Source organism: Microcaecilia unicolor, chromosome 12, assembly GCF_901765095.1.
Source record: "Microcaecilia unicolor chromosome 12, aMicUni1.1, whole genome shotgun sequence".
In the NCBI taxonomy this organism is placed as follows: domain Eukaryota; kingdom Metazoa; phylum Chordata; class Amphibia; order Gymnophiona; family Siphonopidae; genus Microcaecilia; species Microcaecilia unicolor.
The window spans coordinates 2,553,689-2,625,777 of record NC_044042.1 but is presented as its reverse complement, the minus strand read 5'-3'; the positions used below and the strand labels follow the sequence as shown (position 1 = coordinate 2,625,777).

General features: G+C 43.1%; 2 protein-coding genes across 2 annotated transcripts in view; one reads left to right on the top strand and one right to left on the bottom strand.

Annotated features, from left to right (window-relative positions):
- Window positions 1-37,518: 37,518 nt before the first annotated feature.
- Window positions 37,519-44,621, top strand: FMOD (fibromodulin). The gene is made up of 3 exons (XM_030221835.1): window positions 37,519-37,575; window positions 42,367-43,297; window positions 44,426-44,621. Exons 2-3 carry the CDS (start codon window positions 42,388-42,390, stop codon window positions 44,575-44,577), a joined length of 1,062 nt encoding a protein of 353 aa, XP_030077695.1. The 5' UTR covers window positions 37,519-37,575; window positions 42,367-42,387; the 3' UTR covers window positions 44,578-44,621.
- A 19,960-nt stretch (window positions 44,622-64,581) lies between these two features.
- The window catches only part of BTG2 (BTG anti-proliferation factor 2), a 22,453-nt gene continuing 14,945 nt past the window's right edge, over window positions 64,582-72,089 (bottom strand). The window contains exon 4 of the transcript XR_003944039.1: window positions 64,582-64,592. The gene's annotated coding sequence lies outside the window, so the exon portion shown is untranslated. The remainder of the gene's footprint in view (window positions 64,593-72,089) is intronic.

The following is a 72,089-nucleotide window of genomic DNA, read 5'->3' as shown; positions in this document are numbered from 1 at the left end:
GTGTACCTTTGTGTGGGTGGCATGAAGACTGGCAGCACAGTGGACATCTTGAAAGGAGTAGAAAGCCTGAGAAATGATCTATAAAAATTAGAAGCTTGGCCTGATGATTACTAGTTGAGTTTTAATGTGACGAAATGTAGGGTAAAGCATTTGGGCTGCAGAAATCCAACGGTTCTGTATGCGACAGGAGGACAGATGCTCAGTATCCTGCTTCCAAAGGTGGCCAATCCAGGTAACAAGTACCTGGCAGAATCCCAAAGAACAGCAACATTGCAGAATCTAAATCCCAGGGATAAGTAGTGGGCTTCCCCATGTGTATCTTGTATATGTGTATATATCAGAATTCAAACACTTATCTGTGTGCATATTATTGAGCAATCCCAGGAGTTCCTAGTATCCCGACAGGTGCCCGAATATAAGGATAGAGAACATGTTCCTAATATCCAGTGAGCGACAGGCACCCCAAGGAGCTGAGACTGTAAGCCTGAAGTTTAAGAATCAGAGGAGGAGTAAGGTACCAACGGAAGTGGTTTCTAATGTGTGTATATTTTTGCATTTACAGGACTGTCCCTTGACAACGTGGAGACAAACAAAGCAGATCAATCAGTGATATGGTTCAAAACTTTATTTTCAGAGATTCGCCCGACACAGACTGTGTTTCGCCCACAAGGGCTGCGTCAGGGGCTAATAGTCCAAGGAAACGTAAAAAACCAGCAGGGTGCTTTCCTCAATCAAGCTGCTGAGAGATGCGACCAGATTTACCCTGTGTATTGAGCTGATGTCCTCACCTTGATTGAGGAAAGCACCCTGCTGGTTTTTACATTTCAATTTCATGTCCTGCTTGGACTATTAGCCCCTGACGCAGCCCTTGTGGGCGAAACACAGTCTGTGTTGGGCGAATCTCTGAAAATAAAGTTTTGAACCATATCACTGATTGATCTGCTTTGTTTGTCTCCACGTTGGATTTTGCAGATCGTTTGCCATCTTGTTTCTTCTGTCCCTTGACAAAGCATCTGAGCGAAACAGACACCTGTCGGGATAGTAAGAACTTCTGGGATCGCTCAATAATATGCACACAGATAAGTGTTTAAATTCTGATATATATAAAAAAATATAAAAAAATAAGAAACCTTCCACTGAATTCACCTGGGTCACTTAATTGCACAAGAAGTTTTTCAGTTGTGATTTGACTAGCAGATGTAAGAAAAAAAATATTTATATAAAAACAGGTATGGACGGTAGGGAGTTGTCTGTGATTAAAGTTGTCACATGAAATAGGCATACAAGATTGATACAAGCCTACTGCATGGGATATGCATAAAGCAATCCTGTGCAGTAGGAATGGATCCTCAGAAGCTTAGCCGAAATTGGGTGGCAGAGCAGGTGGGGGAAGAGGGGTTGGTGGTTGGGAGGCGAGGATGGTGGAGGGCAGACTTGTACGGTCTGTGCCGGGGCCGGTGGTGGGAGGTGGGACTGGTGGTTGGGAGGTGGGAAGTACTGCTGGGCAGACTTGTGTACGGTCTGTGCCCTGAATAAGGCAGGTACAAATCAAGGTAAGGTTTACACATATGTTTGTCTTGTTGAGCAGACTGGATGGACCGTGCAGGTCTTTTTCTGCCGTCATCTACTATGTTACTACGAGGCATATTTTCAAAGCAGTTTGGGAGGCTAAGTTCCATAGGTTTCTATGGAACTTTGGGAGGCTAAGTGCTTTGAAAATGAGCCTCTATGTATGTCACATGAAATAGGCATACCAGATTGACACAAGTTCATTGCCTAAAGTGACTGTATGAGACTTCCCTTAAAACATACCTACCGACTGATTAAGTGATTACATCTCTACTACTTTGTTTTTTGTTTTGTTTATCCCAGAAATAAGCAGTGGATTTTCCCAAGTCCATTTTAATAATGGCTTATGGACTTTTCTTTTAGGAAACTATCCAAACCTTTTTTTAAACCCCGCTAAGCTAACTGCTCTTACCACATTCTCTGGCAATGAATTCCAAAGTTTACTTACACGTTGAATGAAGAAACATTTTCTCCAATTTGTTTTAAATTTACTACTTTGTAGCTTCATCACATGCCCCCTAGTCCTAGTATTTTTGGAAAGAGTAAACAAGCGATTCACGTCTACCCATTCCACTGCACTCAGTATTTTACAGACCTCTATCATATTTTCCCTCAGCCATCTTTTCTCCAAGATGAAGAACCCTAGCCATTTCAGTCTTTCTCATAGGGAAGTCATCCCATTCCCTTTATCATTTTAGTTACCCTTCTTTGAGCCTTTTCTAATTCCATTGTATCTTTTTTGAGATACGGGGAGCAGAATTGCACACAATATACAGACACAAGTGTCAATTGTTTGCACAAGTTGGCAAAATAGTGTGACAAGGCAGAAGGATGCTTGAGTGCAGGGAGAGGGACATAAACCAGCAGAAAAAGAGGAGGTGATAATGTCCCTGTACAAGTCATTAGTGAGACAACATTTGGAGCACTTTGTTCAGTTTTAGAGACCATATCTTGCCAAGGACATAAAGCTGTTCAGAGGAAGCAACCAAAATGGTATGACGTCAGCACTGGAAGATGTATGAGAAGAGATTTAAATATCTATACTCCGGAATAAAGGAGGGACACGGTTGATGATATGATACCGACATTTAAAATTCTTGAATGATAGGAAGGAAGAAAACAACCTTTTCCAAAAACAGAGAGACAGGAACTAGAGGACATGAAATGAAGTTGCAAGAGGAGAAACTTAAAAGCAACATCAGGAAATACTTTTTCTCGGAGAGGGTGGTGAACGTCTGGAATTCTCTTCCACAGGATGTGGTGGGGTTGAAAACAGTGATGGAATTTCAAAAGCTAAGAGATAAACACAGAGTATGAAGGACGGAGGACCCTAATGGTAAGAGCAGCAGACTGAACCCCAGGGGATCCTGGTTCAAATCCTACTGCTGGTCTCTGTGATCTTGGATGAGCCACTCATAGAAACACAGAAACATAGAAACATGATGACAGATAAGGGCCAAGTGGCTCATTCAGTCTTCCCTTCCTGAGAAACCACTAACGTTTCCTTTTCCTAAGGGATCCCACGTGCCTGTCCCACGTTTTTTAAAATTCTGACACAGTCTTCGTCTCTATGACCACTTCCGGGAGGCTATTCCACGCATCCACCACCCTTTCCGTGAAAGAATATTTTCTTAGATTCCTCCTAAGCCTATTTCCTATGCCCTCTCATTCCAGAGTTTTCCTTCATTTGAAAAAGGCTTGCCTCCTGTATATTAATGCCACTGAGGTATTTAAACATCTCTATCATATCCCCTCTCTCCCATCTTATACATGTTGAGATTTATAAGCCTGTCCCTATATATTTTATGGCAGAGACCATTTACCAATTTTGTAGCTGCCCTCTGGACCAACTAACTTCCTTAAGTGCAGTCTCCAGAATTGCACTCAGTACTCTAAATGGGGCCTCACCAGAGACTTGTATAGGGGCACCATCAACTCTTTCTTCCTGCTGGTCATCCCTCTCCTTATGCAGTCAAGCATCCTTCTGGCTTTGACCATCGCCTTTTCTACCTGTTTGGCCACTTTAAGGTCATCAGACACAATAACCCCCAAGTCCCGCTCTTCTTTCATACACAGAAGCAATTCACCCCCTATATTTAACCTTCCCCTTAGATTCTTGTGACCCAAGAGCATGACTCTGTATTTCTTAGCATTAAATCTTAGTTGACGATTATCGGACCATACTTCAAGCTTCACTAGATCCTTCTTCATGCCATCCACATCCTCTGGGTGTCCACCATAGGAGCCGACTCTGTGGGTGCTGTGGGTGCTTGAGCACCCCCAATATTGAGAAAAGTCCTTGTATGTGTCCAGGAAGGGGTTATTTCCACTGGGCTTAGCACCCCCAATAATTTTGAAAAGTTGGCTCCTATGGTGTCCACCCTATTATAGAGTTTGGTATCATCTGCAAAGAGACGAACCTTACCAGACAGTCCTTCTGCAATATCACTCACAAAGATGTTAAAAAGAGCCGGCCCGAGGACCGGACCCTGCTGTACACCACTGATAACATTCCTATCTTCAGAGCAAGCTCCATTTACCTCTACCCTCTGTCTCCTCCCACTTAACCAGTTATTAACCCAATCAGTCACTTTAGGCCCCATACTGAGGGCACTCAATTTATTTATCAGTCGCCTGTATGGAACCGTGTCAAAGGCTTTGCTAAAATGAAAGTACACCACATTTGGCACCCCTCCCATGTCCAACTATTTGGTCACCCAATCAAGGAAATTAATCAGATCTGTCTGACATGACCTGCCTCTAGTGAAACCATGTTGCCTCTGGTCCTGCAGTCCATTTGATTCAAGAAACCTCCCAATCGTCCGCTTTAGAAGCGTTTCCATTAGTTTACTCACCACCGAGGTCAGACTGACAGGTCTGTAATTCCCAACCTCCTCCTTACTATGTCCGCCCTTCTCCAGTCCTCTGGGACCACTCCAAAAGGAAGCATTGAAGAGGTCAGACAGCGGAGCCACCAGCACATCCCCAGGTCCCTTGAGTACCCTCAGATGTATCCCATCAGGCCCTTTTAGTTTAGCTAGCTCCTCACGAACACAGACTTCTGAGAGTCGGTCCTGGTCTACCACACAATCATCTCCCTTAGCATTTGTTTCCTGCGGTCCTACCTCTGGCCTTTCACCCATGAACACAGAAGAGAAGGAATTGTTAAGCAGTTCAGCTTCATCCTATTCCTCTTCCTCCTCAGCTTTGAGCCTCACTGTGCTATTTTGACACTTCCTCCTGTCACTTATATATCTGAAAATGTCTTGTCCCCCAATTTTACAGTGTCGACTATCAACTCTTCATTGTCTCACATACCAGGTCTGACTGTGAGCCCTCTAGGGACAGAAATCCAAATCATGCACTCTTGGGCGGACTCATTCCAGTTAAAACTGAACGCAGAAAAAACTCAATGTCTAGTTCTCACTTCCCAATACAACACAAACAACTACCCTACCATAACCACACCATACTGCACACTTCCTATCTCAGAAAATCAGAAAATTCTTGGAGTCACCATCGATCGATACCTCACACTCGATACCCACGTGAAGAATATAACAAAAAAAAAATGTTCCACTCGATGGGGAAACTCAAAAGAATAAAACCTTCTTTCGCAAGAAACATCTTCCGTATCCTAGTACAGTCATTAGTGATAAGTCATCTGGACTACTGTAACACTTTGTATGCAGGCTGTAAAGAACAGACCATTAAAAAAAACTCCAGACAGCCCAGAACACCGCAGCCAGACTCATCTTTGGAAAAACTAAATACGAAAGGGCGAAACCACTAAGAGAGAAACTACATTGGCTACCACTCAAGGAACGAATTGAGTTCAAGATCTGCACAACCGTCCACAAAATCATCCACGCAGATGCCCCACTCTATATATTAAACCTAGTGGACCTACCGCCTAGAAACGCCAAAAAATCGGCCCGCAAATTCCTTAATCTGAACTTCCCCAGCTGTAAAGGCATTAAATACAAACAATCATACGCTACTACTTTTGCGTATAAAAGCACACAGATATGGAACGCATTGCCCTTGGCCCTGAAAACTATGGACAATCTTACCAGCTTTCGCAAGTCTTTGAAGACACATCTCTTCAACAAAGCATACAGAAGTCATCTTTAATAAATCATTCCCCAAACTACTCAGGTGACCAAAAAACACCTTTCACAATACCCTACCTAGCACCTTGCATCTAAATCACCTAACTTCAGCCTATTATCGATTATATTTAAGATCTTGTAATGACTACTTCATAATAAGAGTGGAGGAGTGGCCTAGTGGTTAGGGTGGTGGACTTTGGTCCTGGGGAACTGAGGAACTGAGTTGGATTCCCACTTCAGGCACAGGCAGCTCCTTGTGACTCTGGGCAAGTCACTTAACCCTCCATTGCCCCATGTAAGCCGCATTGAGCCTGCCATGAGTGGGAAAGCGCAGGGTACAAATGTAACAAAAATAAAATAGATACTATTGGAGATTCTACATGGAATGTTGCTACTCTTTGAGATTCTACATGGAATGTTGCTACTGTTGGAGATTCTACATGGAATGTTGCTAATCCACTAGCAACATTCCATGTAGAAGGCTGCGCAGGCTTCTGTTTCTGTGAGTCTGACGGTACGTGCAGGACATCAGACTCACAGAAGCAGAAGCCTGCGTGGCCACATCGGTGATCTGCAAGGGCCGACTTCTAGTGGAATAGCAACATTCCATGTAGAATCTCAAATAGTAGCAACAGTGGAGGAGTGGCCTAGTGGTTAGGGTGGTGGACTTTGGTCCTGAGGAACTGAGTTCGATTCCCACTTCAGGCACAGGCAGCTCCTTGTGACTCTGGGCAAGTCACTTAACCCTCCATTGCCCCATGTAAGCTGCATTGAGCCTGTCATAAGTGGGAAAAGCGCGGGGTACAAATGTAACAAAAAAAAAACCACTCTGTAAGCCACATTGAGCCTGCAAAAAGGTGGGATAATGTGGGGTACAAATGCAATAAATAATAATAATAAATAATTATACTTCCTGTACGTGAATGCACAGCAGTTCAATGGTTTGCAGGCAGTGTACAAGAAATACAGATGAGTCTGTGTGTGAGAGAGAGAGTGTGTGAGAGACAGAGAGCAAGCATGTGTGTGTGAGAAAGTGAAGCCTTGGAAAAACAAGATGGCTGCCGCACTGGTTGTTTGTTAAGCGTTCGGCGAATTTGAGCTGTAACTTTTCTTCTTTTTTTCCTGTTTGGAAAATGCCTCATACTAAACGCAAGGGATTGTTGAGAGTAGTGCCTCCACCTACCTCAACCTCTTCTCCCGCTCAACCGTCGTTAGAGCGCTTTTTCCCCAGTGCTTCCAAGTTTCAACGGGGAGAGGATTCCATAGCGGGAGTCTTCGGAGAAGCGAACTCCCCGCTTGGAGAGGAAATCTCCCTGTCTCCACCATCAGTAGTGCAGATACCTCCGTGCCCGGCGTCGAGAGCGGCTCTGGTGGGAAACCCCGACGACTCTGATGATGTGTCGGTTGGGGCGCCCGGTGAGGACCCAGGCAAGCAAACGGCGATACGTGGAGCTGAGGAAGGTTTGTCTTCCATAACAGTGAACTCGGAGGTGACTCTACAAACGTTGAAGGTGATGTTGGACCAGATTACTACCACTTTACAGAAGACGTCAGGTGATGTGCTTAATCTAAATGTTAAATTTGAAGAGCTGACAAAAACTGTAGACTCTGTTAAAGGTGAATTAACTACACAAGTACAATCTTTGCAAAAAGAAGTGGAAACATTAAATGCCTTTAAAAATTTGGCTAGCAAAGATTCTTTGGACATAAGAAGGAAAATAGAACAAATAGAGAATTTCAACAGGCGCCTTAATCTCCGTCTTTTGAATTTTCCTATTATCGCTGGGGTAACTCTAATAGATACCTTTCATAGATACCTGTTAGAAATTTTGAATATTCCTCAAGAGGCAACCCCACCGGTAAATAAGATATATTTCATTCCTAAATCTAGAGGAGAAGTACAAGGACCTGAAAAGGATATTGCTGACTTACAAAATATCTCAGATATATTGGAACAATCTTCAGATGTTATAATGAATAGAGCTACTGTGATTGTTTCTATGGTGTTTGAGCAAGACTATAATACTATTTTAAGACTATACTTCCGGAATTCTAAAGCTCAATTTTGTGGCTCCAAAGTATGGATATACCCTGACGTCACTAAATCAACACAACAAAAAAGGAAGATGTTTCTTGCTTTAAAACAAAAGACTTTAGACTTAGGTGCTTCCTTTTTTCTCGCTTATCCCTGTAAATGTGTAGTTAATTTAGGTCAAACTAAATATATTTTCTTTTCACCGGAACAACTTAAAACGTTTGTGGAATCGAAACAGCTAAATAATGTATAACTTGGAATAAGTGCAGCCTATGCCTTTAATTTATGTTTGTTAGTATACACTTCTCTGATTCTTTTTCCCCCCCATTTATATTTATAATTGAGGTCTAAGAAAGGTTATATAATATAATATGAATATAATTATACTCTAAATTTAGAGATTTATCTCTTTTGTTTATTGCATAGTTACTTAATTGTATGATAATGTATGTTTGGAGTTATGTATACTATTTCCACCTGTATTTCTGAACAAGGGGATCCTTGATTATTGTAATTAAAATTATAAATAAAAATTAAAAAAAAAAAAGAAAAAGAAAGTGAAGCCTTCAAGCCTTGAAGCATTCGTGCGCTCTGTAAGGCTCCATCTCCTCAATTGACGACACGTAGTTCCGGAACATTGCAGGAATGCTTGAAGGCTTCACTTTCTCGGCTTCAGAACGTTGGAGGTGCGTTTTATTATATAGGATTTCCTCCCACACACGTCATTTCTGGTGGTAATCGGCACTTGGCACTTGCCGACTGGTCACCACTCATGTAGCGTGTGAGCCCTTACCGCTTGATCAATGGGTGGCGTTAAGGGCTCAGGCCAGTTTTGGACGTATGCCAGTTTCAGTTTTACCACATGTCCTTTTCCCATCCTGTTAAAAAAAAAGTCCTTTTTTGCAGATGCAGTAAAAACTGGCCCAGCACACACCCAATACGTGCGCCTACACTCCCGCAGGCCCGTTTTTATCGTGGCTTAGTAAAAGGGCCCCTCATAAGTACATAAGCACCGCAATACTGGGAAAAGACCAAGGGTCCATCAAGCCCAGCATCCTGTCTCCGACAGTGGCCAATCCAGGCTTGAACAACCCGGCAATCCCCCCCCCCAAAATTAATATTGTTCAATGGACGTTTCCCTCAGGAATCTGTCCAAACCCCCTTTAAATTCCGTAAGGCCAGCTGCAGTCACTACATTCTCCAGCAATGAGTTCCAGAGTCCAACTACACGCTGAGTAAAGAAAAACTTTCTCCTATTTGTTTTAAATCTACCATATTCTAGCTTCATCTTGTGTCCTCTGGTTTTGTTGTTGTTTGAAAGTGTAAACAAACGCTTCACATCTGTCCGCTCCAGTGCCGTAGTGAGGGCAGCTGACACCCGGGGCGGGTCGCCGCTGCGCACCCCCCCCCCCCCCCGGGTGCAGCACGGTGCACCCTTCCCCCTCCGGAGCGCACCTCCCCTCTCCGGAGCGCGTACTTACATGGGAAAGTGGCGAGGGGCGGGCGGAAGGGCCAAACCGCCCCGAGTGCATGTCGCTGGGAGCTGTGTCGGCTCCGCTGGTTCCCTGCTCTCTCTGCCCCGGAACAGGAAGTAACCTGTTCCGGGGCAGAGGGAGCAGGGAATCAGCGTAGCTGAAACCCCCCCCAGCGGCGTGCACCCGGCGCAGACCGCTCCACCGTCCCCCCCCCTTCCTATGCCACTGGTCCGCTCTACTCCACTCATTATCTTGTAGACTTCTATCATATCACCCCTCAGCCGCCTTTTCTCCAAGCTGAAGAGCCCTAACCTTCTCAGCCTTTCCTCATAGGGAAGTCGTTCCATTCCCTTTATCATTTTCATCGCCCTTCTCTGCACCTTCTCCAATTCCTTTATATCTTTTTTGAGATGCAGCGACCAAAATTGGACACAATACTCGAGGTGTGGTCGCACCATGGAGCTATACAACGGCATTATAACATCCTCGTCTTTGTTTTCCATGCCTTTCCTAATAATACTCAACATTCTATGTGCTTTCTTAGCCGCGGCAGCACACTGGGCATTATCAACGATGACTCCCAGATCCCTTGCTAGGTCCGTAACTCCTAACGCGGAACCTTGCATGACATAGCTGTAATTCGGGTTCCTCTTACCCACATGCATCACTTTGCACTTCTCAACATTGAAGAGTCGTTTAGACTGAATAATTTCCTTTTTCGGATATTGAGCGTGCTGCTGTAGATTGACAGTGGGATGTTGGCGTGAAGAAGAGCCAGTGTGAGGGCTTTGAAAGCTAGACTCTCCCACCAGCCAACACGGTCCCAGGAATCAGGGGCCCTGCCAGCCTCTGCCCATAAGGTATTCCAGAGCAGCAGGACAAAACTGAGGGAGAGAAGGAAACTCACGTCATTTACGTATTTCAGTTTTGTGGCTTTTGTTTTTGCTTGAGAGAAATGATGGAGTGCTGACTCCCTGTTCTCCGAGTTGCATCAGCCCATCTTTCAGCACAGCACTGACGCTCCTGGCTCCCGATACCGAGCCTGCTGGCCATTTGAACAGAAGCTAAAGTCTAGCAGCTGCTACACAGCCAATCCATGTTGCTTAATTTTTACAGTGTGTGGAAAATTCTTTTGGAAAATTATATATTTGTGGCAAACCAACGAGTTTTGCAGTTTTAAAGGAGACTTTTCAGTAAATAGACAAATGTACATAAAGTACTACTGGACCCACATGAGCGAGACACACTCAGAGCTGATTGTGGAGGTCTCACTACTGAAATAAGAGAGGGTGCCACAAGGCAGGAATAAGGTGCATTGGCAAAGCTGTTTGAAGGGATTTCAGTACTGGAATAGCAGGGGATGCTGGAAGGCAGGACTGAGGTGTACTGACAGGGCACGTATGGGGGAGGGGTCTCAGTACTGGAAAAGGGGAAGTGTTGCAGGACAGGAGTGAGGTATATTGGCAGAGATGTGTGTGTGTGTGTGTGTGTGTGTGTATTATATGATATAATATGTTATGGCATGATATGGTATTTATATTCCGCCAACTCCCTGAACACAACCGAATAAAACAAAAAAAGACAGACATTAACCTAATAATAATTTCCTAAATAAATAAGTTTTTAGCTCTTCTGAAAAAGTGTGTGTGTGTGTGGGGGGGGGGGGGGGTCTCAGTACTGGAAAAGCAGGGCAGCAATGAGGTACACTGGTAGAGCTGTGTGGGTAGGTGGGTGGGTGGGATCTCAGTACTGGAAAAGGGGAAGTGCTGCAGGACAAGAGTGAGGTATATTGGCAGAGATGTGTGTGTGTGTGTATGATATGATATAATATAATATAATATGTTACGGCATGATATGGTATTTATATTCCGCCAACTCCACGAAATCCTACTACACATACTGGAATACTTTGGCATCGGAGGAAACGTTCTGAACTGGTTCAAGGGGTTCCTAACCTTGCGTTCGTATCAAGTCACATCAAATTCAACCACGTCCAAGGCATGGACACCTGAATGTGGAGTTCCACAAGGATCACCTCTCTCACCAACTATCTTCAACCTAATGATGATCCCTCTAGCAAAACTCCTATCAAACCATAACCTTAACCCATATATATACGCCGATGATGTGACGATATACATCCCTTTCAAACAAGACATCAAAGAAATCTTCAACGAAATCAATCAAAGTCTATACATCATGAACACGTGGGTAGATGCATTTCGTCTGAAACTAAATGCAGAAAAAACTAAATGCCTGATACTCACCTCCCAATACAATACAAATGAATTCAACGCGATAAACACACCAAACCAAAACCTTCCAATCTCAGAAACGCTAAAAATTCTTGGAGTCACTATCGACCGCCACCTAACACTCGAAAATCACGCAAATAACACAACTAAGAAGATGTTCCACTGCATGTGGAAATTGAAAAGGATTAAACCATTCTTCCCAAGATCCGTCTTCCGCAACCTAGTGCAATCCCTCGTCCTAAGCCATCTGGATTACTGTAACTCACTATACACAGGCTGCAAAGAGCAGGTACTGAGGAAACTTCAAACAGCCCAGAACACAGCAGCCAGACTCATCTTCGGAAAACCAAAATATGAAAGGGCAACACCACTACTAAAGAAACTACACTGGCTTCCACTTAAGGAACGCGTCACCTTCAAGGTATGTACACTAGTCCACAAGACCATTCATGGTGAAGCCCCTGCCTATATGTCCGAGTTGATAGACCTTCCAACCAGAAATGCTAAAAGATCATCCAGAACATACCTCAACCTCCACTTCCCTAACTGCAAGGGCGTGAAATACAAGACGCTACACGCGTCAACCTTTTCTCACACGAGCACGCAACTTTGGAATACACTGCCGCGCAACTTAAGAACGATTTAAGAACAAGCCTCCTTCTGCAAATTACTGAAGACTCATCTGTTTGAAACAATTTATGGCAAGAGCTAAAAAACATAGAGTCCACACTCACTGAACATCAATGCTCCATACATCCACTCCTAGCCCTCATCCCCCGTAATTCCACATCACTCATACATCTGCTCACAGGAATATGTACACCATATATCTCTGTGTCTTAACACTGCCCTTTAAGCTTCCCATTGTCTCTTTCCAACGTTTCAATGTTGATGTCCCATTGTTATATTCTTAATGATACTTCGATGGTTTCACAAAACTTGTACAATGTAACCTATAACCAAGTTGTAACAAATGTATTTCCATTATTCATATCTTATTGTAAGCCACACTGAGCCCGCAAAGAGGTGGGAAAATGTGGGATACAAATGCAATAAATAAATAAATAAAAACACAACCAAATAAAACAAAAAAAGACAGACATTAACCTAATAATAATTTCCTAAATAAATAAGTTTTTAGTTCCTCTGAAAAAGTGTGTGTGTGTGGGGGGGGGGGGGGTGTCTCAGTACTGGAAAAGCAGGGAAGCACTACAGGGCAGCAATGAGGTACACTGGCAGAGCTGTGTGGGTAGGTGGATGGGGGGGTCTCAGTACTGGAAAAGCGGGGAAAGCAGCAGGGCAGGACTGAGGTGCAGTGATAGAGTATATATGGGGGGGGGGGTCTCAGTACTGGAAAAGCAGGGAAGTGCTGCAGGACAGGAATCAGGTACACTGGCAGAGCTGTGTGGGTAGGTTTGCTGAATGATCCCCAAGGAGCTGTGCACGGTTCATTACACTTCCTTTGATTGTGCTTTACACTTGGTAACACAGTGCAGTTGAAGGAGAACTCATGACAAAAGTTGATACTGAATCAGCTTTTCGCCTCTTTCCCTCTGTTGAGTTTCTATTTTGATGGGATGTTTTATTTTGATAAATGTCTGCCCATGGGCTGCTTGGTCTCATGCTCCTTCTTGGAGGTTTTCAGCACCTTCTTGCAGTGGGTTACGATCTGGCCTGCTGACTGGTCCCAGAGTGGCATCACCAAGATCACCACCTTCTTGGAATCGTTCCCGCTGTTGGTGGCTTGTGAACTCTGGCCCCACAGACTGTCCTGTTTTGGTGAAATAACAGGGGTATGGTTGAGATGGTCAATCGGCAAGTGGTGTGGTGTTTGCAGGTCAACGGGCTAATGAGGGACCTGGTTTTGAGGTGTTTGCAACTAAACCTGTGTCTTACGGCTAGACATTTGCCCAGCATGGACAATGGCAATGCTGAATCTTTGTCTCATTTCCAGTTTGCACATTTCTGGACCCTGTTGCCTGCAACAGAAAAGATAGGAGAGACCGTAGACCACTTGTGGGACCTGAGCAGGAAGTGGTGTAGTCGCTTCTGAAGAGATGTTTGGCACCTTCCATGTAGACACGTTACGTGGATGGCTTTAATAAACTGAGGGGTTTATTAAAGACAGAGGTTGATCTGATCGGCTGGTGGCAGAATATACAGTACATGCAAAGGCTATGGGATTCTCCAATGGAGAAGTGTCTAGACACATCGCTAGCTTTGTGGTCTTCAGTCATGCATTGGGCTGAGGAAGCCCTTCGTTGAGTTTCCTTGTGCTGAGGATGTTCCTAGGTTGGGTTCAACAGGTACCGGCACACTTGGACTCCAGATTGCCGATTACACATGGGCTCTTGGTGTGATTTATTGAGGTGATGTCGATGGTGACTTTGAAGCATTGCTATTCAAGGTCGCTTTCTCTGTGGCCTTCTTCCAGGCCTTCAGAGTGGGCGAGCTTTTGGTGGATGCGAGTGGGGGTGACGACCTTCAGGGGTTACGTTTGGGGCAGTTGACCTGCACAGATGATGCCATGCATTTGTTTATTGCTAAGATAGATCAGAGTCGATGAAGGGCCTGGTTAAAATCAATCAGCAGATTGGGCTATAGTTGGCAGCTCAGGGGGGGGAGGGGCGTGAAGCTCTGGCACGAGTGGGTGGATCTGAAATGTGCTGGACTCTTTAGGAGGGATGGCAAATACCTCTCGGAATTGGGCTGGACTTGTTCAATCAGTGTACTAGGCCGCAGTTTTGTTTACTAGTTGGGGGGAGGGAAGGGGGCAGCTGAAGGTTGTGCTGGTCACCCCCCCCCCCTTCCTCTGTGGGGCAACTCCTGAGCTATGGGGTTGAGTGCATAGCATAAAGCTAAGTGCAGGAGGGTCAGGTGACCCAGACTAGGTTGTGCATGGAGGGCCACCCTGGCCCTAGCTGTCACGGCAGGGCAGAAAGGGTGGAGGCTTAGCAGATAATTAATTATTTGGGGGAAAGTAGTGTTTAAAGTTGTGGTTTGTTTAATTTAAACTTCTTACCGTTAATTAATCAAAGCTGTGGCCTAATTTTTTACTTTATTGGCTGGTGTATTATGTTATTGTGTGGTTTATTTGACTTTGGGGAGTTCAGGGGGAGGGAGGGAGGAAGTGGGGTAGAAGGAAAATTAGTAGAGAGGGGGGGTATAAGACAAAGGGGTGACGGGTCCCAGATCCAAGTGCTATTTCATGGAATTCGCTCCCTGAAAGAGCTCTCTTTGGAGGAAATGACTGAAAACCCAAGCCCTGGAAAAAGTCTGCATTTGGCCAAGACCTGGGCTAATAATCCTTGCTCGAATGTCCCAGACAAATCATCCAGTTCCAAGCAAACATACTTAAATTCTCTTCTGAAAAACACACGGCCCATTCTGTGCTCTGCGGAGTGTGTCTTTCTGCCTCTCTCTTAGGTTCTCTCAGAAACCTTCTCCCAAGGGTTCACCTCAAGCTGACTCTCTTTTCAAAGAGCTACAGTCACAATCTCTCCTCGTTAAAAACACAATAAGCATCTTATTTGCATTTAATTCATTACTGAATAATTCCAACAATCCTCTAATAAATTCAGTGTAGCACACAGGCTTCCCTCATAATCTCTGTACTGCCGAAGAAAAGCCATAATTCGCAGGGCTGGCAGTAATCATAAAGCATTGGAGCACTGCAATTACTGAGGCTGAGGGACATGTGCCTGCTGGAAGGATTGTATTCACAGAGCAAAATCTACAAAGATGAACCACATAACAGTGCAACTGACCTACAGACAATCTGCTTAAATGCACAGAAACCACTGGAAAAGCTAAATCAAATGCTTAAAGACAAAATAAACGACCTGGAAAGGGGGGGGGGGGGGGGTCAAACATACACCTCTACATCCCAAGCATTTACAGTAACAAAATGTTTCTGTGCAATTTATGTTTCAAAATGTAACAACGAAATGTATTTAAATAAAAGGGAAAACTATGTTACAATAAACTTGTATTTCCTAAATCCTAGGAGTTTGCCACCTGATGGAAACTGATACTGACAGAGCCGGGAATCCTGCCAAACAGAGAAAGAGTGGGATGGATGTTATTTATTGGTCCCCCCACCTTCCCCGTCTTTACGTCCTGGGAACTGAAGAGTATGTTGCTCTGTAGCTGTTCTCCAACTAATGGGAACTCCTTATAACAAAGCTGAACTACAAGAAATCTATAAACAACAAATCAACCATAAATACATTTATAGTTGTTCATAGATTTTTCTGCAGTTTGGTTTTGTTATAAGGAGTTCCTATTAGTTGGTGATTTAATTTTCCCAATTAGTATATTTGAGCTTATCAGCTCTGTAGCTGTTGACATTGGTTGGGGGGGGGGGGGGGCCCTCCCTACCCATCTTCAAATCCTTGCTCAAAGCCCACCTCTTCGGCACCTAACCTTTATACCTTTCAGGAAATCTAGACTGCCCCTATTTGACTGACAGTACATTTGTCCTTTAGATTGTAAGCTCCTTTGAGCAGGGACTGTCCTTCTATGTTAAACTGTACAGCGCTGCGTAACCCTCGTAGCGCTTTAGAAATGTTAAGTAGTAGTAGTTATGACAGAAGCATAGCCAGGTTTGATGTCAGGGGAACAGACCTTATGTAAATTGGGTATCAGTGTGAAGCTGAAGGGGCTGATCTGCATAGGCGCCATTCAAAATCCCTTTGGGAGGTCTTTTACAGTTAATTTAAAGGCAGTGGAGGGGATGTGGTGGGCACAATATGTGGAAGTCTCGCTTTGGTTTGCTTCCTGTTATACCTAGTTTCCCCCTGTTGCCACCCCAAATACTTCTACCTAAAAATGACATTGGCTTCCTCATCCCCACCCTATCTATCAAACCATCGGATCCCAGCGGGGTCCTCACAACTCAAATGAGCTTAAATTTTTTTTAAATGGAGGAGTGTGTTTGTAAATCTCAGTATCTGCTCCAGGTGGTGCAGCTGTTAAGACTCTTCTGGAAAAAGCAGTAGTGATTTCTAGTGTGGAACGCACTACCAAAAGCCGTGAAAGCAACATATGACCACCTAAGTTTCCGGAAATCACTAAAAACCAACCTGTTCAAAAAGGCCTACCCTACGGACCCAACTTACGTGCCTGAATCCTGCTACACAACGAAGCCAAAGCTTGCAATGCACACAACATAACTCTTCCTCTCTACGATTCCCAAATGTGTCTGTAACACATGAACCTTATCCTAACACACACCACTTTGTCTTTGTTCTTTACCGGACTGGGCGAACGCCGTTACGGTACTATGTAAGCCACATTGAGCCTGCAAATAGGTGGGAAAATGTGGGATACAAATGTAACAAATAAATAAATTTCTGACTGTATCCATGAGGCTGGACATTAAACTTGTACTCAGGACATCATGAAGGTTGCTCGGGCCCCCTCGCTCTACTCCTACCAGTATCAAGATAGATGTGAAGGAGAGAGTGAAAGAAGGCCCATGATATTGCCTCTAATACCCTGAACTCGGGCTGCTTGGACCACACCAGACTGTGAAGATATAACATTACCTGCAAGTCCAGAATTTGTTCTCCTGCCCTATAGCAAGAACTTCAGGGAACCAGTAATAATGATCTTGATCCATGCTGAGTCTCATTACCTTAACTATCCCTTCAGGAAAGGAGCCCTGGGGCTGGGGTGCCCAGGAAGCGAAGGTAACCTGCTGCTGTTGCAACTTCCTGGAAGGGGGAGGAGCAAGGAGACCTCCCCACCTTCTTTCCCTCTGTCTTATCAGAGGGAAAGGGTGTCTCCACCAAGGGTAGACCCAACCAGCCAAGAGGTAGAGAGCAGGTAGGGGTTAAAAGGGAGGCAAGCCAGGTGGCCTGGTCTGTTTCATTCCTGCTCCTTCCCTTGACCAGGCAAGGATGGACCTAGGAATTTGGGTCATTGCTTACGGCTGGGGAAGAGTTCCTGAGCCATTAAGATATATTCCCATGAGATCACACTGCAGAGGTGCAGAGAATCAAGGGATGGGTGGTCGGTGGGGCTGCTCAGAGAGATTGGGTGGAGGCGTGACCCTAAGGGGTGTGGGCTGGTGGGCAGAGGGCCGTGCTGACCAGGGCATCAGCCGAGGTTAACTATTCAGCGTTCTTTCCCAGGGCAAACTTTAGATGCCAAAGAAATGACTTTTTCGGCTCTTTAGTGATTTCAAGAACTCTCACATGGGTATTTATGAAGTTGGGGGAAGAGGGGGCAACGAGGGACTGTACTAACTGGTCTACAAGTCTCACACAATCACACACACACACACACTGAGGAAAGATGGTTGCATTGCTTACAATATTTGCTGGCAAAGGCAGTTCACATCACACTCCTCCTCCTTCCCCCAACCTACAACATTACACACTTAGGACAATATCTTGCAAGCTTCAGTCACAAACCACAGCACGGGTAAGAGCAATGCAAAAGCTTGTTCCAAACTTCCCAGCATGACCCACATCACACCAGCACTCAAACATATGATCCTTTACTTACAACTTCAGTTATTCCAGTAATAATCTCTGATTTCAGGACTAGAGGTTAAATACACAAACGGCACAGATTTCATGAGACATCACTGATTTAAAAAAAAAAAAAGATTTAATCCAACAGTCATATGGCCCTCAGAAATTCCCCACATTCTGGTTTCTAGATTTTTGAGGCACCAAGTGAGTGATTGTAACATTCTTTCCTCCTGACATGGAAAATAAATAGCCAGAGAGCAAATGGTGGAGTGAAGGAGCCAAGGGACATTTGCTGCCAGGAAGCTCTCCTTGGCGGGACTCTGAATTCTCTCCCACTTTGACTGTAGATTTATATGTAGTTTGGGGGAGGAGGCCCTGCTGAATGTCCCCGACCACGAGATCGGCTCCATCATGAAACACAGAGACCGAAAAGGCTTTTTTTTGCACCGTTCTTGTTTCTTTTTCAGATGTTTTTAGGGATAGGCGGCATTACGCAGAACACGTTTTAATAATAAAAAATCTGGGCACAGGAATATGGACCTTCTGCTACAGGCTTTATGATGATGATGCTCATATCAGAGACCCCTCTATGTGACTGATGAAATATTCCTCATTCACACATGCCTGTGATGGATGATTCAAAGCGGGTTGTCCTCTCTTGCTCTTTTCCCTCAACCAGGCATCTACCCACCCACGGATCTCTGTTCCTTCCATGCAGCATCTTCACCCCATTGCATAAGTTCTAGCAACCTAGAAGCAAAAAAAAAAAAAAAAGAGACAGCACCAGACTTTCACACCATGGTACTCCAGCAGACTGTGATGGACAAAAACAACATAAGGACGTGAGAAAAGCCACACTGAACCAGTGCAAGGTCCCTCGAGAATGTGGTAAAGGTGGTTAGCTTAGCGGGGTTTAAAAAAAGGTTTGGACGCCTTCCTAAAGGAAAAGTCCATAGACCGTTATTAAAATGACTTGGGGAAAATCCACTGCTTATTTCTGGGATAAACAGCATAAAATGTATTGAACTTTTTTGGAACCATGATGCTGGGCTTGATGGACCTTTGGTCTGTCCCAGTGTAGCAATATTTATGTACTCATGAACCCAGAATCCTGGCTCCAACAGTATCAAGCACCCAAAAAAGTAGATCTATATCTTTTATTGAGATAATGCTGCTGAAAATCCTCTCTGGCCATCTCAGAAGGATTCGGCTAGTGCCAGGGTCTCCTGGGCAGAGCCAAAAGTCATCTGGGTACTGCCTACAGTCGCCCCCAGATTCTCTACAGATCCATGCATAAACTAATTAGTCAATCAGATGCTAACGATCATTAGAGTTAACAAGCACTTAGGGAGCCCTTTTCCTAGGGTTACCATATTTTGTCCCCCAAAAAGGAGGACACATACCGCACCCCACCCCTTTCACACCCACCCCACCCCCTTTCACACCCTCACTCCGCCCCGTCACATTTCCCCTCCCCCCTGTCACACACCCCGTCACCGCCCCTCCCCGTCACCCCCCTCTCCTTACCTTACTACTGCCCTGGTGGTCTAGTGACCTCTTCGGGGCAGGAAAGAGCCCCCTCATGCTGCCCTGCATGCATCCTTCCTGTTCCTGATCTCGGCGCTGATTCAAAATGGCCGCCGAGAGTTGAAGTGAAAATGTGAGAAATGGTTCTCACAGGTGATTCCAGTGAAATACCATAAACAGTTCATCTCTTTTTGACTCAGATTCTCACACCTGCCTTTCTGGAATCTCATTGTTGATTCTGTTTTTGTTTTTTTTTGTTATTTTGTGCATAAGAGAGGATCATGTCTGTTATTCATCAAACCTACCATAACTTGGGATGTACTTCATGGCTCTGTTTCTTTAGGATCCCCCCCCCCCCCCCCCCCCCCCCGGCTATCTCTGATAGAGTTCATTAACCCACATCCCCAAAAGCCTTCTTGGGCAGGGGGTGTGAGTGAGACCCTTATACCTATCAGTGTGCTTGACAACATTCAGGGCATAGTCTGTAGGCCCTACATATCAAATATGTTTAATACAGATACACAAAGGATACATTTTCAAAATTTAATTGGGACTTAGTGACATAAAATAAGACATTATATATGTATTTTGGCCCTATATGTTCAATACAGAAAAAGAGCCACTTAAAAATGTGGATGTGATTTCATTACTTCTTATCAACACAGCAGAAAGTGAAACTAACCAAAAAACTAAACAGAAGACAAAAATGCCACTGAAATGTAGATGGAAAGCGATGACCTCAAATGCTCGCAGTCTAAGCAACAAAGTTCATGACCTGCAAGCCCTGATTTTAGAGGCACACCTTGCTGACCTGAACATGTATACCCCAGAGGAAAGGAGAAACAGGGGTGATATGATACAGACGTTCAAATATTTGAAAGATATTAATACACAAACGAACTTGTTCCGGAGACGGGAAGGCGGTAGAACTAGAGGACATGAAATGAGATTGAAGGGGGGCAAACTCAAGAAAAATGTCAGGAAGCATTTTTTTCACGGATGGAGTGGTGGATACTTGGAATGCCCTCCTAAGGGAGGTGGTGGAGATGAAAACGATAACGGAATTCAAAAATTCATGGGATAAACATAAAGGAATCCTGTTCAGAAGGAATGGATCCTCAGAAGCTTAGCGGAGATTGGGTGGCAGCGCCTGTGGTTGGGAGATGGGGCTAGTATTGGGCAGACTTCTACGGTCTGTGCCCTGAAAATGATAGATACAAATCAAGGTCAGGTATACATATAAAGTAGTGCATATGAGTTTATCTTGTTGGGCAGACTGTATGGACCGTACAGGTCTTTTTCTGCCGTCACCTACTATGTTACCATCCAGCTTATTTTCGAAAGAGAAAGACACCCATATTTTGACCCAAATCGGGAGGTGGGCGCCTTTCTCTCATGGGCGCCCAAATCGGTATAATCGAAAGCCAATTTTGGGTGCCTCCAACTCGGGAACGAACAAAGTTGACGGGGGCTTGTCAGAGGCATGGTGAAGGCGGGACTGGGGCGTGTGTATCATAAGTACATAAGTAATGCCACACTGGGAAAAGACCAAGGGTCCATCGAGCCCAGCATCCTGTCCACGACAGTGGCCAATCCAGGTCAAGGGCACCTGGCAAGCTTCCCAAACGTACTAACATTCTATACATGTATCGGCCGAGGAGAGATGGGCGCGCTCGGCCGATAATGGAAAAAAGAAGGGCGACAGTAGCGAGAATTTGGGCTACTTTTTTTGGACCCTTTTTTTTCACGAACAAGTCCCCAAAAAGTGCCCCAACTGCCCAGATGACCACCGAAGGGAATCGGGGATGACCTCTCCTGACTCCCCCAGTGGTCACTATCCCCCTCCCACCAAAAAAAAAAGAACTTTAAAACCTTTTTTTTCCAGCCTCTATGCCAGCCTCAAATGCCATACCCAGCTCCATCACAGCAATATGCAGGTCCCTGCAGCAGTTGTTAGTGGGTGCAGTGGACTTCAGCCAGGTGGACTCAGGCCCATCCCACCACCACCTGTTACACTTGTGCTGGTAAATGGGAGTCCTCCAAACCGCCCCCAAAACCCACTGTACCCACATCTAGGTGCCCCCCTTCACCCCTAAGTGCTATGGTAATGGTGTAGAGTTGTGGGGAGTGGGTTTTGGGGGGGATTTGGGGGGCTCAGCACCCAAGGTAAGGGAGCTATGGACTTGGGAGGTATTTTAATTTTTTTTTTTAACTTTTTACAAGTGCCCCCTAGGGGTTGGTGTCCTGGCATATGAGGGGGACCAGTGCACTACGAATCCTGGCCCCTCCCATGACCAAATGCCTTGGAGTTGTTCGTTTTTTAGCTGGGCGGCTTCGGTTTCCATTATCACTGAAAACTGATACCGCCCAGCTCAAATCCACCCAAATCCGATGCATTTGCCCGGCACCAACCGTATTACCGAAACAAAAGATGGACGCCCATCTCTTTCGAAAATACGGTCTGTCCTGCCCCTTCACGGACCCGTCCTCGAAGATAGTTGCCCATGGGGATGGGCGTCCGCGTTCGATTATGCCCCTCCATGTATGTTACATTACAGATTTATCCACCCCAAAAAAGAGGCAATCTGGAAGCCATCTGAGGTTTGCTCATATTATTCTTTGCCTCAGCTTGCACTACATATAGTTAAGTTTATATATTTAGCCTAAACTTTCCCTATTTCTTATGTCTGAAACTTGTGTTGGTTTTCTGCCTGATTGAAATTACACCACTGAAATGTTCCTACAATTAAAAAGAATAGTTGTCTCTTTAACTCTGTCATTTAGGCCCTAAGATGGTATTTTTCTGTCCTATGTGTTATTCAGGGAACTTTCCAGGCCTGGGAGGATTCAGAGGAGGAGACAGAGAGAGGCAGGAGATGAGAAGTTACTCAGCAAGAGAGAGAATTATGAGCTTCAGAGATGCCAAGTGTGAACCATCCCAGATTGAGATTTACCACGCCAAGAAGTGAGATTGAAGGCCAAAGACTGAGATTTTTCATACTGTACATCCAGGGTATAAATCTAGAATGATTTAAGTGTAGCATTGTTTTGCAAATGAATCAAGGCTGCATTAAGTGATATTGGCTTTTCTTTGGAACCTCTGAAAAAATACAAAGTGCGGAGCAATTTGGGTACATTTTTTGAGCTGAAAATTGCCTTCCACCCAGTAGATAAAAGTATGTACATCGTTTCCAAGCACATGGACTTGCAGTAAAGGAAAAAGGGACAGGGAAAGGGGAAGCAGTAGACTGGAAGGTGTGCTTAGATCTCTTCTTACTGATAATCAATAGAAATAAAACAAAATAAAACATGGAAAAGATATGACGAAGAAGGGCAACCTTCAAAGCTAATCAAGAAATGTATTAAGTTATGTCCAATAAAAAAGGTATCGTCTTATTTTCTTTTCCATGTTTTATTTCTATTGATTACCTTTAAAAGTGGACTAACACGGCTACCACACCTCTCTTCTTACTGGTCAAGCCACTTGGTTTACTTCTCCAGAACTTCCCTCTGGTGAAAACAGTGATCAAGATCAGTGCACTGGTGCTGAACCTCTGATGAGTGAGAAATAGGGTTCAAAGAATGTGAGCATGAGAAAGCTTTCAAATGAGTGTGTGGCACACACCTAACGAGTGAGACTTGGAGGCATATTTTCAAAGCACTTAGCCTCCCAAAGTTCCATAGAAACCTATGGAACTTAGCCTCCCAAAGTGCTTTGAAAATAAGCCTGTTTGCATCTCTGGAGCTTGTAAGTCCAGGTGTAAGGGATAAAGTCCCTCCATAGCCAGGGCATGGGTAGCTACTAGACAGGGACTCCTGAGACTTGAATATTAGACATGAACTAGAATTGCCCAAGTATCACTGTACCTCCAAGAAGTGCATTCAACACAAAATGGCAAACGAGGATTACCAGAACCAAAGAGCTTGACAAGAAGCTGGAATCCTGAGGCATCAGGAAGCAAGGCAATGCACAGCCTCAACAACAAGACAGGAAAAGGAAGACAAGAATGATAAACCAGCAAGGAACAAGCCCAGAGATGGGGCAGAAATATCAGAGCCTTCCCTAGTCTGGTCCCTGCTGGGCTAGTCAGGGGGCATAACTAAGATCTCCCCTAGCCAGGAGCATAGAGGGAGCAGCTAGGCCCAAGGCAGGGAGACAAGCAGGAAATAGAGAGGAGCAAAAACCAGGTATGACGCAGGATGCAGGAACTGAGCGCAGAGCAGGATCTGGTTGTGAAGCAGGAACTAAGTCTCTGCTAGGTAGGAAAAGGTTCCTGGGTTGCATTAGACACAGGGCAGGACCACCAAAACACATTTGAATAAGCAAGGGTGTGTCTGCCTGCCTCTCCTTGTATCTGATCACTGAATAGCCACGCCTCTTGCAGGTCCAAAGGAATCATGAAAGGAATTAACATGTTCTGTTAATCTAGGCATTTTGAATCCTGGAAACGTCATAGGTTACCAGAACTACAAAATATAGCTAGAAGTGGGCTGGCTAAAGCCAGATCCACAGGATGTTAAATAACTTCTGAAAGACCAGAGCCTTCTAACCCAAGCAGCACTGATTTGAGGCCAGCCCATGCCTGACAGCACCATGGTATTGCTTACCAAGGGAATTAGCAGCCAGAAAAGGCCCACGGTGGGAATGAGGCCAGGAGGTCCACCAAGAAGAAGGCAAAGAGACTTGGCTTAGCAGATTTCTTGTTCCGCTGAGTAACTGAAGAAGCCCAGCACAGTAGGAATTGTCTAGCAGTGAAGAATAAGTACATGGAAAAAGCAGGAAGTGTGAAAAGAAATTGGATTCTATGTCTGAAAGTGGAATTGTGAAAGCTCGGTGCTTTTGCCTGTAACTATTTTAACAAGAGAACAAAAGAGAGCAAGGAGGGTGGGATGATGCCTGGGTTAAAGACTTCCGAACATCTGCCAATCTGGTTCCCAGAACCCTAATGCCACATGTATGCTTGATTGGTGTAACGACCTGCAGCTTCTGAAGTGAGGATAGCCTGTCCATTTGGGGTCTGAGACCTTACCGCCAGCCATTGACCTAGTGGTAAATTCTCACAAGGTAACTGGGCGGTAATGACCTACAAGTGTCCGAAAAGAAAAATTATTTTTCGGATGCGCATATTGGACGCACACCAAAAATGAAATTACCGCAAGAGCCACGCAGTAGCTGGGCAGTAACTTCATTTTGGCACGTATTGGGCATGCTTAAAGACTTACGCGGCTTAAAGAGCCCCAAAATGTTTTATATAATCATCCCATTGCACATACTTTTATACAGTTCCTGGGGTGCAGAACAGGCAGCGAGAGGATGGGTTTGGAACTTATGTGTGAGTTTTATATTTTATATGAGTGAATTTTATATAATATATGTGGTTTTTATATGTGTGAATTTTATATAATATACATGTTTTATAGTGTGAATTTGATATAATATAGGTCTTTTTTAAATTGTGATTTTTATATAATATATGTGTATTTTATATTTTATGCGTGTGAATTTTATATAATATACATGTTTTTATATTGTGAATTTTTATATGTGTATGTTATATGTGTGAATTTTATATAAAATTCCCATGTGCACATAAAGACAAAATTTACCTGCCTCGGAACAGGTCTAATTGCATACGCCTGCTTTCCCTGGGGTAATTTTATACTGGCATATGGGTGCATATGTTACTTAGGTACAACATCTGTACCGTGATAGCCTAGAGACACCCTGCTGTACAAATTGCCCTGCACATTACATCTCTGGACCTTATTCTCTTTCAGTTTGCCAGTCGCGTGCTCCGCATTATGCTCTTGTGCTCCTTCCGTTGCTCTGTTGTGTCTCTTGCTCTCTTGTGTGTTCTCTGACTCATTTTCTCTCACTTTCCCCACCTCTATCTCTTATTTTCTGGATCTCATGAAAGGCAGCAGTGAGTAGGACAGAAATAACACTTCAAAGGCCTGGAACAACAGAGTCTAATCTTATAGAGCCACATATTTTTGGCAGCCTCAGCTTTAGACAATATGACTTTAATTACCAGTTACAGAAGGCCTAGAGAGCCAAAGAGACCCAGAACAATCGGCATAGTATCCCTTTCTCCTCCTTCAACTGGGAACCCACCACAGACTGAGACAGACAGACAGAAACAGACGACGCACAAACAGAAAGAGTTCTTCTGCAAACGAGAAACTTATCAGAACCCAGCACTGAGAACTGGACGATCCAAGTGATCGTTCTCTAGCTGTCCTGGGGCTAGGGGGGTGCGATATACAAGTCAGGTAATGAGACAAGTGGGGGCACAGACTATAGGACGTGAACCCTGAATGCAGATACTGCAGCTGTGATATATCAGAGCAGGCTTAAAGGGCAGCTCTATAACTGTGCACCGGTGGTTAGGTACATAAGTAATGCCATACTGGGAAAAGACCAAAGGCCCATCAAGCCCAGCATCCTGTCCACGACAGTGGCCAATCCAGGCCAAGGGCACCTGGCAAGCTTCCCAAACGTACAAACATTCTATACATGTTATTCTTGGAATTGTGGATTTTTCCCCAAGTCCATTTAGTAGTGGTTTATGGACTTGTCCTTTAGGAAACCGTCTAACCCCTTTTTAAACTCTGCCAAGCTAACATGCACACGTAACCAGCATCCTAATTGAGGGCCCACATTTGCGAGGGGGTGTATATTGAGCAGATCCTGGGCAGGACACAGGCAATAGAATATTATAAAGATGCGCAGGTAACTTACCGCATTTATACGTGACCATTAACCCCACCACCAACCTGCCGTAAGTGCACGCACATACATTTGGGGGGTGTCACTGCTGGCAATCAGGTGTCCAAATGCCATTATAGGACTGGCATGAACCAGGCTGCTGTGTAGAGTCCAGATTTTGGTACCAATTTATGGAACAGTCACCTTAGAATTTGGGGTGTTTTGAATGGAGAAATAACATATTTGTTCATATGAACAGGGGGAGACTCTGTATTGCTTCACCACTTATAAGTACATAAGTAATGCCACACTGGGAAAAGACCAAGGGTCCATCGAGCCCAGCATCTTGTCCATGACAGCGGCCAATCCATCAGAAACAGATGGTAGGATTCCCTGTTATGTCTAGATCACAAATACATATTATTTATTTAGATTTTTGCGCACACCTTTTTCAGTAGTAGCTCAAGGTGAGTTACATTCAGGTACTCTGGATATTTCTCTGTCTCACAATCTAAGTTTGCACCTGAGGCAATGGAGGGTTAAGTGACTTGCCCAAGATCACAAGGACCAGCAGTGGGATTTAAGCTGGCCACCTCTGGATTGCAAGACCAGTGCTCTAACCACTCCTCCACCCCAAAGAATCTTGTTTCTCTTTGGGGTTCTATATGGAATGTTGCTACACTTTGAAATTCTGCATGGAATCTTGTTATTCTTTAGAATTCTAGAATCTTTATTTATTTGGATTTTGCTCACACCTTTTTCAGTAGTAGCTCAAGGTGAGTTACATTCAGGTACTCTGGATATTTCTCTGTCCCAGGAGGGCTCACAATCTAAGTTTGTACCTGAGGCAATGGAGGGTTAAGTGACTTGCCCAAGATCACAAGGAGCCAGCAGTGGGATTTGAACCAGCCACCTCTGGATTGCAAGACTGGTGCTCTAACCACTAGGCCACTCCTCCACCCCAAAGAATCTTGTTACTCTTTGGGGTTCTGCATGGAATCTTGTTTTTCTTTAGAATTCTAGAATCTTTCTTTATTTATTTAGATTTTGCTCCCAACTTTTCAGTAGTAGGTCAAGGTGAGTTACATTCAGGTACTCTGGATATTTCTCTGTCCCAGGAGGGCTCACAATCTAAGTTTGTACCTGAGGCAATGGAGGGTTAAGTGACTTGCCCAAGATCACAAGGAACAGCAGTGGGATTTGAACTGGCCACCTCTGGATTGCAAGACTGGTGCTCTAACAACTAGGCCACTCCTCCACTAGCAGCATTCCATCTAGAATCTCAAATAGTAGCAACATTCCAGAATCTCAAAAAGTGGCAACATTTCATGTAGGATCATCACTAGTAGCAACATTCCATAGTAGCTCAAGGTGAGTTACATTCAGGTAGTCTGGATATTTCTCTGTCCCAGGAGGGCTCACAATCTAAGTTTGTACCTGAGGCAATGGAGGGTTAAGTGACTTGTCCAAGATCACGAGGAGCAGTGGTGGGATTTGAACTGGTCACTTCTGGATGGCACAACTGGTGCTCTAATCACTAGGCCACTCCTCTGCTTGTTATTCTTTAAGGTTCTACATGGAATGTTGCAACTCTTTACGATCCTGCATGGAATCTTGTCACTCTTTAGGATTCCAGAATCTTGTTATTCTTTGAGATTCCAAATGGAATCTTTATTTATTTATTTGGATTTTGCTCACACCTTTTTCAGTAGTAGCTCAAGGTGAGTTACATTCAGGTACTCTGGATATTTCTCTGTCCCAGGAGGGCTCACAATCTAAGTTTGTACCTAAGGCAATGGAGGGTTAAGTGACTTGCCCAAGATCACAAGGAGCAGCAGTGGGATTTGAACCGGCCACCTCTGGATTGCAAGACTGGTGCTCTAACCACTAGGCCACTCCTCCACTGGACTTTCTACAGGTGCACTGTGGAGAGATATGGTGATGATCTTTAGGGGAGAAGGTATATTATCAAGTCCCTGACAAACTGTGCCTATAACAAATTTAGGGGCCCTTCTACTAAGCCACATAAGCATCTACACAATGCCCAACAATGGAGTTACCGCCTAGCTATCACGTGGCTCTTGCAGTAAATTCATTTTTGGTGCACATCTGAAAATTTTTTTTTTTTATTTTTAGACGCGCACCAAGTGGCATTTGATGCCCGTAGGTCATTATTGCCCGGTTACTGCGTCAGACTTTACTGCTAGGTCAAAGGTGTCAGACCCAAAATTTTGCCGCACGTCCATTTTCGGCAAAATTTTTTAAAAGCCATTTTTTTTTTGCAGGTGCGCTGAAAAATGATTCTGTGCGCGCCCAAAACACGCGCCTATACTACTGCAGGCCATTTTTTAGCGCACCTTAGTAAAAGGACCCCTTAGAATTCCATCACCTTCATTTTGTCTACAAGTTCTGTGGCCTGAGGTTCTGACCACACAACTCTTCTTGAGTCTTAAGGCTCTGCAGAAAAATCACAATTTTGATGGTATATAAGAACACTAGTAAAAGAGGCCCGTTTCTGAGCAAATTAAAGAGGCGCTAGCAAGGTTTTCGTCGCCAACACTCCCTCCCTCCCTGGCCAACCCCTTCGTTGTTCTGCCATAGCTCCGCCCCCAACGTCATGACGTTTGACGTGAGGGCGTGGCCCGGAGCGATTTCCCACCCACCCCCCCCCGCCTCCCTGCCTCCCTCCCTGCCAACCCCTTCGTTGTTCTGCCATAGCTCCGCCCTCGAGGGCGGGGCCCGGAGCGATTTTGGTGGCTTCACCACCACGAACCTTCGAACCTTTTTGAAGGAAGTCAAGGCTTGGCTTCACTGACGTCAGTGTCCTCAGAACATTGAGGGTGAGTTTTATTATAGTAGATAAGAGTACCTATACTGGGTCAGACCAATGGTCCATCCAGCCCAGTATCCTGCTTCCAACAGTGGCCAAGACAGGTCACAAGTACCTGGCAGAAACCCAAATAGTAACAAGATTTCATTCTACTGAGGCCAAGGCAAGCAGAGACTTCACCCATGTCTATCTTAATAGTAGATTATGGACTTTTCCTCCAAGGAACTTGTCCAAACATTTTCTACACCAAGTCATGCTAAGTACTGTAACCACATCCTCTGGCAATGAGTTCAAACTTAACTATTTGTTCACTGAAAAAACATTTCTTCTATTTGTTTATCCAACTCCTACCCTAACTGAGATAATACTTAATCACCTCTCTGACCTCATGTGCAACTTTCTTTAAATTAGTCTCCTTATTTTCTAACTCCTTTTCTAATCTATATGTTCCCTCTTTGCTTATACCCTACACTGTCTATTAAAATGTTCTATTACGTATTGTGTTGCCATTGTAAATAGTATACTATCCTGCTTATAATCGAACGAGAAAAACGCCCAAGTTCCGACCTAAATCGGGAGATGGACGTTTATCTCACAAAAACGAATAAAGCGGTATAATCGAAAGCCGATTTTTGGACGTTTTCAACTGCACTCCATCGCGGATGCGGACAAAGTTGATGGGGGCGTGTCAGAGGTGTGGCGAAGGCGGAACTGGGGCGTGGCTATCTGCCGAACAAAGATGGGCGCATTTCACCGATAATGGGAAAAAAGTATGCGTTTTTAGCTAGAATTTAGGACACTTTTCCTGGACCCTGTTTTTTCACGAATAAGGCCCCAAAAAGTGCCCTAAATGACCAGATGACCACTGGAGGGAATCGGGGATGACCTCCCCTGACTCCCCCAGTGGTCACTAACCTCCTCCCACCACAAAAAAATGATGTTTCACAACTTTTTATTTTCACCCTCAAATGTCATACCCAGCTCCCTGGCAGCAGTATGCAGGTCACTGGAGGAGTTGTTAGGGGGTGCAGTGGACTTCAGGCAGGTGGACCCAGGCCGATCCCCCCTACCTGTTACAATTGTGCTGCCTAATGCTTATTAGTCGTCCAACCCCCCCAAACCCACTGTACCCACATGTAGGTGCCCCCCTTCACCCCTTAGGGCTATAGTAATGGTGTAGACTTGTGGGCAGTGGGTTTTGAGGGGGATTTGGGGGGCTCAACACACAAGGGAAGGGTACTATGCACCTGGGAGCTCTTTTACCTGTTTTTTTGGTTTTGTAAAAGTGCCCCCTAGGGTGCCCGGTTGATGTCCTGGCATGTGAGGGGGACCAGTGCACTACGAATCCCTGCCCCTCCCACGAATAAATGTCTTGGATTTATTCGTTTTTGAGCTGGGCGCTTTCATTTTCCATTATCGCTGAAAAACAAAAACGCCCAGCTCACACATTGTTGAATAAAACATGGGCGTCTATTTTTTCCCAAAATACGGTTCGGTCCACCCCTTCACGGACCCATTCTCGGAGATAAACGCCCATGGAGATAGGCGTTTTCGTTCAATTATGCCCCTCTATGCCATACTCTGTATTGTTATTTGAATATTTTTACTGCTGTAATTGTCTATTGCTCGTGTTTGATCTATTCTTACTGTACATCGCCTTGAGTGAATTCCTTCAAAAAGGCGGTAAATAAATCCTAATAACTAAAAATAAAAATAAAATAAAAGTATTTCCGTGTAAGTTCATGGAGTATCTATAGTCTTTGTACTTGTTCAAAGACTAAACAATTGATTCATATTTACCTGTTATTCACCACTCAAGATTTTATAGATCTCAATCTTCTCTCTCCTCAGCCGTCTCTTTTCCAAGCTGAAGAGCCCTAACCTCTTTAGCCTTTACTCATATGGAAGGAGTTCCATCCCCTTTATCATTTTGGTTGCTCTCCTTTGAACCATTTCTAAGTTTGCTATATCTTTTTTGAGATGCGACCAGAATTGAACACAATACTCAAGGTGAGGTCGCACCATGGAGCGATTCAGAGGCATAATAATATTCTCGGTCTTATTTACCATCCATTTCCTAATAATTCATAGCATCTTCTTTGCTTTTTTGGCTGTTTCTGCACACTGGGCAGAAGATTTCAGCGTATTGCCTACAACGACACTTTGATCTTTTTCTTGGGTGCTGACTCCTAAGGTGGACATGAGCTTCAGGTAACTATGATTTGGATTGCTCTTCCCAATCTGCATCACTTTGCATTTGTCCACATTAAATTTCATCTGCCATTTCGATGCCCAGTCTTCCAATTTCCTAAGATCTTCCTGCAATTTTCTCAAAATCTGCATGGAATTAAAAACTTTGAATAGTTTTGTGTCAACTGCAAATTTAATCACCTCACTGTTCCCATTTCCAGATCATGTATGGATATGTTTAATAGCACCGGTCCCAATACAGATCCCTGTGGCTCTCCACTATTCATCTTCCTCAAAAGATAGAAACCAGAGGATTGGGTTAAATGACCTATTTCTCTCAATGGACCAGTCCCCAGTCCACAACAGAACATTGCCTCTTATTCCCCTATCCTTCATCCTATGACCCCTGGTTCCAGAGCTTCCTTTCAATTGAGAGATACTTGCTTCCTATGCATTTATACCACACTAGTAAAAAAGGCCCGTTTCCGAAACCAATGAAACGGGCGCTAGCATGTGGTTTTTTTTGTGTGTGTGTGTATGTGTCACAGAGTTATTTTGTGTGTGTGTGTGTGTGTGTGTGTGTGTGTGTGAGGGTGCGGTGTGTGTGCAGGTTGTTGATGTGTGTCTTTTTTTGTTTTGTTTTTTGCTTGGGGGTTGGGGGATGTGCTATGCTGTGCTGGCAAAGTGGGTTGGATTGGTGTGTGGCTTTGAGGGTGTGTTTCTGTTGTATTGTGTGTGTGTGGTTTTGTCTGTCAAGGAGGTTTGTGGAGGGGGGTCTTTCTGTTGGTGAAATGTAAATGTGGTTGTAGGGGGGGTCAGCCTTTGTTGAGTGTTGTTTTTTTTTTTTGTGTTGTGCTGAGGCAGCAGTGTTGTTTTAGATGGGCGGAAGGTAGAGGAGCACGTTCTTTGTCTGTAGGTATTTTTTGGCCGTTTCAGGACTGCTGTAGGGGAATGCTGGAAGAGAAATGTGCTGTTGGAAGCAGCGCCATCTTTTTCCATTGGGCTGGGGTTCTGGGCATCCTGGAGGTGGGTGACGGCTTGCCTGAGGACGGGGATGGTTTTAAGTTGGCGGAAGGGAGAAGAGCACAGTTTCGGGCCGTCGGGGGGTGATCCGGTATGTTTGGTCCATTTCAGGCCGACTGCAGGGGAATGCTGGAACATTTATGCGCTGCAGGAATCAGCACCGTCTTTTTCCGGGTGCTCGGGGAATCCCCGAGGTGGGAGACAGCTTGCTTGAGGCTGGGGATGGTTGGGCACGTCCTTGGCCGCTTCGGCAAAAGGGGAAGAGGAAGGGGGTGGGGAGTTACCTGCAGCCGTGTGAGAAACCGGGTATTCTTTGTTTGTTTTGTATTATTAGTTTGCATTTCTGTTGAAGAAAGAGTCGATGCCTTTCGAATGATGGAGGTGGTGCGTCGGTGTGCGGTTGTTTCGTTAGTTTGGCAGCCAGTTTCCAGCGATTCCTAGGCAGGGAAGGAGTACTCCTCCCCCTTCCTTGGTCGCCGTTTGCTGCTGGCTGGGTCATGGGTAATCCTTCCAGCTGGGCCGCAGCTTGTCCTTGTCCCAGATGGTGACGGGCACGTTGTTTTCCGGCTCCTCTGACTCCATGTCAAGCGATCCCAAATATAGTCTTTGCTATGGGCCCTCTGGCACTCTTCAGTACTGGCATTAGGCATTTAAAAATTCCCCCCCTCCCCCCGGTCTATTTTTGCACATACCCACAGCAGGAATATTCTTCTCTCGTTCCAGCGGTGGTTCTGTGCTCTCCGTGCTGCACAGATAATGAGTCATTCTGCTGGGGAAGGCTCCTCCCTTATTGTCACGTAGTTTCCTCTGATTGGTCTGTCATACGTTGCCTAGTGTTGCCTGGGAATGGTGTTGTGATGGTCCTTTGTGTTTCAGAATGTTGAGTGTGTTTTTTCTGATTGGTCCGTCATGCGAGGGCGGGGCAGAGAGACATGGTCAGTGTTCTGGCTTCACCACCATGAATCCATGAACCCTTCAGTGAGTGACTGAGTGACTTCAGAACGTTGTCTTCAGAATGTTGAGGGTGAGTTTTATTATAGTAGATAAGTATTTAAATGTCTCTATCATATCTCCCGTCTCCCACCTTTCTACCAAAAAATACATATTGAGATCCCACTGACCATTTTAGTAGTCGCCCTCTGGACCGACTCCATCCTGTTTATATTTTTGAAGAAGCGTCTCCAGAGTTTTCAGTCCTTTTAGCCACAACTGGATTGTGTTTTGGCCACATCTGCTGAGTTCATTTCCTTCTTGATCAATATGAGCTACCTGGTCTTCTGAAATCTTCACTGAGGTATTTTCCTTACAGTTTGTACCTGTGAGAATGAAGGGTTAGTGACCTATCCTAAATCTCAAGGGGCTGCAGAGGGACTCAAACCCTGGCTTCCTCAGTGCTCAGCCCCACTGCTGTCACCACTAAGCTACACCTCCAGTCCGCTAGGGACTAATCTATCATCACTTCCAATAGATTTGAGGGGAGGGGGCGGCACATTACTTTTCTGTGCTACAGCTGTAATTATAAGACTATTCTGCCGTGCAATGTGCAGCGAGTCTCAAGTTTTCCAGCAGCTGTCACCTCTGATGAAGGTCCTGAAACCTATTAGAGACTGTGCAAAGTCTTGGCCAAGCTGTTCCAGAAAGAGCAGCATTAATTATACTTATGTTTCAGGGTACGTATTATAGAGTTGCAATTACACGTAACAATCCAGCAGCTCAGGCAGTAATGTGTAATTTCCCAGGGCTGGCAGAAAGTAGAATCTGGTGGCTGAGAGCTCTGGGGAGTTTCTGTGGCTTCACTTCTTATTTTGTTGTTCTTTTCTATCTCAGGAGCAATTGGAATTCAATTAGAATCTATTTGTGTCTCGGCTGTTACCAACTATAGCAGCATCTAGACTCATTAAGACAGGGGCCCTTTTACTAAGCCGTGGTAAAAAGTGGCCTGCACTAGTGAAATCGGCACGCACTGGGCCATTTTTTAAAATGGGGCAGTAAATGGCCATGTGCTAATATTAAAGTTGCCAGGTGGCTATTTACTGCCTGAGCCCTTACTAACAGCAGATCCACAATTTCATGCTTGAGTTCTTTGAGTACCCTTGGATGTATGCCATCCAGTTCAGGTGATTTGCTACTCTTTAATTTCTCGATTTGGCTCAGTACATCTTCCAGGTTCGCAAAGATTTCTTTCATTTCCACCGCACCATCACCCTTGAAAACCATTTCTGGTGCAGGTAAATCTCTTACGTCTTTTTCCGTAAAGACCGAAGCAAAGAATTCATTCAGTTTCTCCACTATGACCTTGTCCTCCCTGAGTGCCCCTTTTGCTCCTTCATGATCTAACAGTCCCACAGATTCCCTCGCAGACTTTCTACTTCTGATGTACCTGAAAACGTTGTTACTGTGAGTTTTTGTCTCCACTGCAAGTTTTTCTTCATATTCTCTTGTATCAGTGCTTTGCATCTAACTTGACATTGATTATGTTGCTGCTTATTTTCTTTATTTAGATCTTTTTTCTGTTCTTTGAAGGATGTTCTTTTGGCTCTAAAAGCCTCTTTCATTTCACCTTTTAACCACGCTGGTTGTCATTTGCTGTTCTTTCCACCTTTGTTAATACGTGGAATGCATCTGGTCTGGGTTTCCAAGATGATATTTTTAAACAATGTCCATGCCTGATTTAATGGCCTAAACTTTGCAGCCGATCCTTCTAGCTTCTTTTTAACCATTTTCCTCATTTTATCATAGTCATCCTTTTGAAAATTAAATGCTGCTATGATAGATTTCCTTTGTGGTTTCATCCCAGATAGTAGCTCAGATTTGATCATGTTATGATCATTGTTTCCCAGTGGACCCAACACCGTTACCTCTCGTACCATGCCCTGCATTCCACTAAGGACTAGATCTAAAATGTTCCCCTTCTTGTCAATTCGGACCAGTTGCTCCAAGAAGCAGTCAGTTATTACATCTACGAATTTGACCTCCCTAGTGCTCCCCGATGTAGCATTTATCCAGTTAGTACTGGGGTAATTGAAAACAGCCATTATTATAAACTTACCCAATTTGCCAGTTTCCCTAATCTCTGTAAACATTTCTTCATCTGTCTGTTCGTTCTGTCCTGGCAGACGGTAGTACACCCCTACAAGAATACTCCTTCCCTTCACACATGGAATTCCTATCCATAATGACTCCATGCTGCTCTCTGTGTCATGTGGAATGTTTATTTTGTTTGACTCAATTCCCTCTTTAACATATAGCGCAACCCCACCTCCAATTTGATCCCCGTTATCATTGTGATGTAATTTATACCCTAGTGTCCCATTGATTGTCCTCCTTCCACCAGGTCTCTGAAATGCCTGTTATAGCTACCTCTTCATTTAGTGCTATATACTCTAACTGTCCCATCTTATTTTTTAGGCTTCTAGCATTTGTATACAGGCACTTCGAATTGTGTTTTTTCCATGTATCTACAATCTACTTTGAAGTTGACAGGGATCATTTGCATCCTCTGCTCTCCCATTAGACACGCCTGGCTTTCTTTCACCAGTATTGAAACCTCTGTATTGGGATTCCCTAAAGATCCTGTTTCAATAGTATCTTTCAAGGATACTCCACACCGAACCATGAGCTCCTGAGTGACTGTCGGCTTTCCTCCCCCCCCCCCCCCACCCCCCTCCATTCCAGTTTAAAATCTGCTCTATCTCTTTTTTAAAATTTAGCGTCAGCAGCCTGGCTCCATCCCGATTAAAATGGAGCCCATCCTTCCGAAACAGGTTCCCCCTTTCCTAGAATCTTGCCCAGTTCCTAACAAATCTAATTCCTTCATCCCTGCACCAACGTCTCAACCATGCATTGAGACTTTGGAGCTCTGCCTGCCTCTTGGGTCCTGCACGTGGAACAAGGAGCATGTCTGAAAATGCCACCCTGGAGGATCTGGACTTCAGCTTTGTACCTAAGAGCTTCAATTTGGGTTCTAGAACCTCCCTCTAACATTTTCCTATATAGTGACATAGTAGATGACAGCAGAAAAAGACCTGCACGGTCCATCCAGTCTGCCCAACAAGACAAACATATGTGTATACCTTACCTTGATTTGTACCTGCCTTGTTCAGGGCACAGACCGTACAAGTCTGCCCAGCACTATTCCCGCCTCCCAGCCACCAGTCCCGCCTCCCATCACCGGCTCTGGCACAGACCGTATAAGTCTGCCCTCCACTATCCTCGCCTCCCAACCACCCACCCCTCTTCCCCCCACCTGCTCCGCCACCCAATTTCGGCTAAGCTTCTGAGGATCCATTCCTTCTGCACAGGATTCCTTTATGCATTGGTACCCACATGTACAAAGTCAGCCAGCTTCTTCCCAGCACTACAGGCTTCTTTCTCCTTTCAAAAGAAGCCAAAACTCGGCAATTTAATGTGAAAAATGCAGAATAAATCCTCGCCTCAAAACCCGAACACCATCTCTGACCTGGCGATGTGTTTTCACCATTAAGGTCAGTATTTGTTTCTGCGCATTGGAGTGATTCCATAATCACCTGATTTGAATCCTTTTCAATGCATTTAAATACAATTTGCCGTGATCTTCAGTGTACAGATTAGCACGAGCTGGAGGGTTTTGTACTTGCTGCACAAATTAACTTAAATACAGTTCCGATGCTAATCGCTCCTAGAGCCAGCGTTAGGTTTTGAGCATCTGTGCCTTAGATTGTAAATCCTCTGGGAGCAGAGAAATAATGCAGAGTGGATACCTTTTAATCCTACCCTCATCCTCACCTACTGTGAGGGTCAGTCGCATTCTTTATCACATAATTAATCTTCACAGTATTTAATAGGGATTTTTCAACCGTGCCAGATGTACATCTCTATGAGCACAAGAGCCCCATTCATGGGGAACAGAGCTGTGAAATATGTTGGTGGTTTGGGAAAATAATTTTCCTGGAGCTTTAGGGATGAAGTTGGCCCATTACTCTTACAGCTAATAAAGAGTTAAGGGAACGTTCATTCTTATAATTGGATACAGTACTGAGTTTCACCAAGCCAGAATTTCAGCAAGGTTTGGATTTTCCTAATGAACAGGAGTCTGTAAAACCCAATTCCTTCCTGCAAAGGTTGAAATTGGCAATGTGTGAATGAAGACGAGAAAGGGGACAATGAACCGACTTGTAATGTCACACAGGACAGTAACAGGCTGTTTCTTTCCACAAATTCTGATTAGCGGATGTGGCACCACAAAGTTATTAGAAAGAGGTAAAAAAAAAACCAGTTCTGTTTGGGCAACGTTTGATTAAAACTCCAGGGCAGCAAAGTGGCACCAACTAGACCTACACACACTGCCTTAGCAGCAGAGCAGAATTGCTGCTCCAACACCAGGCCCTGGGTAAGTTCATTTCTCTGCTTCTAATTATTTAAAGTCATAGTTATTTATCAGCTGTAAAATATAACATAGTTCTGATCACAGAAAGTAAAAGAGGTGCACTGAAATTAGCTCACCAAATGCAAATTTAGTAACCAAAAGCAGAAGAGAACCAACAAGCATTGGGATGGATTGTTTATTAGGCTGAGATGTCTGAGTTGCTGGAAATGCACTGCTTGGTTCTTGTGTCAGGATTAGGCCTCTCTGTTGGGATATTCTTCTACCAAAGCAGAGGCCCAGGAAAACACAGTGCCCGTGGACAGAGTAGACTGGGAATTTCTCCAGAGGCAGGCCTGCTGCAGCTGCCAGAGAAAAGGGAGCCTGGGTTTGTTTGACATACAGGCTCATTTTCAAAGCACTTAGCCTCCCAAAGTTCCATAGAAACCTATGGAACTTAGCCTCCCAAAGTGCTTTGAAAATATGCCTGATAGTCTACAAGAGCTCACAACTGAATAAACAAGAGAAAAAGGGACACTTACAATGAGGCCTGGGAAGAGATGGGGCTCCTGCACTGGCTTACTTTGCTGAGAGAGGGACTCTGGTATTAGGATATCCTCCTGCACAGAGGAAAGATGCAGTTCATGAGAGCTCTCTGTCGAATACTGTGATAGACGTTCCTAGTGTAGCTGGATTTAAAAGTGGGGTTAAAAGGAGTTTGGACAAGTTACTGGAGGAAAAATCCGTCAACTGTGGGTTTAAAAGAGGTTTGTACAGGTTACTGGAGGAAAACTCCCTAAACTAAAGTAGATGTGGGAAAAAACAACTCCTTATCCCTGGGATAAGCAACATGGAATCTATCTATGTTTTGGGATCATGTCCTGGATTAGCCATGTTGGAAACAGAATACTAGGCTTGATGGACCTTTGGTCTGACCCAGTCTGGCCATTCTCATTTATTTATTAGGATTTATTCATCACTTTTATGAAGAGATTCACCCACGGCGATGTGCAGCAGGTACAGTTTAACATAAAACGTACAACTTCGTCAATAGCTTAACAATAGTAAAATAACCAACAATAAACTAAATGCAATAAATGAAGTAAACTTGAAAACAGTAAATTGAAACCTAATAATGTTCTTATTCCTCTGAACCCTGACATGACACAATGCACAAAGCATCCAGTTTCTGCTGCAAATGAACCAGTACATGGAAAAAATGTGCTCGTCCTTCCTTACTACTAGTACTTATCACTTCTATAGCGCTACAAGGCATACGCAGCGCTGTACACCACACATGAAAAGACAGTCCCTGCTGAAAGAGCTCACAATCTAAATAGGACAGACAAACAGACAGACAGAACAACTAAGAGGTAAGGGAATTAAAGAGGTGGGGATAAAAGGGTACAGGGCAAATGAGTGGTGGTTAGGAGTCAAATGCAGCGTTAAAGAGGTGGGCTTTTAGAATCTCAATAGTAGCAACATTCCATGTAGAATCTCCAATAGTAGCAACATTCCATGTAGAATCTACAAATAGTTTCAACATTCCATGTAGAATCTCCAATAGTAGCAACAGAATCTCAATAGTAGCAACATTCCATGTAGAATCTACAAATAGTTTCAACATTCCATGTAGAATCTACAAATAGTAGCAACAGAATCTACTACTACTTATCACTTCTATAGCGCTACAAGGCATACGCAGCGCTGTACACCACACATGAAAAGACAGTCCCTGCTGAAAGAGCTCACAATCTAAACAGGACAGACAAACAGACAGACAGAACAACTAAGAGGTAAGGGAATTAAAGAGGTGGGGATAAAAGGGTACAGGGCAAATGAGTGGTGGTTAGGAGTCAAATGCAGCGTTAAAGAGGTGGGCTTTTAGAATCTCAATAGTAGCAACATTCCATGTAGAATCTCCAATAGTAGCAACATTCCATGTAGAATCTCCAATAGTTTCAACATTCCATGTAGAATCTACAAATAGTAGCAACAGAATCTACTACTACTTATCACTTCTATAGCGCTACAAGGCATACGCAGCGCTGTACACCACACATGAAAAGACAGTCCCTGCTGAAAGAGCTCACAATCTAAACAGGACAGACAAACAGACAGACAGAACAACTAAGAGGTAAGGGAATTAAAGAGGTGGGGATAAAAGGGTACAGGGCAAATGAGTGGTGGTTAGGAGTCAAATGCAGCGTTAAAGAGGTGGGCTTTTAGAATCTCAATAGTAGCAACATTCCATGTAGAATCTCCAATAGTTTCAACATTCCATGTAGAATCTACAAATAGTAGCAACAGAATCTACTACTACTTATCACTTCTATAGCGCTACAAGGCATACGCAGCGCTGTACACCACACATGAAAAGACAGTCCCTGCTGAAAGAGCTCACAATCTAAACAGGACAGACAAACAGACAGACAGAACAACTAAGAGGTAAGGGAATTAAAGAGGTGGGGATAAAAGGGTACAGGGCAAATGAGTGGTGGTTAGGAGTCAAATGCAGCGTTAAAGAGGTGGGCTTTTAGAATCTCAATAGTAGCAACATTCCATGTAGAATCTCCAATAGTAGCAACATTCCATGTAGAATCTCCAATAGTTTCAACATTCCATGTAGAATCTACAATAGTAGCAACAGAATCTACTACTACTTATCACTTCTATAGCGCTACAAGGCATACGCAGCGCTGTACACCACACATGAAAAGACAGTCCCTGCTGAAAGAGCTCACAATCTAAACAGGACAGACAAACAGACAGACAGAACAACTAAGAGGTAAGGGAATTAAAGAGGTGGGGATAAAAGGGTACAGGGCAAATGAGTGGTGGTTAGGAGTCAAATGCAGCGTTAAAGAGGTGGGCTTTTAGAATCTCAATAGTAGCAACATTCCATGTAGAATCTCCAATAGTAGCAACATTCCATGTAGAATCTACAAATAGTTTCAACATTCCATGTAGAATCTCCAATAGTAGCAACAGAATCTCAATAGTAGCAACATTCCATGTAGAATCTACAAATAGTAGCAACAGAATCTACTACTACTTATCACTTCTATAGCGCTACAAGGCATACGCAGCGCTGTACACCACACATGAAAAGACAGTCCCTGCTGAAAGAGCTCACAATCTAAACAGGACAGACAAACAGACAGACAGAACAACTAAGAGGTAAGGGAATTAAAGAGGTGGGGATAAAAGGGTACAGGGCAAATGAGTGGTGGTTAGGAGTCAAATGCAGCGTTAAAGAGGTGGGCTTTTAGAATCTCAATAGTAGCAACATTCCATGTAGAATCTCCAATAGTTTCAACATTCCATGTAGAATCTACAAATAGTAGCAACAGAATCTACTACTACTTATCACTTCTATAGCGCTACAAGGCATACGCAGCGCTGTACACCACACATGAAAAGACAGTCCCTGCTGAAAGAGCTCACAATCTAAACAGGACAGACAAACAGACAGACAGAACAACTAAGAGGTAAGGGAATTAAAGAGGTGGGGATAAAAGGGTACAGGGCAAATGAGTGGTGGTTAGGAGTCAAATGCAGCGTTAAAGAGGTGGGCTTTTAGAATCTCAATAGTAGCAACATTCCATGTAGAATCTCCAATAGTAGCAACATTCCATGTAGAATCTACAAATAGTTTCAACATTCCATGTAGAATCTCCAATAGTAGCAACAGAATCTCAATAGTAGCAACATTCCATGTAGAATCTACAAATAGTTTCAACATTCCATGTAGAATCTACAAATAGTAGCAACAGAATCTCAATAGTAGCAACATTCCCTGTAGAATCTACAAATAGTTTCAACATTCCATGTAGAATCTACAAATAGTAGCAACAGAATCTACTACTACTTATCACTTCTATAGCGCTACAAGGCATATGCAGCGCTGTACACCATACATGAAAAGACAGTCCCTGCTCAAAGAGTTGACAATCTAAATAGGACAGACAAACAGACAGACAGAACAACTAAGAGGTAAGGGAATAAAAGAGGTGGGGATAAAAGGGTACAGGGCAAGTGAGTCAAAAGCAGCATTAAAGAGGTGGGCTTTTAGCCTGGATTTGAAAACAGCCAAAGACGGGGACTGCCCGGATGGTTCTCTGTGCTGTGGGTTGTTGTACTATGCAGCTGCTCTTTGGTGCCTTGGAATGACAGAAAGTCTTAGATGTGTTTATTCTCCTCTCCGAAGCTCGGTGAATGTAAGCGTCCATGAAAGGTGACTCAGCTCCAGACATGGGAAGCTCTTTCAGGACTTTTACTAAATACACTTTTTTACTTTTACTTATATACACTGTCAGCTAGCACATTTGCTTATTTCCGATCTGAGGAAGAAGGGCAACCTTCGAAAGCTAATCAAGAAATGTATTAAGTTATGTCCAATAAAAAAGGTATCATCTTATTTTCTTTTCCATGTTTTATTTTGTTTGATTTCTATTGAGGACTTTTACTGTAAGAGCAAGAGAGACGGTGGGTCTCCCTACTGAGTAATCATGCTGGGCATTGCTTTGGAAGGGAGCAATACTGTGGGCAGCCTAGAAAGTGGGCTCAAAGCCAGAGCCTCACTTCTTTCCTCAGGGGAACTTTGGTCCACCGGTCACAGCACATCTCTGAGGAGGGAGCCCACAACAAGGTTCTCCTTTCCAGTTTCTGGGGACACACTGGGTTCCTATAACAGTAGTTATGTGCACAGGACTTTAAATGATTCCCTTATCAAATGGAAGGTGTTTGTTCTGTTTCTGTTCTAGTCATTGTTGCTCTGAATCCCTCTTTCCCCGGCTGATATTTCTCTCTTTGTAGGAACATCACCCTCTCTGCAGAATGAAGTGGATTTCGATACTGATTACTGTTTCGCTATGGGAAATGTCTCAGTGCCAGTACGAGGAAGACACACATTGGTGGCTTTCCTATATCCAAAATCAGTTTTATAACTATGATTCAGTTTATGAGGAAGATAGGCCACCATCCTCCCAGGACTGCCCTCTGGAATGCGATTGCCCACCCAGCTTCCCCACAGCCATGTATTGTGACAACCGTAACCTGAAGCATTTGCCCTATGTACCTTCAAGAATGAAGTATGTTTATTTTCAAGACAACCACATCACCTCGGTCCAAGATGATGCTTTTGAAAATGCCACAGGTTTGATGTGGGTGGTACTGAATAACAACCAGATTAGTAGTGATAAGCTTGGCGGGAAGGTTTTCTCCAAGCTGAATAATCTGGAGAGGCTGTATCTAGACAGCAATAACCTCACTAGAGTGCCCAGCAGTCTTCCACGATCCCTGAGGGAACTCCATCTGTCTTCAAACCAACTGAACAGGCTTCCGAGCAATGCCCTGGAGGGTTTGGAGAACATGACTGCCCTCCATCTTCATGACAATCAGATCCAGGAAATAGGAGGAGCATTCAAGTGGTTAAAGTCCTTGGTTCTGCTTGACCTGAGCAACAACAACATCAGAAAGGTCCCCGATGGCCTGCCAGCCTCTTTGCAGCAACTCTACCTGGAATTCAACCACGTCAGTACCATCCCTGATGAGTACTTCAGGGCCCTTCCCAACCTACAATATGTCAGACTCTCTCACAATCAGCTGTCGAACGATGGGATCCCTTTCAATACCTTCAACACAACCAGTTTGCTTGAACTGGATTTATCCTACAACAGTCTCCGGAGGATTCCGCCTGTCAACACCAACTTGGAGCACTTCTATCTTCAAGGCAACCAGATAACAGGTGAGAGATCTGTGTTCTTAAAACTGCATGAAGATATTATTGCCAAATATGAAGCAGGAATGCAATGTGAAGCCTCCCAGGGACATTGGGGGAGATTCTATATATGGCACCTAAAAAATCAGTGCCAACAAAGCGTATTCTATAATAGGCAACAATTACAGTAATGCCTCAGTTTTCGTTGATTTCGGTTATCATTGGTTTCGGTTTTTGTCAATTTTTTTCATGAAAAATTTGTCTCGGATTTTGTCGATTGCCTCGGATTTCGTCGGCGTGCCCTCGTGACCTCGCTGCTAATTTTGCAAAAACAAATGGCGACCCATGCGTTCTCCTGCTCAGTGTGGCGTTGTTTTTGCCCAGGATGTGTGCATGAGAGAGATTTTGAAGTGTTTGAGCCTTTCCCTGATGACCCTACACATTGCTTCGGTTTTCTTCGGTTTCGGATTTCGCCGATTGTTTTCGGACGGATTATCGACGAAAACCGAGGTATCACTGTATAGAATACGCTTAGTTGATATTTCAGCTCCTAAATATTCGTGCATCCATTGACACCAATGAACACTTGGCATAAATCCCAGCGCATAGATTTTGGTGCAATGGGCTATATTCTATAAGTAGGCGTGTAAATTTTAGAATGCCCATAAAATGCCCATTTCCCCTCCCATAACCATGCCCCTTTTTGCCTGCTCACGTTAGAAGTTCAACAGACATTGTTACAGAATATGCTTAGCGAGTTGGGCTCCTAAATTCTAATCATTGCTAATTTGTGCTCATTATTGCATTAAACTTCTTAAATTACATGCATTGTTATAGAATCTGTGTCGATATTGGCATAGATGTGTAGGTACACTATGTGGAATCCAGGGGATTGTTCTTTGTGTACATCCCCAGAATTTAAAAGGCCAGAACCTCTGAAGAAAGTGCAGAGGATGTAATGTAATACATTCTTAATGTTTCTGATATACTCTTAAGCTTGAAATATTGTACTGTCATCTCTGATTCGTTAGAATCTTTCTCGTACTATTACAATTGTCCTTCCCAAAGCTCCTCCACATGTCCTTTACAAAGCAGTAGAATAAAACGACAAGACGAGAAAGGGTTTATAATTGCATTTCATTTCTCTCTCCACAGAATTCTCCATCGGCAGTTTCTGCAAGATTGTTGACATCACAAACTTCTCCAGAATCCAGGTGCTGAGGCTGGATGGAAACATTATTCAACAAAACGCAATCCCACCAGACAGTCCTCTCTGTCTGCGCCACGCAGGCCTCATAGATATCTAACCACTGCTCAAGCTGTGCTTGCCAAGTTCATTTCAAGGCAGAAGGCCGGGCTTTTTTTCTCTCCAGCATTTACTTTTCTATACATGTATTTCTCAAGCCACTCCAGGCCCCTTGGTCTTTACTCCAGTGGCTGAGATTTTCTGGAAACCCCTAATGAATATGTATGAGAAAGACCAAATACACATCAAGTACCATGATATAGTAGTGAGCTAGCAAAACTAAAAAAAAATCAAAAACTCTTGTCATAAGTTGAAACACATTTGGTGAAGATCGCTGGATAAGACTGATAGGTTAAAATGGACGGTGGCTTTTAAACAGTATAAAACAGCCATTCCAGTGGCTAAACAGAAGTTTTATTCTTTACAAATGAGGATAACTGTCTAGATAAAAAAAATTGTTTAGGCTTTTTTCTTCATTGACAATTGATGTATCTAATTATAGGCCGGGGGTCGTTAAGGTTATGGAAGGCCTGATGTCAAGTCAGCTCATGGACTATCTTACATAGTTCTCAGTCAGGGTTTAGTAGAGAGACCGTCCTTACAACCCTAATTACCAACTTCAGAAAGGAACCTAAGTCAGGACCAGAAAATCTTGATCCTACAATTTGATATGTCTAGTGTTTTTAACATTGCTTTTGACTCGTAACCACTCGCCTCCACCTACCCTCCTCTCCTCCTTCCTGTACACATTAATTGATTTGATTTGCTTAATTTATTTTTTGTCTATTAGATTTGTAAGCTCTTTGAGCAGGGACTGTCTTTCTTCTATGTTTGTGCAGCGCTGCGTACGCCTTGTAGCGCTATAGAAATGCTAAATAGTAGTAGTAGTCATCGACTATATAGAGACCCTATTCAACATAAGGTTTAAAGTGGTAGTGCTTGATCGTTAATAGCAGAGAGGTTAATCAGTCTTGTGATAAGATTTCGGTTTTGTATAGATCGTGTATAGTGCTATTATTTAGAATTTAAGATGGATGTTTATGGTATGCCTTCTTGAAAAGATCTGTTTTCAGTAGGCTTCAGAAGATGGTTAGGTCTTGCGTTGTTTTTATGGCCTTCGGTAGTGCGTTCCATAGCTGCGTGCAGATGTATGAGAAGCTGGTCGCGTATGTGGATTTATATTTTAGCCCTTTACAGTTAGGATAGTGCAGATTGAGGAATGTGCGTGATGATCTTTTTGAGTTCCTTAGGCAAGTCTATAAGGTCTAACATATAGGTCGAGGCTTCCCCGTGAACGATTTTGTGGACCAGGGTGCAAACTTTGAACGCAATTCGGTCTTTTAATGGGAGCCAGTGCAGTTTTTCAGAATTCTGCACCATCATTTCCTTTGTCTGATTTTAAGGGGTAGAATGGGGGGGGGGGGGGGCTGCAGCTACCTCCCTGCATTGGGCTTCTGTTCAAACCCAGGACTGTCCTGAACGTCTCCCTTTTGAAACTGTGAACCTTTACAGTAGAGCAGGGACTGTCTTTCTTCTATGTTTGTGCAGCGCTGCGTATGCCTTGTAGCGCTATAGAAATGCTAAATAGTAGTAGTAGTGATACAGTGGGCGATCCATGATATTTTATTGGGCCTGATGGATTATTTTGGCATTTTCGGAAAAGTCCTGCGGTGGTTTACTGGTTTCCTAAAGTCTAGGCAATATCAAGTTATCTGGAAATTTATCTTCACCCTGGCTCTCTGTATGTGGGGTGCCCCAGGGTTCCCCGCTTTCTCCCCTTCTGTTTAGCATAATGATGGCTCCCCTTCTGTAGATTTCTAGATTCTCATGGCTTTAACACCTTTATGTATGCTGATAATGTTACACTTTACTTAGATTGTAAATTTTAATTAAGGATGACTCATCCTTAATTAAAGTTTGCAATCTATATTGAATGTCTTTGGTCTGTTTTGTACAGCCTGATTCTGTTCCCACTCTTCGTCTTATCGTGTGATTCCTCGTGGGACATTGGTGTTCCTTCGTGGTTTTTCTGCGTTACACTTTACTTACCATTTATGGAGAACTTAAATGAAGTCCTTCCTAGAATTTAAATCCGGCTTAGATTGATGGAATCTTGGTCCTGCTGCTTTCAAATTGAAGCTAAATAGAGACAAAACCAAGGGGTCCTTTTACCAAGCTGCAGGATAAAGGGCCCTGCGCTTGCAGCGGAGGCCGTTTTTCCCACGTGTCAGGGCTCTTTTTACCGGCGTGGTTAAAAAGACCCCAGGCACACATGACCATGCGGTGGCGAGTCCTTACCACCACCCTTTGAGATGGCGATAAGGGCTCTGGTGTTAACCCGGTGGTAACCAGGCAGCATGCGGCGATTCCCGATTACCACTGGGCTGTGTCTGCATTAGCATACGGCAGCCGCTAGTGAATCTTTGTTAACAGGGGGGTTAAAAAGGTTGATCAAATCTCAAATCTCCACCTTGTGGAGCACCTCAGGGATGACCATTCTCTCCCTTATTATTTAATATATATATGACATCTTTCTGTCATCATTTTTCTGCTTTTGGGACTAAATACTTTTGAGTAGCCTAGTGGTTAGTGCAGCAGACTCTGATTCTGGGGAACTGGGTTCGATTCCTACTGCAGCTCCTTGTGAGTCTGGGCAAGTCACTTAACCCTTCATTGCCCCAGGTACAAATAAGGACCTGTATATATTATGTAAACTGCTTTGAATGTAGTTGCAAAAACCACAGAAAGGCAGTATATCAAGTCCCATTAACAAGATTCCAGGCACAATCTCAAAGAGTAGAACCCAAAGATTAGAAGATTCTGGAATCCCAAAGGGGAAGGAGTAGAGGAGTAGCCTAGTGGTTAGTGCAGTGGACTTTGATCCCCTTGTGACTCTGGGTAAGTCACTTAACCCTCCATTGCCCCTGGTACAAAATAAGTACCTGAATATATGTAAACCGCTTTGAATGTAGTTGCAAAAACCACAGGAAGGCAGTATATCAAGTCCCAGTTCCCTTTCCCCCTCTCTCTTATGACATCACAATATCAGAAGTGAGCCAAGTATTAGGCAATCAAGCCATTGTGACATCACTGATGAGGTTGGCTCTTATTGGTGGAATGAGTGGAGGAGTAGCCTAGTGGTTAGTGCAGTAGACTTTGATCCTGGGGAACTGTATTGGGCAATCAAGCCATTGTGACATCACTGATGAGGTTGGCTCTTATTGGTGGAATGAATGGAGGAGTAGCCTAGTGGTTAGTGCAGTGGACTTTGATCCTGGGGAACTGAGTTTGATTCCCACTGCAGCTCCTTGTGACTCTGGGCAAGTCACTTAACCCTCCATTGCCCCTGGTACAAAATAAGTACCTGAATATATGTAAACCGCTTTGAATGTAGTTGCAAAAACCATGGAAAGGCAGTGTATCAAGTCCCATTTCCCTTTCCCATTACTACTACTATCTATTGTATATAAATCTCTTTCATGCATATTTATTAGGCAAATCCTGAAAACATCACCTGTTGGTGGCCCCCATTGATTGGCTGTGAAGATCAAAGCTCTAGGAAGTCAAATTTTCAGGATATTCGCAAATATGCAAGAGATTGGCTTGCTGCAAATCCGTCTTACGCAGTTCATTGCGCATATCTGGAAAAGCAGACTGTCTAGAGCAGAGCAGGGCGGGGCTGGTGTTAGAAATTTCTGGGCCCACAAAACCTGCAGCCAATGGGCCCCCCTGTGGTGTGGGGGCCAAGGCAATTGCATTGTTTGCCAACCGCTAACATCAGCCCTGGTCTAGAAGGTATTCCAGAAATGGCTTGAGAAACAACCATTCACATGCCCTATACGTATATTATATTTTGAAAGCAATTTGAAACAAAGGCAGCATCTCCTTCCCTAAAGCACTGTCACAGTCACAGGTCTGGAATGCTTTTTTGCAGTGCCCCTCCAGGAGTTAATATATAAGATTCACTGAGGAAGGTTGTTCATTGGTCGATGGTGAGGTAATGATTTGTAATAACTTCCATGAGAACTGCAGCCACTGCTTTACCACACATTACAGGCAAAACAACACCATATATAAGATGACAGTAAACCTTCAGCAAACAGAAAATACCTCAGTCAGAGCTGCCTTTTCCTTAAAAACACGCTAATGCTTATCTAGTTTTAAAAGGGATGAGGAATTGGCACAGAGTCACAGAAGCTGGTGATTGAGTCTTTTTAAAAGGGCAGCAGTGACTTCTACTCAGTTTAACTGCGACGTCACTGAGTCCCGGCCAGATAGTCAGATTATTTAACCAGATAGTTGTGCTGAATCTGGTCAGACCACCATGGGGCTAGCCGGGCTGGGAGTTACCTGGGCACCAGCGGTATTGGTCTCCAGTGTCCAGACAAATATTTGGGCAAACTGTACCACATGTACAACAGTCCTAACCTGCCCAGACAGCTGTCTGGGTATAAGCACTGAAAATCAGCAGTAGCCCACCGAAGACCCTGCGCATTGAACTGGACTTGGCCCTGTGCTAAATGTTCGGTTCTAAACCAGCCCATGGCAGCCAGCATTTAAAAGCACCGACTGCCAAGAGCGGAATATTGACTGGTTACATGTTATCCCTGGGATTATATATATGGCAGAGCAACACCCAACAGGTCAGGGTAAAACCCCCCATGTGTATAACAGTAGTCAAAACCAAAAAGTAGGGGTAGACCAAGAAGTCTCGCCAGCCAAAGGTTGATTGAAGTAACTTTATTTGCACCAAATATATATATATATATATGACCAAACACGGGACTGTGTTTTGACAGTTCAACCATCTGCCTCAGGGGTCAAAACACTTCTGAGAAGTATCACAACAGATGGCCTGTGTAAATGAAACAGAAACAGAAATAATATCGTGATAATGCAGTGGGATCGCAACGGATGCTGTAAAAGGCCCGCCAAAAACTGCATTATCACGATATTATTTCTGTTTCTGTTTCATTTATTCAGCCATCTGTTGTGATACTTTTCAGAAGTGTTTTGACCCCTGAGACAGATGGTTGAACTGTTGAAACACGGTCCCATGTCGGGTCATATACATATTTCTATATATGGCACCTTAAAATCAAAACGTATTCGATAATGATGTGCATAACTTAATTGGTTAGCTAGCTAATCAGCGCTGTTAATTGGCATTAATTAAGATTTACGCGCATAACTCACTAAGCATATTCTGTAACATGGTGCATGTATAGGGTTACCATATTTTGTCCTCCAAAAAGAAGGACCCATGCCCCGCCCCCTTTCACACCCCACCCCGCCCCCTTTCACTCCCTCACTCCGCCCCCTGTCACATTTTCCCCTCCCCCCTGTCACACACCCCATCACCCCCCTCCCCTTACCTTACTACTGTCCTGGTGGTCTAGTGACCTCTTCGGGGCAGGAAAGAGCCCCCTCTTTCCTGCCTGGAGCACTTGCATCCTTCCTGTTACTGATCTCTGCGCCGATTCAAAATGGCTGCCGAGAGTTGAAGTCTCGCGAGGTCACTTCAACTCTCGGCGGCCATTTTGAATCGGCGCCAAGGATCACCAACTGGAAGGATGCATGCAGGGCAGCGCTCCGGGCAGAAAAGAGGGGGCTCTTTCCTGCCCTTAAGGCGGAAGAGGTCACTAGATCACCAGGGCAGTAGTAAGTAAGGGGAGGGGAGGCTAGCAATCTGCCCGTTTGTCCGGATTTCTGGACAAACGGGCAGATTGGCAAAACCCGCCCGGTTGCCCAGACATGTCCTCAAAAACAGGACATGTCCAGGTAAATCTGGACATATGGTAACCCTATGCATGTAAATTCTAAGTCGCATAGTTGAAAGAGGGTGTGGACATGGGTGGGGTGTGGCCATTTCTAAAATCTATGCGTGTTGTTATGGGACACACACGCTCTGCGCCTAATTGAGGCATCAGGATTCACGCTAAGTAAAATATGGTGTAAATGGCCGCGACTATATTTGGTCACATGGAGAGGTGCTCGGCATTACATTATATACCATGCAGAAATTTAAGCCTATTCCATAAAACGTAGGCGTAATATTTTCCTCACTGAATTTTCAGGCGCCATTTATAGATTCTACCCTACTTGCTCTTCTGATAGAACCTATTGAGCCTGCAAATAGGTGGGAAAATGTGGGATACAAATGCAGCAAATAAATAAACCACATATTTATATTTACCTCACTTTGGAATTTCAGCACAGGAAAGGTACAAAAACTGAAAGGAAGTTGCAACACAAGCTGTGGAGAGAGAGAGAGAGAGAGAGGATCTTAGGGGAAATGGGGGTAATTTAGCACCTCTTAAATGGGAGGGGGTAGGTGTTCCCGTGATCATTTTTTAATATGGCCATCAGCTAATGCGGACATTAGTGCAGAGCCAGAAAGAAAAGAAATAGGAAAAAGCCCTTTTGGACAACCTGCTTAAAGGTGTAGTAACCCCATCTCTCAGCGCAACTGAAACTGCGTAAAATGCCCCCTATGATATCACGTTACAAAACCTCTTCCAAAACAAAGAAGTGAGGGAAATGCAAAAAGAGGCCAGCAAAACAGAACCTCATACTTAAGGTGCAGTATAGAACTTTGATCACACATAAAGGTGGGATAATACATTAGACTTGACTTGACTATGTTTCGGCAAGACGCCTGCTTCAGGAGTCACAATTGAATCACTCATGACAAACATCAGAAAGCACTTCAGTGTGTGAGCTATCAACTGTCCTTCTCTTGTTTTCTGGACAAAGAGGCGTATTTTCAAAGCACAGAGTTACAAAGTTACCTGGAGGCTTATTTTCAAAGAACTTAGACTTACAAAGTTATGTAAAGGCTTATTTTCAAAACACTTAAACTTACAAAGTTACGTGGAGGTGTATTTTCAAAGCACTTTGAAAAAGTTCTTTGAAAATATGCCTCCAGGTAACTTTGTAAGTCTAAGCACTTAGACTTACAAAGTTATGTGGAGAAGTATTTTCAAACAACTTAGACTTACAAAAGTTGCGTGGAGGCGTATTTTCAAAGCACTTAGGCTTACAAAGTTACGTGGAGAAGTATTTTCAAACAACTTAGACTTACAAAAGTTGCGTGGAGGCGTATTTTCAAAGCACTTAGGCTTACAAAGTTACGTGGAGAAGTATTTTCAAACAACTTAGACTTACAAAAGTTGCATGGAGGCGTATTTTCAAAGCACTTAGACTTCCAAAGTTGTCTTGAGAGGTATTTTCAAAGCACTGAGACTTACAGAGTTACATGATCTCACAAAATCTGGTATTTATTGCATGTAGAGATGACCTGCAATATATCATAACAAGGCAACAAGACCTTATGTAACCATTTTAGTCAAACAAACCGCTCTGGTATGTAAGTTACGGGGGGGGGGGGGGGGGGGGGGTGGAGGTAAGATTCTACTTCCAATGTTATGCATTTTAGTCTTTGTGCTCCCATTAGCTTGTTTTATGATCATGGGCAAGGTACTGGCTTTCCCTGTGTCTAATTCTAATTAGGTCATAAAATATATTTAATTGAGCCTGTCAGCTATTTTCGGAATCATGTACGTTGCTCAGCAAATGAGGTTGTTATTGTAACTATAATGGTAAGAAAACTGCAGTAATGTTAGTCTAAGATGTCAAAACTCTCAACATTTCTGTTCCACAGATACCAGGTCAATTTGATTTAGAATCGAGATTATTGCGGTTTCATATCAGTGGCTCTTGTTACCATCATTTCTATGTGTGCATCGAGCAAAACATTATCTGACCTGAAGTTTGAATAACCTCTGTAAGAGCATTTGCCATTGCATGTTCTGACTAAATAAATATGTTATTAGTACCAATAAATATATACACAATTAAAAGTGCATTAGTAAAATGGAAAAATAGAGGGGTTTTGTGTGAAAACTTCAAAAGAAATTACAGAGATTCAAATAAAAAGGAAATGCAGAGAGATAAAGAAAACAAGACGCAGCTCTGACGAAAAATAGGGGCCCCTTGTTGGGTTTTCATCTGCTGTCGGTTGGACTGCATGAATGCATTGAACATTTTCCAGATAAGTTATATTTATTTGCTGTATATTATTGGCCAGATTCTATATATGGTGCCTTTTGGCTTTTTTCTCCACCTGTGCCACATTTTGTGATAGTCTCTGCTGTAGTCGGGGGGGGGGGGGGGGGTGTTTAGCTTTGCGGATTCATGCCTTGCCTTGCTCGTCTTCTTTTTTTTTCTTTTTCTCTCGTTTGTGCTGTTTTGGGGGGTTTTTGGCACTTCATTTGGTTTAGTGTAGTGGGTCACATGTATGTCAGCATGTTCAGCAGGTTTGTTTGAATTAGTAAAAGTAAAAAGAAAACAGTGAGGTAGACCCAAGGAGGACAACTAAGAAGTCTTTATTAGAGATGCCTAAAAAACGACCTGCCATGGCCCCCTTGGTGTTCTTTCTCCCTTCCCAGTGTATGATTCTGTTCCTGTTCGGCCATGAGGCCCGCACGCTTGGACTCTGTACGAGTGGGTTCCCGATTGGCTGTGAGGCCCGCCTGAATGCTCTATCTCCCATTTTCTGGTGATGCTAGTTGTTTGTCCTGTGTGTGCGGGGCTTGGGGTGTGCATAGTGCCTGTTTGGTCTACCCTAGGCCTTGGTCAAGATCCTATGCTAGGCCTCGGCCTGGGCTCAAGGGCTCACGACCAGATTAACAATCACTTCTTTACTCTTTCCAGAAATACTAGGACTAGGGGGCACACAATAAAGCTAGAAAGTAGTAAATTTAAAATGAATCAGAGAAAATATTTCTTCACTCAACGTGTAATTAAACACTGGAATTTGTTGCCAGAGAATGTAGTTAAAGCAGTTAGCTTACAGAGTTTAAAAAAGGTTTGGATGACTTCCTAAAGGAAAAGTCCATAGACCATTATTAAAATGGACTGGGGAAAATCAACTGCTTATTTCTAGGATAAGCAGCATAAATTGTATTGTACTGTTTTGGGACCTTGCCAGGTACTTGTGACCTGGATTGGCCACTGCTGGAAACAGGATGCTAGGCTTGATGGACCTTTGGTCAGTCCCAGTATGGCAATACTTATGTACTTATGTAACATTCCGGAATCCCAAAGAGTAGTAAGTTTCAACCAATCTTAGAGATAAACAGTGGATTTCCCTAGATCTACCTTTATGGACTTTTCCTCCAGGAATTTGTCCAAACCTTTTTAAAATAGAGCTGCATTATCTGCTTTTACCACATATTTCATGGCATGTCCCCTAGTCTTTGTACTTTTTGAAAGAGTCAACAAGTTATGTTTACCCATTCTATCCCACTCAGGATTTTGTAGATCTCTATCATAACCCTCCTCAGCCATCTCTTCTCCAGGCCAAAAGGCCCTAATCTCTTTAGCCTTTAGTTCCATCCCGTTAATCATTTTGGTTACCCTTCTTTGTACCTTTTCCAGTTCCACTACATCTTTTTTGAGATGCAGGCTACCAGATGTTCACACAATGCACTAGGCACAGGTCTCACCACAGAATGATAAAAAGGTTTTAGCACATTCTTTGTTTCATTTCCTATCCCTTTCCGAATAATTCCCATCATTCTGTTTGCTTTTGTGGCTGCCAACCACACGCTGAGCAAATTTCAATGTATTGTCTACAATGACATCTAAATCCTTTTCCGGGTTGGTGACCCCTAATATGGAATCCAGCATTTTGAAGCTATAATTTATGTTATTTTTCCCCTATGTGCAATCAAGTTATTCAAACTCAATATACCACTAAATGGCACATTAAATTTCATCTGCCTTTTCGATGCCCAGTCTATTATGCCTATTCCCTGTACCATCATCTCAACTGTGCATTGAGACCTCAGAGCCCTGCCTGCCTCTTGGGTCCTGTGTGTGGAACAGGGAGCATTTCTGAAAATGCTACCCTGGAGGTTCTGGATTTCAACTTTCTACCTAACAGTCTAAATTTGTCTTCCAGAGCCTCCATCCCGCATTTTAGTGGAGAGAAGACCTATCCCCTGTAAACTGAAATGTATTCACAGGTAAGTCCACTTGAAGAAACTCTCTATCCCTAAACCCCCTTTAGTCCAAGAAGCTAGTCTCTAACCCAGTGAAACTAGGAGAGGGTGATGGAGATCTCAAATCTGGACTTAAAGGTAGACCAGAGATACCTCAACATCCATGGACATGAGCCTTGACATCAAGAAAACGTGTTGATCTACAGGACCCTGGATCAGATTCAAGGTTCCAGAAACTGTTGATTTCAATTTAATCTTCCTCTTCCCCATGATGACACCCAAAATCCACACCTCTGTGGAGCACCCCCTTGTTTATGCCTCTTTAGGAGGCCTGACTTAAAACATTTATGTCCACCTCGCATTGAGTTGAGCTCATGATCTCTTGGCACCTCTCCACCTTCATCAACCTGAGCTCTTCACTCCAGCTTCAACATCACTGCTCAAGTCTTTTTATAACCAGCCTGCTGAGTTTTATGGGTTATATTAACTGTACTACTCTCTTTATGATCCCCAATGCCAAACCTAGACAGGACAAAGAGGGGTATGAATCTACCACACAAAAGAGTTTGGTCAGAGAAAAGGAATCTACCTCCCTATACCACAAGTTGTGTTTACCAAAGTACAGTCAGACAGTTATCAAGCTAATTAATGTTTGCATGGCTTGTACAATGAAACACTGGATTTCTCAAAGACCTAACATGCTGATCAGATACAATAAAGACTTCCCCCCTGGGTTATCTGTACTAGAGTTTTTAAAATGGGAACAGAGAGAGCATCAATGAATTGAACACAATTCTATGATTATTCTTGAGGACTGTGGAAATGTTACCATCTGTTCGGCAGTGATAAGTTTTGTTTTATCCAACTTTATGATGTGGAACAAAGGAGCTCAAAGACAATTATTCAAAAAGAAATCTCCATTTGAACTATTTGATAAAAATGTATTTATTGGGATTTATTAACCACAATTATGAAAAGATTCACTCAAAGTCTAAGGCAGTTTATTCCCCAAAGTTTTATGCTAATGAACGCATTGTACTACTTAAATATTGAAATGCCCCCCCATTCACTTCCTGCTGCCTTCACAGGGTCTGTATTTCAGGGTGAACCCCGGGTACTCAAAGACCCCATACTGACGGCCACTACTGAACAAAAATAAATGCAAAAGACTGGTAAAAAAACATAAAACAAATGTGTTCATTTTGTGATGCTGTGACTTTGGTAATTACTGCTTCAGGGGCTCAGGTAAGCTGCTTCTCCTGCAAACGACTCCTTTCAAGATGGTGCCACTACTGGACATAGGTCAAAGAGGAAATCAAGAGAAAGTGACCCCGTCTACTGAACTAACCCCATTTGGGGTCCAGACACACCCTTTGGGAAGCACTAGTCTAAGTTCTAAAAAAAGGTCTTATCTGTATGCTAGACAAGATCTTGCTCAACTCTAGCTAATAAATCAAAATAATTGATAGAAAGGGAAAAAGTGGAGGAGCGGCCTAGTGGTTAGAGCACCGGGCTGACAACCTGGGAACTTGCCTCAGATTCTGCTGCTGCTCCTTGTGATTTTGGGCAAGTCACTTAAGCCTCCATTGCTTCAAGTACAAACTTATGGGGTCCTTTTACTAACTTGCATTAGGTGCCGCAAAACAGCCTAACGCAGAATGTGCTAAAACATTCCTGTGTTAGTTTTGCTGTTAGCAACACACTAGGAAACTGTCTCATATAGGAGTTCCATCCCCGTTATCATTTTGGTTGCTCTTTGAACCTTTTCTAATTCCACTTTATCTTTTTTGAGATACGGTGACTAGAACTCAATGCAATACTCTAAGTGAGGTCACATCATAGTAACCTAGTAGCATAGTAGATGACGGCAGAAAAAGACCTGCACAGTCCATCCAGTCTGCCCAACAAGATAATTTCACGTGTGCTACTTTTTGTGTATACCTTACCTTACCTTGATTTGTATCTGCCATTGTCAGGGCACAGACCGTATAAGTCTGCCCAGCACTAGCCCCGCCTCCCAACCACCAGCCCCGCCTCCCACCACCGGCTCTGCCTCCCAATCTTGGCTAAGCTTCTGGGGATCCCTTCCGAGCAGGATTCCTTTATGTTTATCCCACGCATGTTTGAATTCCGTTACCGTTTTCATCTCCACCACCTCCCGCGGGAGGGCATTCCAAGCGTCCACCACCCTCTCCGTGAAAAAATACTTCCTGATATCTTTCCTGAGTCTGCCCCCCTTCAATCTCATTTCATGTCCTCTCGTTCCACCGCCTTCCCATCTCCGGAAAAGATTCGTTTGCGGATTAATACCTTTCAAATATTTGAACGTCTGTATCATATCACCCCTGTTCCTCCTTTCCTCCAGAGTATACATGTTCAGGTCAGCAAGTCTCTCTTCATACGTCTTGGAACGCAACTCCCATACCATCCTCGTAGCTTTTCTTTGCACCACTTCCATTTTTTTAACATCCTTCGCAAGATACGGCCTCCAAAACTGAACACAATACTCCAGGTGGGGCCTCAACAACGTCTTATACAGGGGCATTAAAACCTCCTTTCTTCTGCTGGTCACTCCTCTCTCTATACAGCCTAGCAATCTTCTAGCTACGGCCACCGCCTTGTCACACTGTTTTGTCGCCTTTTTATCATGGAGCGATACAGAGGCATTGAAATATTTTTAATCTTATTTTTCATCCCTTTTCTAATAATTCCCAGCATCCTATTTGCTTTTTTGGCCGCTGCCGCATACTGAGCAGAAGATTTCAGTGTATTACCTACAACGACACCTAGATCTTTTTCTTTGGTGATGATCCCCAGGGTGGAGCCTAGCATCAGACAACTATGATTCGGATTATTCTTTCCAATGTGGATCACTTTGCATTTGTCCACATAAAATTTCATCTGCCATCTGGATGCCCAGTCTTCCAGTCCTGTCATTTTTCACAGTCCACATGTGTTTTAACAACCTTGAATAGTTTTGTGTCATCTGCAAATTTAATCACCTCACTCTTCGTTCTGATTCCCATATCATTTATAAATATGTTAAGTAGCACCAGTCCCAGTACTGATCCCTGTGGCACTCCACTGTTCACCCTCCTCCACTGAGAGAAATGACCATTTAGCCCTACCCTCTGTTTTCTGTCCGATAGCGAATTCCCAATCCACACCAAAACCTTGCCTCCTATCCCATGACTCTTTAATTTTCTCAGGAGTCTCTCATGAAGGATTTTGCCAAAAGCTCTCTGAAAATCTAGATACACTACATCAACCGGCTAAACTTATCCACAGGTTTATTCACACCTTCAAAGAAATGAAGCAAATTGGTGAGGCAAGACTTCCCTTGGCTGAACCCATGCTGACTCTGTCCCATTAAACCATGTTTGTTTATGTGTTCTGTAATTTTATTCTTTATAATAGTTTCCACTATTTTACCAGCACTGACATCAGGCTTACTGGTCTGTAATTTCCCAGATCACCCCTGGAACCCTTTTTAAAAAATTGCTGTTACATTGGCCACCCTCCAATCTTCAGGTATTGCAGATGATTTTAATGACAGGTTGCATATTACTAACAACAGCTCAGCAATTTCATGCTTGAGTTCTTTAAGTACCCTTGGATGTATGCCATCTGGTCCAGGTGATTTATTATTCTTTACTTTGTCAACTTGGCTCAGTAAGTCTTCCAGGTTCACCGAGATTTCTTTCAGTTCCTTTGCGTCATCACCGTTGAAAACCATTTCTGGTACAGGTAGATCTCTTAAGTGGCAATTATCAACACTGATTAGATTGCTAACCAATTATCCCTCTCCTTTAAAAAAAAAAAACAAGCATTGTGCACATAAATCCAGAATAGGACTGGATTTGCACATGCAACTTAAGTCGTGCTATATAGAATCTGAGGGGAAGCATGCAAGGTAGTTAAATTTTTTTTAATATTGAGGGAGGGGCAGGGCATGGGCAGAGTGTGGGTGTGGATGCAGTAACCAGTTAGCATATGCAAACTAATTACCTCAGAGTTAATGCAGGAGCCCTTAGCACATGGCTAGAAATGGAACTAACTGAAAAAAGACAATTTCACAGCTGCACAAGAAATGAGCTTAGCATGCAGGAAAACCTCTGCTGGGACCAGTTCTTACCACAGAGCCTCTTAGATTTTAAGCCCTCCAGGGACAGAGAAATACTTAGAGTACCTGAAAGAAAATCTTGAGTTGCTACAGAAAAAGATATAGTGGAATTAGAAAAGGTACAGAGAAGGGCGACGAAAATGATAAAGGGGATGGGAAGACTTTCCTATGAGGAAAGGCTGAAGCATCTAGGGCTCTTCAGCTTGGAGAGAAGACGGCTGAGGGGAGATATGATAGAGGTCTATAAAATAATGAGTGGAGTGGAACGGGTAGATGTAAATCACTTGTCTACTCTTTCCAAAAATATTAGGACTAGGGGGCATGCGATGAAGCTACAAAGTAGTAAATTTAATACGAATCGGATAAAATGTTTCTTCACTCAACGTGTAATTAAACTCTGGAATTCATTGCTAAAGAATGTGGTAAAGCGGTTAGCTTAGCAGGGTTTAAAAAGGGTCTGGACGGCTTCCTAAAGGAAAATTCCATAGACCATTATTAAATTGACTTGGGGAAAATCCACTGCTATTTCTGGGATAAGCTGCATAAAATGTATTGAGCTTTTCTGGGATCTTGCCAGGTATTTGTGACCTGGATTGGCCACTGTTGGAAACAGGATGCTGGGCTTGATGGACCTCTGGTCTGTCCCAGTGTGGCAATACTTATGTACTTAAGGTGTGAAGCTCAGTCTAAATATATAAGGTAATCTTGGAGAGGAAGGAAATGAAAACTATTGGTTGGGCAGGAGAGAATTATCAAAATCTGTGCAGCAGGTAATTTCATTAAAAACTTTTATTCAGAAGATGTCATAGCCCTAGAAGGGGTTTGTAAGAATTAGTCTAGATCAGACAATATGTATAGGGCACTAATGTGGGCATGAGGGAATTATTCTTCATATTGCCCAGTGGCTCAAAACTATAGGTATTAGTATAATTGAATATGTAACCAAAGCCACATTTGCTAAAGATCCTACGTTTTCTTATTATATCATAAAAGAGCAGACACAAAACTATGATGGAAAGATGATTATTTATTGCATAAATGCTGCTCATTTTGAGATTGCAGCAGCCTGGAAGAAGACCTTTCCCCCACACACGAACTTTTCCAAAGCATGCGGAATATTTACTTTCTTAGTAAGTACTACTACTACTACTTAACATTTCTAGAGCGCTACTAGGGTTACGCAGCGCTGTACAATTAAGAAAGAAGGACAGTCCCTGCTCAAGGAGCTTACAATCTAAAGGACGAAATGTCAAGTTGGGGCAGTCTGGATTTCCTGAATAGAGGTATAATGGTTAGGTGCCGAAGGCGACATTGAAGAGATGGGCTTTGAGCAATGATTTGAAGAAGGGCAGGGAGGGGGCCTGGTGTATGGGCTCAGGGAGTCCGTTCCACGCATGGGGTGAGGCGAGGCAGAAAGGGCGGAGCCTGGAGTTGGCGGTGGTGGAGAAGGGTACTGAAAGGAGGGATTTGTCCTGAGAGCGGAGGTTACGGGTAGGAACGTAAGGGGAGATGAGGGTTGAGAGGTAAGGAGGGGCTGCAGATCGAGTGCATTTGTAGGTTAGTAGCAGAAGCTTGAACTAAGCTAAGGGGGAAGTTATCAGGGTGGACTACCATTAAAAGCCATGTTATTTTACTGTTAACCCCAGTTATTCGTAACTAGGTCTCATTGCAATAAAATGGGACCTGTGCTAAAAGAGCAGGTGTTAGTTGTAAAATAACGTCTTAGGGTCCCCCACGTTGATAATTTACCCCTTATGGCTTTATGCAAAATAAACTCAAGTAATCTGATGAGGTTTGGGAACAAATTTCTAATTGGTTGGGGGGAAACAGATCTAGGTTAACTGCCTGTCTTTAACATACTCTGTAATTTTGGTCAAAGGAGGTTTCACTTTGGATGGGGGATTATTTGATATCATGGATAAGTTTTGCAGTTGAAATCTGTGTAAAACACACTTGTTATTTGCAACTGTGATAATCCAATAAACACTTTTAAGTAACAAAGTGCACTAGTAAATCTGCTTTTCTTCTTCTTCATTTCTTAGTAAAACCAATCCTGATAAGAAAAATTGCTTTAAAACCCAGTGGCTTGAATGAGTTTCTCATGTGGAAATCTTCATAGGAGGGTCCCAAGACTTCAGTTACCTGGGCTGCTGCTGCCCCCTACTGTCCATATTTGGCATCACAGTTTGGTTCACTTGCAACCTCCTGCTCAGGAAGCTTGAGATGACTTTCTCTCTGGTTTATTCATCTCTTATTTCTTCTTCTCTTACTACTACTACTTATCACTTCTATAGCGCTACAAGGCGTACGCAGCGCTGCACAAACATAGAAGAAAGACAGTCCCTGCTCAAAGAGCTATGTAATAAAAGTGAGCCAAGTATAGGACAATCAAGCCATTGTGACATCACTGATGAGGTTGGCTCTTATTGGTGGCCTGAGGCATTATGACATCACAATATTAGCTCTGGTTACAAGAGACTACTACTACTACTATTTAGCATTTCTATAGCGCTACAAGGCGTACGCAGCGCTGCACAAACATAGAAGAAAGACAGTCCCTGCTCAAAGAGCTATGTAATAAAAGTGAGCCAAGTATAGGACAATCAAGCCATTGTGACATCACTGATGAGGTTGGCTCTTATTGGTGGCCTGAGGCATTATGACATCACAATATTAGCTCTGGTTACAAGAGACTACTACTACTATTTATCACTTCTATAGCGCTACAAAGCGTACGCAGTGCTGCACAAACATAGAAGAAAGACAGTCCCTGCTCAAAGAGCTTACAATCTAATAGACAAAAAATAAAGTAAGCAAATCAAATCAATTAATGTGTATAGGAAGGAGGAGAGGAGGGTAGGTGGAGGCGAGTGGTTACGAGTCAAAAGCAGTGTTAAAGAGGTGGGCTTTAGTCTAGATTTAAAGGTGGCCAAGGATGGGGCAAGACGTAGGGGCTCAGGAAGTTTATTCCAGGCGTAGGGTGCAGCGAGACAGAAGGCGCGAAGTCTGGAGTTGGCAGTAGTGGAGAAGGGAACAGATAAGAAGGATTTATCCATGGAGCGGAGTGCACGGGAAGGGGTGTAGGGAAGGACGAGTGTGGAGAGATACTGGGGAGCAGCAGAGTGAGTACATTTATAGGTTAGTAGAAGAAGTTTGAACAGGATGCGAAAACGGATAGGGAGCCAGTGAAGGGTCTTGAGGAGAGGGGTAGTATGAGTAAAGCGACCCTGGCGGAAGACGAGACGGGCAGCAGAGTTTTCAACCGACTGGAGAGGGGAGAGGTGATTAAGTGGGAGGCCAGCAAGAAGCAGATTGCAGTAGTCCAAACGAGAGGTGACAAGGGTGTGGATGAGGGTTTTGGTAGAGTGCTCGGAAAGAAAGGGGCGGATTTTACAGATGTTGTAAAGAAAGAAACGACAGGGATAGAAGTAGAAGTAGAAGAAAAAGAGGATCCACCAGAGTGAACACTAAAGGTGCGGAGGGAGAGGTAGGAAGAGAACCAGGAAAGGACAGAGCCCTGGAATCCAAGTGAGGACAGGGTATTGAGAAGTATGCTGTGATCGTCAGTGTCAAAAGCAGCGGAAAGATCAAGAAGAATGAGGATGGCATAGAGACCTCTGGATTTAGCCAGTAATAGGTCATTGGAGACTTTAGTAAGCGCAGTTTCGGTTGAGTGGAGAGGGCGAAAACCAGATTGTAGTGGGTCAAGAATAGCATGTGAGGAGAGAAAATCAAGGCAGCGGTGGTGAACAGCATGCTCAAGTAATTTGGAGAGAAAAGGGAGGAGGGAGTGTTGGATTATTTGTAGTAAATAATTAGCAGATTTTAGTACACACAGCTTCAGCTTTAGAAATGTTAATTTCTTTCTTCATCTCTCTCTCATTCACCCCTGAATAATTCACTGCTGAGTCACTTTAAAGTTGAAGTAACAAAACTACTCACAGTTTGTAGTTAGATTATAATCAGACAGGCTTATATATACATATTACTATACATTTGTATTATCAGCTCATTCCATGTGCTTAGATGGTAATGGATGCTCACACCACCATAGATCCTCTCAGGTTAGGAGAGATCATGAGCTCCATGTGCTCCATGTGCTGCATGTGCTGTGTCTGCTGCATCTAAACCCCCACCAGGAAGTTGCATAGCTGTGTGACCTCTCTAAGTAATTCACATCAGAGGTCACAGAGTAATCACAGAGAAATAATAGGTGACAGGCAATGCATGTAAAATACAATACATTCCAACAAACCCCTTCTCATGCATAACTGTCATGCAATTATTTATTCATACAAAGTCCAAGCTTTATACGCAGATTCACAAAATGTTCTCTGGGTAACGGTTTGGTCATGATGTCAGCTGTCATCTCACTGGTGTGACAATAGTGTAGACTGATGACCCCTTCTTTCGCCAACTCTCGCACGTTGTGGTATTTCGTTGCGATGTGCTTGGTGCGTGACTGAACCTTGTCATTCTGTGACAGTCGGATGCAGCTCTGATTATCTTCCATTATCTGGATTGGTCTCTTTTCAGCTATTCCAAAATCCAGCAAAAGTTTTTCAATCCACATCAGTTCTCTGCACGCTTCCGATACGGCCACATATTCAGCTTCTGTAGAAGACAAACTCACAATACTTTGTTTATGACTGGCCCATGAAATTTGTACATTTCCATACATAAACACATATCCACTTGTGGATTTATAATCAGAATGATCCCCTGCCCAATCTGAATCACAGTAACATATTAGTTTTGGATTACTATTGGCTGAAATCTTTAATTTACAATCAATGGTACCCTTTAAATACCTTACCATCCTTTTAACTGCAGTCCAATCTGATTTGGTAGGTGAGCTGACCCTTCTGCTCAAAATTCCTACTGCATTTGCTATATCAGCCCTGTATGTGGTAGCTAGATATAAAAGCTTACCTATGGCTGATCTATATTGGATGTTATCTGGTAAAGGTTCTCTTACTGTTTCATCCTTCAGAAAATCAGTGATCATGGGAGTGCTTACAACTTGGGCATCTTGCATACCTAAACTTTCAATAAGCTCATTTATTTTCTGCTTCTGGCTTAGAAGATAAGAACCATCATTTTGTTTCTCAATTTCTATACCAAGATAGTATGACACATTACCAAGTTCTTTTATCTCAACATTGTGGTTTAAACATTTTACAATGTCCTTGTACTCTTGCTCACTTTTGCTTGCAATGAGCAGATCATCAACAAAAGCTAAAATGTATGCATATTGTCCATTTGTGCACCTAGTGTACAAGCATTTATCTGCTTCACCTTGCTTAAATCCTAAATTTGTCAATATTTCATGCAATTTATCATTCCAACATTCTGCACTTTGCTTTAATCCACAAAGACCTTTGTTTAATTTACACACTAGCTGTCTTTGTTTTGTATTTATGAAACCTGTTGGTTGTTCCATGTACAAGTCTTCAGTTATATCTCCGTGAAGAAACGCTGTTTTCACATCAATGTGGTTGACTTGCATGCCTTTTGAGACTGCAATGCTCAGAAGTGTTCTGATTGTCGTGTGTTTCACTACAGGTGCAAACACTTCATCAAAATCTTCTCCATATTTTTGAAGATATCCCTTTGCCACTAATCTGGCTTTATACCTTTCCACTTTTCCTTGTGCATTCCTTTTTAACTTGAATACCCATTTGCATCCTATAGCTTTCTTGCCAGGAGGTAATTTTGTAAGAATCCAAGTATTATTTTTATCCAATGCATCAATTTCTTCTTGTGCAGCTTTATGCCATTCAGCAGCTTCTTCTGCTGGCATTTTCTCAATCTCATCCCATGTTAAGGGCTCTTGAGCTTCTGCTGACTTTGTTAGGTAAGACAGTCTTGGGGTTGGAACACCTTTGTTTTCCCTGGATGAGCGTCTGACAACAGGTTGGTCTGACCTTTCCGCATCCTCTAAATCTGAGAGTCCTTCTCCAATTGATTCCCCTTCTCCAACTGTACTGTCTTCTTCAATGATCCTTTCTGTGTCTGCTTCCTCTGCCTGTTCCTCGTTAGATACAGGTGAGTTGCTTTCAGACATCTGCCTTGGTATGGCATTTATATACACTGGCATGTCTATTATGGTTCTAGTTTCATATTCTGGATGATAAGGCTCATCTGGGATAATCCAGCCTTTATCAACCCTTTTGTTTTCATCAAAATATGTAACATGTCTTATGCCAACAATGCCAGTTTTCAGATTCAAAATTCTATATCCTTTGTGTCCTGGAGTATAGCCAACTAAAATGCCCCTTTCTGTTGTGGAATCCAGCTTATGCCTTCTTTGTTTTGGTATATGAGCATATGCTGTACTTCCAAATGTTCTTATGTGTGACAGGTTTGGCTTCCTACCATGCCATGTCTCATGTGGTGTGCGCTCAGCGCCTTTAGTTGGCATTCTATTTTGTAGGTACACTGCTGTGAGAATGGCTTCCCCCCATAGTCTTTTAGGGAGATTGCTATCTGACAGCATACATCTGGTCATTTCCACAAGTGACCTAAATTTTCTCTCTGCAACAGAATTTTGCTCTGGTGTATAAGCTACTGTTGTGATATGCTGAATGCCTTCTTGTTCTAGAAATGTGCGCATGCTTGTGAAGTGAACTCACCACCATTGTCGGTCTGAAGAACCTTTGGTTTTCTTTCAAATTTATTGCTCACCATGGTTACGTATTTCTTCAGCATGTCTGTGACTTGACTTTTTTCTTTCAGCAAATAGGCCACACAATATCTAGAGAAATCATCCAAGAATATTAGCACAAATCTGTTATTTCCCAATGATGGGATATTAAACGGTCCACATAAGTCACTGTGTATTAAGTCCAGCACTTTATTACTCCTATTTCCTGTGTATGCAGGAAATGAGGGTCTTACACCTTTTTGAGTAACACAGTCTATGCATTTCTCCATTTTTCCAGCATCTGCACTTATCTGAATGCCGGTGGCCAGTTGCTTACTGTAAAGATCCTGGATCACCTTAGAATCACGATGTCCCAGGCGGCGGTGCCAGATTTCCAGACTACATTTACCATCATTCTTCCTTACTTGCGCCATATGTGAGGCTTCACCTGAAATGTTCAGCTTATAAACATCATTATGCATAAAAGCTTCAGCATACACTTCATCATTTTTAGAGATTGTGCACTTACTATTTTCAAAATGAATCACAAATCCCTTCTTATCTAATGTAGATACACTAAGCATATTGCAAACTGCTTGGGGAATATACAAGACATCACTTACAGGAATTTCTTTAACTTCATTAGACACTTTGCATTTTAAGAATCCAATACCTTTTGCTTGGATCTTAGCAGTCCCTGCGTTTGCAGTTTTAAGAATTCCTTCTTCTGGACACATTTCCTGAAAGAAATCCTTACAATTGGTTAAATGGCATGTGCTCCCCGAATCCAAAATCCAAGTACTTTCATTTGAATTATTATTTACCATAGTCAAAGATTTTTCTGCCATTAGAAAGCCCTTGTGTTTATCTTTGTCCTTCATACATTTCCTGGTTTGAAAATTCTTTAGTTCCATTGGCTTAGGTGAGCTAGAGGGAGTGTTTTGTGTTTCCTTACACCATTTAGATACATGTCCCTCCTTTCCACATGAGTAGCAAATCAGCTTGCCCTTGGGTGGAGTTTTCCCATAGCTCCGCCTTCCTCTGTTCTTTGCCAAGAAATTTGTTTCATTTCTCTCTGACTTGCTTTGAGAACACATCTCCTCAGAATCATTTATTATGCATTCCTGCCTTAGTTTTGATGTTGCCTGTTCAAAAGATTGCCCTTCAATGGCCTCATTTACAGACCTAAAAACATCAAACTTCTTTGATAGTGAGGTAAAAAGAAATGCTCTTTTCAATGCATCACACATGGGAATTCCAGAAAGTTCTAGCTTTTGAAATGAAGACATAAGATGCATAATGTGATCATTACATTTACTTTTATCCCTTAATTTGGTTTCATTCAACTCTGCCAGCCAAATTGGTTGCTGCTTTGCATATGTAGTTGCATACATAGTTCTCAGTTTATATAAAATGTCCTTTGGTGTATCTTTTCCCTCCACTAATATGGCTTGTTTCTCTGAGAGAGCTTCCAAAAGCATGCACTTCACATAATAGTTTGCATTGTCCCATTCAGCCATATTTTCATCTGTTCTGTCTTGGTCTAAGCATATATTTAATCTTTTTGCTCGAAGGAGACATATGAATCTTAGTTCCCACTGCTGATAATTAAACTCAGTTAATTTAGGCACCTTGAGAGAATAGAACAATGGTGAATTTCTTCCCTCAGCCATTTTCTTAGCCTTCTGTCTGCTGTGTGGGGGGGAGAGAGAGACAGACTGAATCTTTCCTTTAAAACTTAAGAGAAAAATGTGGCCTTTTTTTCTGCCTGGTAATATTTCTCTTCTTTTTCAATTCCTGGCCCTGGGCCCATAACCCTTTTGTTGGATTATTTGTAGTAAATAATTAGCAGATTTTAGTACACACAGCTTCAGCTTTAGAAATGTTAATTTCTTTCTTCATCTCTCTCTCATTCACCCCTGAATAATTCACTGCTGAGTCACTTTAAAGTTGAAGTAACAAAACATCTGTTTACTCACAGTTTGTAGTTAGATTATAATCAGACAGGCTTATATATACATATTACTATACATTTGTATTATCAGCTCATTCCATGTGCTTAGATGGTAATGGATGCTCACACCACCATAGATCCTCTCAGGTTAGGAGAGATCATGAGCTCCATGTGCTCCATGTGCTGCATGTGCTGTGTCTGCTGCATCTAAACCCCCACCAGGAAGTTGCATAGCTGTGTGACCTCTCTAAGTAATTCACATCAGAGGTCACAGAGTAATCACAGAGAAATAATAGGTGACAGGCAATGCATGTAAAATACAATACATTCCAACAGGGAGATGGGTCGGTAATTAGAGGGACAAGTAGGGTCAAGTGAAGGCTTCTTAAGGAGAGGTGTAACTCGACCCTACTTGTCCCTCTAATTCTTTTAGCAGGGAATGTTAAAGGCAACAGTCACTTTATTCCTTAATAACATTTGTATTCAGAGTTGGTAATTTTGAAGGAGCTAGAATGATTTTCACACACAGACAGGGAGGAAGAACAAGATCCTTGAGGTCTTTTTGCTCTTTTCCATCAAACACTGACTCGTTCTCTGAAAATATCAGTGAATGATTAGGATAATTTTTAGACTGTCTGTGACACACTGGGTATCGTTCTGGGTTATTATATACTGTTTTTACATTGTTTGAGCTTTTCCTCTTCCCTGACAGACAGTTCTCCTCCAGTCAGAAACTTTAGGTCTAGAACAGATGAGACTTCAACAGGTGGAAAGAAATGATCTTCCCCTCAGGAAGACTCTGGATCAGTGCTGAAATATTTCAAAGTTGAGTTGAAACATCTGTCTGACCTGCCTAGTTCGAGCTCTTGACCTGTCTCAGTTCACAGTAGATTTTCTTTGCCTCGTTCGATTATGCCCCTCTATGTTACATGCTTAAGGCGTTGCCTTCTAGTCAAGTAATTAATGGTTCTACACATGTGACAGGGAATATTTTAGATTTCGTTTTTTTTTTTTTTGTCTCCTGCATTATTGCAAAAACTTTGTCAGCTACCGAAGATCGATGTAGTTGGATGGTCAGATCATGCTGTTATTTATTTTTATTTTTGTACCTCTGGAAATATAACTACAGCACAACCTGTTGCAAGAAAAGGGGTAGTGAGACCAAATTTCACAACTGATGATTTAAAACAAACTTGGATGCCGTCATTAAATTTTGATGAGAAGAGTTTATTGGATGATTTGGTAAAGGAGTGAAATGATTCTCTTGGTTTAGCACTGGAAATAGTAGCACCATTGAAGGAAGTATGTTTTAAGAAGGGTTATAAGTCAAGTCCATGGAAAACCCAGGCAGCTTTTCAGTTGAGAGTTACGACAAAGTGAAGAGTATGGCGCAAATCAAGCGATGTAGAAGATTTTGAAAGTTACAAGCTTAGGTTAGCAGAATATTTGAGGTTCTGTGAGGAGGAGAGAAATAAATATTATAAATAAAAGATTCGTACAGCTATGAATAAACCAAAAGAACTATTTTATACAGTAAAACAACTAGTAGAAGGTCATGATTGTGATAATTGGGTTAGAGGACCTGAGGCAGAGGCCTTTGCGTGTTTCTTGGTACAGAAGCTGGAAAGGTCGGATAGTTCTACTGTAGTCGATGTGTCTTTATTCCAGAATGACAATGTGGGGTCTAATGATATTTGGACAGAATTTAAATTGCCAACTGAAAAGGAAGTAGAAGCTGTGATTTCGGCACTGACTGTAACAAGATCTTTGGTGGATCCTTGTTCAACCGTCGTAGTCAGGAGTCTTCTGTATCTCATGTAATTTCATTGATTGTGACTAAATCTTTTTCTTTGGGGAAAGTTCCTGAAAAATGTAAGCTTTCTACCATGAAATCTTTGATAAAGGGTGCGTCATTGGATGCATGACTTTTGAGTAACTATAGGCCTATCTCTGTTGTTCCTGTTATTATGAAGGTGATTGAAAAAATTAGTTCTCCAACAATTGGTAGAATTTGTAGACAGTGTTTGGATAAACATCAGTATGGCTAGAATGTGGTAGATTTAAAACAAATAGAGAGTTTTTCTTTACTCAGCGCATAGTTAGACTCTGGAACTCGCCAAAAAATGTAGTGACAGCAGTTGGCCTTGCTGAGTTTAAAGGGGGTTTGGACAGATTCCTGAAGGAAAAGTCAATTGAACATTATTAATTTAAATTTTTGCTTTGTTTTTGGGGGTTTGCCGGGTACTTGAGGCCTGGATTGGCCACTGTCGGAGACAGGATGCTGGGCTTGATGGACCCTTGGTCTTTTCCCAGCGTGGCGGTGCTTATGTTCGTATGGTTTTCTAATGGGCCATAGTGTGGAGATTCTACTCTTGTCAACTCTGAATGTGATTAGAAGAGGAAATGATAAGGGTCTGACATATTGTTTTGTATCCCTGGATGTGTCCGCGGCTTTTGACACACTAAATGTTGTTGTCACAAATGAAAATGATTGGTGTAGGAGGTATTGTATTAGATTGGCTAACCTCCTAGATGTAATAAATGACTGCTTCTTGGAGCAGCTGGTCCGAAAACTGGCAAGAGGTGGAGCTATTTTAGATCTAGTCCTTAGTAGAATGCAGTGCATGGCCCCTCCGAAGGGACACCACCTTGTAAGTGGTGGAGGGGCTTCCATGTTTCAATGACTCAGAGGGCTATGCTGAAGGGTTACCCATATCAGACAGGCCTCTGAGGAGAAACCAGACAAAAAGTGTCCCAAACTGGAGGATCCAAGATGGTGTCGAGGGAGGATGTACGTTAGTTGAGTTCCCGTTTTACACCAGAATACCTGAAGAAGTAGGCGCGCTCCCCGGAGAATGGGGAAGAAGAAAGGCAAAGCCATAGTGTTGTCCTCCTCGAACACGGCTGGGGTTCCCACCACTTCTCAGTCTACTTTGGAGAGATTCAGGGTCATAACGTCGGGGATATCGGTTCCTGCTTCGGGGAACAGCAAGGCTTTATTGCCGAATCTCAGTGGAGAGGGAGTGACTTTGAGTCCCCCTTTTGGCATGACCTCTCCAAGACCCGGAAACAGTAACGCTTCGCTATGGAGGTCGACAGTGGAAACGCCCGAAGTGGGTTAGGATTTTCACGTGATCCGAGGAGGTCCTGGCGCAGCATTGACTCCGGATAATAAACCAACTGGGGGATTGGAAAGTGAGCTCTTCCCCCCAAAGATATCTGGAGCAGTTTCTGTGGAGAAATTGGACCTGGTGAAGCCAAACAATGTCACAATGGACGCACTATGGGAAGTGCTGCAGAGTGTGAATAACTCTCTTCTTCAGATGTCAAATATTTTTTAGGAATAAATATGTGATTATATCAATACTTATCTAACAAAGTGGAAGTCCAAGATAAAAAAATAAAGACTTTGATTTCGGAAATGGTTTCTCTACGAAAATCAGTTAATCTGGTAATGAAGGACAATTATGTTTCTTGTAAAAAATTGGAACTTCTGGAGAACCAATTAAGGAAAACTAACTTGAGAAAGATAAATTTTCCTAAAATACCCTATATATAGAGTTATATTACTAGTGACTTTTGCCTTTGATTTATATAGGAACAATGTTTTGAAATTGTATTTCCGATACATGGCTGATAGTTTTTTGGGTTCAAAGATAAATATATTTCCTGACATATCAAGGTAATCGCAGACTAGGAGGTGTGAACTCTTGGCTTTTAAGCCAGGAATCATTGCCCTAGGTGGGACCTTCCTAGAGCGATTCCCTTGTAAGTGTTTTATTTCCTTATTACTTATTTGTTGAACCCAAGAAATTATAAGAGTTTGTGGAGTTAAAAGAACAGATGAAGAACCCTCTGCAGCAACTTCCTTTAGTTACCACTGTACCGGCTGCAATTACCGATTAACCTTCCTCCCTCAGAAAATATGAATTTGTAAGATTAACTACTTGGTGTTTTTCTTATTTTCTTTGAGATTTGTTTCCCTGATCTTGGATCCCCCAATTGTGGACTAACAAATATGATATTTTCCCTTAATGTTTGTTTTAATTGATATTTTCTCTTTTCTTTCCCTTTATGTATTGGACATAAATGTAATATAAAATGAAAAAAAAAAAAAGAAGAATGCAGTGCATGGTACGAGAGGTAACGGTGTTGGATCTGCTGGGAAACAGTGATCAGAACATGATCAAATTTGAGCTGACATCTGCAGTGAAGTCACTAAGGAAATTTATTGTAGCAGCATTTAATTTTGAAAAGGGTGACTGCGATAAAATGAGAAAAGAAGCTAAAAGGATCAGCCACCAAGGTTAGGATTTCAAATCAGGCATGGACATTGTTTAAAAATACAGTCGTGGAAGACCAGGCCAGATGTATTCTACATATTAAGAAAGGTGGAAAGAAGAGAAAATGACAGCCAGCACAGTTAATGGTGAAATGAGAAAGGCTATTAGAGCCAAAAGATAAAAGAATAGAAAAAGGATCCAAATGAAGAAAATAAGAAAGGGCATAAACACTGTCAAGCTAGATGCAAAGCTTTGATTAAAAAACGCTAAAAGATAATATGAAGAAAAATTTGCCGCAGAAACAAAAACTCACACTAACACCTTTTTCAGGTATATCAGATGCAGAAAGTCTGTGAGGGAATCCATGGGACAGTTAGATCATGAAGAAGCAAAAGGGACACTCAGGGAGGACAAGGCCATAGTGGAGAGACTGAATGAATTCTTGGCTTCAGTCTTTATGGAAGGAGATGTAAGAGATCTACCTGTACCGGACATGGCTTTCAATGGTGACAATACAGAGGACCTGAAAGAAATCCCAGTGAACCTGGAAGATGTACGGA

Coding starts and splice junctions, on each gene's coding strand:
- FMOD (XM_030221835.1), top strand. CDS start 42,388: ATGAAGTGGATTTCGATACTGATTACTGTTTCGCTATGGGAAATGTCT. Junction 43,298..44,425: donor TCAAGGCAACCAGATAACAG/GTGAGAGATCTG, acceptor CTCTCTCCACAG/AATTCTCCATCGGCAGTTTC.